General features: G+C 42.2%; 1 protein-coding gene and 1 long non-coding RNA gene across 3 annotated transcripts; both read right to left on the bottom strand.

The window, feature by feature from the left end:
* Positions 1-4,347: 4,347 nt before the first annotated feature.
* On the bottom strand, positions 4,348-8,780 carry HTR1E (5-hydroxytryptamine receptor 1E). The gene has a single exon (XM_033512887.1). It carries the CDS (start codon positions 5,863-5,865, stop codon positions 4,771-4,773), a length of 1,095 nt encoding a protein of 364 aa, XP_033368778.1. The 5' UTR covers positions 5,866-8,780; the 3' UTR covers positions 4,348-4,770.
* Positions 8,781-21,517: 12,737 nt separating this feature from the next.
* LOC117244068 lies at positions 21,518-38,497 on the bottom strand. 2 transcript variants are annotated; one of them, XR_004496475.1, is made up of 3 exons: positions 38,321-38,497; positions 22,754-23,039; positions 21,518-22,660 (listed from the first exon to the last, which is right to left on the bottom strand). It is a non-coding gene; the product is annotated as an uncharacterized LOC117244068 (long non-coding RNA). The 2 variants fall into 2 exon arrangements; XR_004496474.1 differs by lacking the exon at positions 38,321-38,497 and adding an exon at positions 24,189-24,585.
* Positions 38,498-72,089: the final 33,592 nt, after the last annotated feature.

Raw genomic sequence — 72,089 nt, forward strand, 5'->3', positions numbered from 1 at the left:
ATTTCCCCTCAGCACTTTAATGCTCTTTACTTTTTGATAACTGGAATTCAAAACAGAGGAGTGGGAAATTGAGTCTTTAGAAAAGATTCCTTTATTCTTTTAATATCTTTCCTTAGAAAAACCCAATTTTTAAAAGCTGGGTTTTTTTGTTAGTTTGGGGTTTCATTTTTGTTTTCTTTTTCTGTTTTTTTGTGTTTTGTTTTTTTTTGTTCCTTCCTTGCACATACAAAGAACTAAGAAAAAAGAAGTGATAACTATTGAAAACTGGACAGCTCAGGTGCACAGTAGTGAAATCTGAATAGTGACAGCCTTTTACATAAAACTGGCTTTGTTTTAAATCCTTTGGAAAGTTCAATCCCATCATCTTTCTCCGTACAGGAAGATCAACAAAATTAACCTCTGGGTAATCACAATGAACAACTGGGTACATCATTGTGGTGAAAAACCCACAACTTTAAAGTACTGAGCATGGGCCAGATCCAGGTGGGTCAGGGCAGATGCAACTCTTAACGTGTTTTTGCTGTGTCTATGTATGCTGTGCACTAGGCAGAGATAGCTCATGTCAGAAGAGGATGTGATCTGTAAGGGAGAGGTGAGACAAAAAGGCAGACAATACACACACACACACACACACACACACACACACACACACACACACACTAATTCCTCCACTGCCCATGGTGACTGCTTTTGTTTCAGGAGTTTTACCATATCAGAAGTGGTTTTGAGAAGGAAAAAACCCATCAGCTGCAAGGAGCAGGAGAGATCTAGAAAGATCATGGAGGTGGTGGGACAAAGCTTGCAGAGAAGAGAGTTGTGGTTGGCACAGGCAGAAGAGCAGGAGCTGAGTGAAACCTGAGTAACCTGTGCAGGGACAGGTCCCCAAAAGCAAAGATACAGGTCCATAAAATAATAATACGAGGGTCAATTTTAATGTGGAAGAAAGGGAAAAGGATAGGGTACAGAAGAAAGGGAACAAAATAAAAATAGGTAAAGTACCATTTGAAGAGTCTGTCATTTGGGGAGGACAGCTTGTTGATTGGTACAATCTTCAGGGACATATGAACTCACTCCAAAGCACTAGCTGCTTACAGAAGGCAAAAACTTTCTAGATATGGCCTGGATACATGTAAGACTTGTAAAGTCTTACAGACTTGAACAGCCACAATCATGGGAATTCTGATAATTGCTGAGAGATGGGGGGAGAACAACGTCTTGCTCTAGTAGGACCACAATAAATTTAGGGATTAGAAAGAGTCAGAAACACAAAGGCAGGACAGGCAGGGAGTTAAGGCTGTAAAGCAAGACAACTTTGCGAGGGCACCATTAGATAATAAGACTCTGAGATTTCAGGATGGTTTAGAGAGGTGAAGGAAGATGAAGGTAGTCTGTAGGTCTTGAATACATCACTAAGAGCTTGTTGGGAAGAGCTTGTATTGCAGAACATGGTGTGGGTGGCACTGATCCAGGATAACTGTGAATGGGGAGTTGCCATAGGTCAAGAAATGTCTCCAAACCCATTATAAAAGCAGCAAAAACTTAACATAGGAAAAAAAAAGAGGATTTTGTTAAATAGTGGTGTCAGACTAGTTTTTATTTTCATGAGAAAACTGGTAATTTCTGATCAAGTTGAGTTGTTATAAGTAGCCAATCCTATAAATTGTTCCTGACTTTGATTCTGAGCATGGGGAACACATACATCTTCATCAATCTAGTGGCATTTGTTGGAAAACATTCTCTGTGTTTAGCTAATGACTTAATTAGAAAATCAGTAGTCAGCTGGCAGTGAATGGTGAGTCTTTATTTAACAGGAAAGCACGGAAATTAGCCATCCATCTGTTTTTTCCTGTTAATTACCTCTAAATATTAAAATTGAATACAGCCTTCAACCTGATTGGTAGTTTGAGTGGTAATAGCAGTGTTCACATACTAAAAGGAAGCCATTAGTAGAAATAAAGATGATGCAACTCCTGTGTTTTACAGCATCCATGTTTCTGAAGTACTGCTACCTGCCTACGACAGCTGCTGTGGAGGTCACACTCAGCATTTCCAGCCTTCAGCCACACTTACGGCTTTAAATGAGCATCTGTGAGAAACATGACTGCACACAGCATGTCAGAGCAGTGTGGAGCTGTGAGGCTGGTCCCACTTTGAGGTTTGTTGTTTGTAGGGGACTTGGCCTAGCTGGCCTCCAGAGATCCCGTCCAACCTAAATTACTCTGTGTGCCATGTGTCCTTAGGAGCTGGAAGCATCTCTCATTTTGTTAGTTTTCCCCTCTGAAACACCTTTCACCAGCACTGTCACTCCAACCCCTTCCCTCCTCCTAGCAAAGACCCCTGTGCAGCCCACCCCACAGCTGAGCCCCAGAGACAACCCAAAAAAACCTGGCTGGGGTGCAGCTTCTGCCTCAGCTGAGCTCCTTGGTGTGGCTCAGGCAGTCTGCTGGGGCAGTCTTGTACATTTACTCTTCTCTTTCTGGTCATCGCAGCAGCTGGGCACCCCTGTGCACCCAAGGGACACCAAAATCCACTCTCTTCTAGCCATAACTGCCTGTGTGTCCTGTTTCCTCTGCCACAGTCAACTTGTTTCAGAAATTGTGCTGAATCCTTGCTCTTTAGTAATAAATTCTATTGCAAAAGAGAAAAAAATATAGTCCACAATGCTTCTTACAAATACCACATTTTTTATTTTAACTTCCAGGTTTGTTTTTAGTTTTTTTTTTTTTTTTCCTTAATAGCATATGTACTCTGGGGAGCTACTTGGAAGCTTTATTGATAGTCAGGGTCAGGACACACTTTCCTGATTTCTATCAACAATTTCCACCTCCAACAAGCTGCACAGAGGAAAAACCATAATGGATATCTGTGCTTCCTCACTAAAAGAAATTTTCAGTGGTAGAGATAATTTCCCTCTCTTTTTAGGGATTAATGTTTGCTACTAGGGAACCCAAAGGCATCTGGAGGAGGCAACTGCAACAGTAGCTTCAGAAGGACAGCTGGAGATACCTCCCAAACTCTGGCAGGGAGTCCTGAAAGAAGAATCCCACTGCATGTGGGTAAGCAGCAGGTCATGCTTTTGTCACCTTCAGACCTGGTTTACGCTCAGCTTGTGGCACTGCATCTTTCCAGCCAAATGCTTTCTCTCACCAATAAGGATGTCATTTCTCCGTTCCATTTGCAGTTTATTGCTCACATATTACTTACACTTCCTTGACTCTTGATAAGAAAAATGATTGTCATCTTGTAAATTTTCAAAACATTTTTAAGAGATGGCTTCCAGTGCTGTTACAGCACTTTTGCTACCTCTAGTATTTGTTTTGATGGATTTGGAGCCACCATACTATAGTTTTCACTGTTATTGCATGTCAGGTTGACATATGTGGTATTTCCTCTGTTGTGTATTCATGTAATTCAAAAAGAATTTGTCCAGAAAAATGGACGGGGAAGAACATTAGAGTGCAAGGCAAGTAATAAATATTTAAATGGTGCTTGGGAGTGGCTAATGGACAATACCAAATTCTCAGCTTTGATTTTGCCCCTTCCCTGATTGATTTCCACAATATTTGAATTATAAAATTTTAACTTCCATAAGCACAAAAGACAGGATACAAAGGACTCTTTGTCTCTCAGGACAGGGGAATTAGGTCTGTGAAGGACTCCCAGAGCAAAAAATCCTACCAGAGCACCTGACCATAGGTTAAGTAGGCAAGATTGCCATTGCAAACTGAGATGACAAGAAAGAATATATGCAGACTGCTATTTAAAACAAATCATGTTACTGATTTTTTTTCTGATATTCCAAAATAATTAGGTTTTAGCTGATGTTTTTTAATTTCTCTATATTGCTAGCCTGCTGAGAAGATATCCAGTTGCCTAAGTTGTTGGGGGTAAGATCCATAGATCCTTGGGGCTGTGCACCACAAGATTCAGATGAAATATGGCACAAGTGAATAATACCACCCCAGAACTGACTAAAGCAGAAGGCCTGAAGAAGTAGGGTTAGTGGTATTGAAGGTGTGACCACTCAGATGTGCAGTTAGTTTCACTAGTCTCCTACTTGCTAGCTGCATCCTCTCAATTGCCAAATAATCTGCACAGGTGTCTGCCCAACACCTCAACTGTAAATCTGGAATATTGCACAAAGAGAGCCACTTAAGTTAATTCCTTTGGGTTATGAAATGGAATAATTTCTAGATGCAATGAACTGAACTTTGCTTTCTGTTTTGGGAGTGTATTCCTGAAGAAAGGAATAGTCTATTCTGCCTCAACCCAGGGTGGAAATGGTGGTAATTTTCCTCCTAAATGGCTGTTACAGCTTTCTCAGAACGCCACAGTAAAGAGATGCTGTTTAGCTCTCATGACCATGAAGTGTTTATTAATTTTTGAATATGTATTTATGGGGTTCATTTTATACAGTACATAATTTCCATGTTTGATTCTTAAATGGAAAAAGTATAAAAGTGAATATTGTTTGCTTCTTGAATCATTGATTACACAAAATGTCTTAGACATGAGTACCTAATACTAATAGTATTTTTTTGCTGTTTCATTTCTAAAAAATTGTTTCCTTTGTAGAATAAATTTATTTCAAACCCTTTACCATGAATAACACTGGAGATTAAAAAATGGCATAATTACAGGCTGAAGAACAGTCAAGCAAATAGGCAAACACAAAAATCCCCTTTATCAAGGGAAACGGTGGCAGAGCCAAATGATTTTGCTCATTTTTAAGGCCAGGAGTCATGCCAGCATCATCATCTCTCAGCACTTTTAAGTATGTTCTCGACACCTGATGAGCTTTCTAAAGGCCAGCTTGAAATCCTCATTAAAGCTCGTGTACAGCAAAGGGTTGATGAGCGAGTTGACATACCCAAGCCAGGTCAAGAAGTCTGCTACTTCTGGAGAGACAGTGCAAATGTGGAGGCCCACAAGCAGTTCTTTGATGAAAAAGGGCAACCAGGACAAAATGAAAGCACCTAAAATCAGCCCCAGGATGCGAGCAGCTTTTCGTTCTCTTGTCGTGGAGATTTGCTGCCGGTCGCCAGCCAGGTCCAAGTCGTTCTCAAAAGGAGGGATCCTCACGGATGGTTTGATTTTATCAAACTCTGTGGTTGGGTCAGATGTGGAGAAGTCCGAGACACAGAACGTCTGTGTGAGCTTGCAGCTGGCAAAAGAGTTCTGGCTGTCGGTGCTCCTGTTGCTGAGGTGGCGGCTTGAACCCCGCTTTTGGTAAAGGCTCTTTGCAGCGTGGTAAATTCTGTAGTACAGGATCAGGATCAAAGTCAAGGGAATGTAAAATGCCCCAAACGTGGAATAAATAGTGTAGATGACATGGTCATGCTGAATGCGACACTCACTGGGAATACTGATGCTGTGGTGATTTCTCCAAAACAAGGGGGGCATTGATATGAAAACGGAGATTGTCCACACGGTGACTATCATCAGCCCAGCCCTTTTCGCCGTCCTTTTCCTGGCGTATTCGATAGCGTCTGTGATGGCCCAGTACCTGTCCAGTGCAATGACACACAGATGAAGGATTGAACACGTGCAACAGGTCATGTCGACGCTAAGCCAGATCTCACAGATGAAGTACCCCAAAGTCCATTTGTCTATCATTATGTAAGTGATGCTCAAGGGCATGACGAGAACAGCAACAAGGAGATCCGTCACAGCCAGTGAACATATGAGATAATTTGCCGGCTGGTGGAGCTTCTTGGTTGTGGAGATTGCTGCAATTACAGCAGAATTCAGCAGCATAGTCAAGGTTGTGATTGTGGCCAAGGTCAGGGTAATGAGCATCTTTTCCGTTACTGTTTTTGGCTTTGCAGCCACACTGGCTTCAGTGGTGCAATTTGTGAAATTCATTTTCCCCTCCAGGTTGCGAGAAGTTGGTAATGAAGAGTTCTAGGTTCAGAAGTCATCCATTTGAAAGAGATGCTATATGTATAATTAAAAAAAAAAAAAAAAATTATAATCCCATATTCGACAGAGCAGCAAATAATCTTCCAGGTTTCTTCCTGTTCATTGTTTTTCCTAGAAGATAAAAACACACCTGTTAGTCAATTTAGGATAATCCCATCTTTTGGTAAAAAAGTTTTGCATTTCTAATATCATCTCAAATAAAATGTTGGTCTGTTCTCCCTTCTCTTCTCTTGCCTTTTCTTTCCCCTTTTTTCTGCATTCATAGTTCATTTTTTTCTTATCTAAAGGGCAAATTGGGCCAGATCTCCTGCTGATGTGAAATGGTTATTCCTTCTTCAGTTTTGGAGATTTTACTTTAGGAGGCTGGACTAAGGGACCTCCAGAGGTCCCTTTTCACAAACATGCCTATGATCTTAGTGATACCGATACCAGGAGCTAGTCCTTTTCCTGCTTGTTAAAATACACTCTAGCAGATGAAGAGCTGAGGGAATTTGCCTTTTCATTTTAATTGCTATATGAGAGGCATCAATTACTTTTATATATCACCTTTGGAAAAAAAAGCAGCAGAGCAGCCTTTCTCAGCAAAGGCATGCCAGCATTTCACAGCTTTCTATTCTGCTTTTTCATATCCATATCTGTATTAACATATTAGAAACTGTACTTAAAAATTACCTGGGTTGCTTTTATCATGCAGGTTTTCAACAATGTTTAAAGCTTTATGGCAAATGCTTGGTTTTACATAGCACATCAGTGTTGCTAGGAGCTCATATAGTTTTGTCTAATTATTCCTGACATTTCACATATCCCACTGTGAGTGTCTTTAGAGGAGACAGACAAAAAGCTTCTGCCACTGCTTTGAGATTTCCATCTAATTGTGCTCCCTGTCAGGGAGTCCAGTGTGATGCAAGGAACAATAATTAAAAAAAAAGTTTAATTTTGTTACAGAAGTTTACATTTCTTTTCTATACATCCCAAATGCTAACTGAAGCCATAGTTAATAGCCCATGATGTGCAGGTTGGGATAACCTCTGGGACCTTGCTTACTCATTTGTAATTTATGTTTGCATAAAGGATGAGGAAAACTGAAAGTCTGAATCCTTTTCCATTGAAATAAATGGAAAGATTCCTTCCCCTGGCTTCATTTATCAGAGTGAGAAGGCTTCTTGGTTGGTTGTACAGGCTCCTTTTACAAGCAGGGGAAAAAGATAGCAGCTGCCAGAAATACACTTGTCCCCTCTCAAGACAAGCCTTTAAGGAAGACGCTATGAATCATATCCTGGAAATGCTGATCTTTCTCTATTTTCACTACAAGTGGCTCCTCCACAGTTGCATTTGGAATACATGTCTGATTTTTAGGTTAAATCTGAGAGGTAAAACCCATTCTCACTGACACCAGTGGGACTTGGATTAGGCTCTGAGTTTGCACACGCAAGCTAATGAGGAATTAAGAAATTGAATGAGGAATTATGCATTTAAAGCTAGTTGGCTGCTTAGCTCTGTGTACATATGCTCTTCCTCAGATGTTGGAGTGCCATCTTCTGAATGAGCTGAATGAGGAAAAATTAAAATTAGAAACTTTAGATAAAAACTTCTATTTGTGGATAGGCTCTAGGAAAGCAGATCTGTACTGCCACTGTCTCTGGGTTAGCAAAATGTGAGCTTTATTTCTGCTGAAGGAGCAGCAGAACTGCCTTCCCTTAAAGCATACTCTACTCTTAAGAAACTACTTTAAACAGCTTTAAACTACTAATAGCCTTGGAGGAAATATTAGGCCTGATTATTGAAATTGACTGGAGAAGTCAGATGGAAATCCACCCATCATCTGTAACCATGTGGTTACCACCCATGGAAATGTCAATTTGATTGTTTATCCCTAAAGCAAAAATATCAGCTCAAACCTTCTTCATAAATTGTTCATGGGAGTCTTTTATATCAAGACAGATTCTAAGTTCCTTAGTTTGCACCCTTATTATATCTGATGCTTTGATCAGAGGATAAAGCAAAGAGGTTTTCTCTCCCTCTCTTGCACTCCTGGAGCACAGACCAAAACCAATTGTAATACACATCCTCTCTTCAGCACTATTATTTAGTGAGTGTACCCTGGCCCACAAGCACTCTCAAAGATATTGGAAGACACCATGGAATTCACATCTCCTCCACAGCCACTATGTGCACACACAGGAGATCTTGTGATGCCTCTTGATGTAAGCAGCATTTCTTTCTGCTAGTCCTTCTCTCCTCTGGGGCCCTGAGGTCTCATGGCCCTGGGACATCTCCCCACCCTACATGGTCCCCACCATTTTCTCTGCTGAGCACTGCCTATATACAGGTTTAATCCAGTAAGACCTGAATTGCTATGGTTCTCCTCACCAGATGGCCTACACTGATGTATCCCAAGGAAAATCCTTTCTGAGCTCTACCTGTTCCCTGTATCACAAGAGTACTCTGAAAAATAAATTCTTGCTCTCCTTAATTAACTTGTATTTAAACAAACTTAATCAGATCCAAACATCAGGTTTGCTTTAGGACAAAGGATACTGCTGATAACACAGAGGAGTTTGGTTTTACAAGTCTGCTACTGCTCAGGAGAGCTAACATTTTTTTTTTTCCTGGAAAACATTGCAATAATTGAAGACAAGAAAAAATATAAACAAAGCCTCATTCATCCCTGTCTGCAGGTACCTCAGACACCACCAGCCCATCATTTCATGTCCAAACCCATTACTGGGGAGTTAATTCAGATTTTTCCTTATAGGAAGTGAGCCCTTAGCAATTCAGACAATATAAATGCCACATAAGAGACTGGCACTAAACCAGTATTATTAAGGAAGTATATTTAAATGCTGAAAAGTAATTTCAGCTGTCAAGAGCTGAAAGTTTCTTCTACAGCTTAAGTTTGTGCGTCTTGTCCTCCCTTACCCACAGGATGAGGATACACACTGGCATTATAACTAATTAGCTATAATTAGTTGACTGTAGCCCTGTCTCTTCACCTCCCAGCTCACCTCTTGTGCCAGAGACTCTCCTGAGCTGCTGGTGCCATCTCAGCACTGCCTCCAGGGGCTCAGCCAGGGCTCATGTCCACTCTCCTGCAGTGCCTCCTCCCCAGCCACTCTCCCACTCTCCTTGCTTTTCCAACTGTCTTCTCTCTACTTTTGAATTAGAGGACCCAGATAGAGAGAACTCTGGCCCAGGAAAGAAACAATGTTTTAAACTGGGAAATTATTTACAAAGAGATACCAGTGATTGACCTTGCTTATTAATACAGGGCAGGATTTAAATGCTACTTATCATCAATCTTTTAAAAATGCAGGTGTGTTTGTGGTCATAACATGAGTGTTAACAAGGAGAATTTTACTATGTCTAAGCAATAATAGCTGGTTTCCAGCATCTCTATCTCTTGCATATAATTGCTATATATAGTATTGCTATCACTATAGTAATTGATTGTGGTTTTCTAAGTGACATCTTAGAAGGGACATTAATAACAGTTATTTTAAGTGCTCTCACTAAAAGCACTGCTATGTTTATGTTTTGCAGCTGTATCACTTTAGGCTGTCAGTCATTTCCTACAGAGAGAATTTTACACACACAGACTAATTTCCTGCAGTTGGTGCAAGAAACTCATCTGGCTTCCTCCAAATGGGAATAAATCATGTTTCATATTAGCTGGTTATTGGTAATGGCTTTAAGTGCCACTTAAGAGGAAGAAAGGCGAAAGAGTTTGATTAAACTTAAAAGGAACTGGACAAATTTAGGCTGTGAGATGGCAATGTCCATGTCTGCTCTTGCCAAAAAAACTATCTCCCTCTTCTCAGCAGAGGACCACAGTGTAGCAGAATAATCTGAATTTCTGCTGGACGGATTGACTCCTACTCTTTGGCCACTGGACTTTCCACCATTTCATAACAAATGGAATAACATCACTTGGAGCAAGCAAATGGAACTGGCATTGCACATGTGTATGTACAAAGCAGGTTAGTTCCTTTACATCCATGGTTTTACATTTCCTCTAAGCAATTATTGCACTGTACAGCTGCTACACCTTTGTGCCCTTGACAGCAATGAGTCAGTTTGACTCTCTTAAACTCTGAATTGGTCTGAATGCTTTACACTTTCAATATCTCCATGATTTTAGCTCTGAAGGGCAAGAATCTGTGCCATGATTTGTGAGACAGTTTATGGAAAATATGACTAAAGACATTTATGATAATGCTAATATTTCAAACTATGAAAATATGCTAAACTTTCAATGCTCTTCCTCTTCCTTCAAAGAGGTTTTCTCTTCCAAGTTTATGTACAAAGCCCTGAAATTCAGGCTTTTCCCTTGCAACTTTCTAGTATTGCTTTTGTAAATGTTGGACTTCTTGGCTCCTTGGTAATCAAATGACACAGCTGAGTTTAACTGAAGATTATAGGTTTGCAAATACTAAGTACTGTACTCTGGGATTCTGGTTTTGCTTTGGGTTTCTAAGGATGTCAGTGCTGCAGAGGTCATGCTATGGATTTATGTAGGCACTGAGGCTGTTTGTAATGTGTCATGTTTGGAAAAGCAGCATGCAAAAGCTGAGAAAGTGGAGGTGGTCAGAATCACGCCAACCTGTGGCAAGACTGTCAGCAAAACAAAATCTTCTTGTCACCAGGCAGCTCATATCACAGCCACAGCATGAGATTTTAATGCCAGTTGTAGGTAAAATGAAGGCAAACTATTAGAAGGTGCATTGGGGTTGTCTTAGAGAAGTGTAAACTGGGGTAGGATAATAAAAGAAATCACTATTTTTGTGTGAAAACCAAAATTTTACAAGAACCTGTCTGAGGAATTCCTAGCTGCATTATGGGACCATAGATTTAAAGATGCAACCTTTTCTTACACAGACTGAATGAGGCCAGGAGTGAAATTACTATGAAATTTGTAGGAACTGACCTATAAAATTGACTTTCAAGTTAAGATTTACCCTGTGCACACCGCTGAAACAAGCAGCATGATGGAAAGACAGGACTGAGCAGTAAGCAAGGTGTGTGCAGGAATAACTGTGTGTTTGCATCTGTGGGCATCCTACTAACGTTCATACGTGTAGTGACCCTGTCAGAAATAACCAAAGCACAGTATGTTGTAATCAAGGATATAATGGCCTGCAGCCTGTCTTTGTGTAAAGTAGGTTTCTAGGGAAACAGGGATACCTGTGCTTCAGCTCAGTCCTGGCCAGAGAGGATGGGCTGAGTGAACAGCACTGGGGACACTGCTGGGCACAACAGAGAACGTGCTGGGTGTGGCAGGTACCAGCACAGGCACCTGACACCAGTCACAGATGATGCCCCAAGGGATGGCTGGGTTTTGTAGGTGGAGTTACATAAGAAATGGTTGAAATTCACATAAGAGTGGAGGGGAGCACTGAGGACTTTTTGGGAGCATGGCCTTGCAAAATCCACAGCACCTCAGCTGCTCCAGCAGTAATCACATATAAAGCTGAGTGTGCCTATAACAACTCTATCACAAACCAGATTTCACTGGTTGTTGCAAAACTGGGACCGATGGGGAGGTGGTAATTTGGCCAGAGTTGTACTTTTGGGAGGAGGCTGAGATGGAGAAAGGGAGTGTCAAGTCTGGTGAAAAGCACAAGTGGAAGAAGAGACAACAAGGGGAAACGTGAGTGTGCCTTGGTCATCCACAGCCAAAATCAGGGCAATAACCCAACTTGTTCAGACCAGAGCACAAGAGTCAAACCTGACACCATTGTTGGGAGGCTGGGAGGGCTGGGCTATTCCCAGCCAGCATAGACAGAGGGGACAGAGGGACGCAGCACTCTGGTGATGCCTGCACCAGGCCTGATGGCTCTGAAAGCTACCCATCACCTCCTCAGGGCAAAGGGGTGTGTCTGTGCCCTCTTGTCCTCTTGCAAGAGCAAAACCAAGTGTTTGTGCAGGCCAGCTGTGTGTGTGTGCAGGAGCCCTCACGGCTCTGCTTATTCTCCATTGGAAACTAAATTCTGTCTAAGAGATTGCTAAAATGTCAAGCTGTGAAGCGGTGCTTAGGCACTGTTATCTCTGTCTTGTCACTGTATGTTGGGATGTTGCTCTCTGTCTCTTTTGCTGAAGAGCCCAGGATAAATGCCAGGGTGACCATGATGTTCTAACTCCCTCAGCATCAGAAAGAGGATCTCTGTTTGCATATCAGGAAGACTTTACCTTCCTTCCCAGTGAACCTTGCCAGCCTGTAGGATTTCTTTCCCAAGTTAGAAGCCTGGGAGAAAACTGATGGGAGAGGAGAGGTGCTGCCTCCAAAAACCATTGCTGTGGTTTTTCAGGTTTTTTAAAAATCCACCAGCATTCCGCTATAGAGGTAAGGTTTTGTGGTGCAGATCTTGGCACATGCAAATGAGAAACAATAATTAGTGATGATCTTCAAACCATGCTCCCTCCCACAAGCAGTGGTATAATTATCATTCACAGATGATTACTCATTTTTATCTACTTTCAATATGAAAGTTAGTAAATCTTAGGCAGTGAAAGCTTGTAAGATGCAACTGAGCTGCAATCTGATACAAATTAGGGCTCGATGCAGATTTAATCCTGGTTTTCATAAGACATAAATAAAATTCTCTGGGATAGTAAAACACACAGATTTCTGAAAAAAAAAAGCAACCTAGAATAGCACTCTAGTTGCAGTATTTTGTAATAAATAACACTCTAAATTTATAATAATTTGGTTTCATGAGACTATCAAATAAAAAGATTACTTTAAAACTCATCATCACATCTGTTTAGACCCTTAGCACAGTACACATAAAAAGTCTCTTTTGTTTTACACTACACAAAATACCCATGTAAACTTCAGCCCATTCCTGGTAGTTCATTTCAATATACCCTTTTCATGACCTACCTTATATCCTGAGATGTTTAACTCGTGGACACCAGAGGCTTTAATTTTCTATACCATAGAGCCAAGAGACATAGGTAGCTGCATCTTGCAAAATCTTTTGAGGTAGAATTTATAGTAATCAATTGTACAACCCTAACCTGTCAAAACACAGAAGTGCTGCCTTTTCCACCACACTGTGGCATAAAGAACTTCTCCCTATACCTATTTTTCCTCCAGAGATGATTTGTGGAGATAGAAACTTTCTTTCACTATCAATCTGTTCCTGAAAGAACAGAAAATAAAAATATGTTTTGATTTGTTTTCAATTTGTTTTGCAGATTGCATTTGTAGAAGTGCTGAAATGAGCTATTTGGGTACAGAAACATCACGTTACATTAGTGCTGAATGGGTTAATCCACCCAGCCAAGAAACTGTAAATTCTCAGTCATGGACTTCCTGATTCCCACAGCTAGACAGCCTTGTTATGTGTGTTAACCTGATTAAAGTTATCGGACATGCTCTCCCCTGGTACGTGCATGACATCTATATTAACAGAGGCAGCAAGCTTGTTTGATTGCCCAGAGCAGCATTTAACTACTCTAGAGCTGTGCTTCTCACCTGATCTTTTCTCAGTGCAAAGGTACTCTTGATCCCTAATGATATCCTAATTTATGGTCAGGCCTGGGAACCTACACTTACCTTAACCTCTCAGCTGGAAAGAAAAATACGATCTGTGCCTGTCACTGACCCTTGCAACCTTCATGCTTAGCAGTCACTCTCGCAGAGACATTATTCTCTGATTAATTTTTTTTAAAAAAAACTTATGGTTAAGACTGTCTTTCTTGAACTTCGTATTTCTAAGTATTTTTCACTACTAAAGAAGACTTCTCCTCTGTGTTTTAAGTTGTACCTCACTTAGTACATGCATCTTTTCACATGTTGTGTCATCAAAATTCCCTCTCCTCTCTTTTAAGAAAATTTTTAAAGATTTTAATTTTTAAAAATTTTTTATTACTTTTTTTTTGTTTGTTTGTTTTTGCTAATGTTGTTTTATAAAGTTGACCTCATCACTGATCCCTGCTATGGATGTTCTCATGCTTCAGGAAGATGTAGAAACTTCAAAGACCTGGTGACAGACCCAAATCACTTGCTATGGAGCAGGTGGTTACGGCAAGGGAAAACATTTGCCCCAGGTTTCGTGCTGCTGTCAGTACCCACTGCTGCTTTTGGCTTGGCTGTTTTGCTCTGCAATTCCCTTTTTTTTTCTACTGAATGGTTCAGCAAGGCACACACAGGCACAAAAGAAAAGAGCGTCGACGCTGGGTATTGGCGGGTCCTGGGGCCCTTCATAATCCTTCCTCCTACTGCTCAACCTTCCATTCAGACTATTTGTTCATTGACTGTATGACTAACACCTGCAGTCAGATAAAATACAGGTGGGAGGACAGCTTGGATAATGAGATACACTCTCAGACATTGGCAGCTGAACTGTGCGAGATCGTTCCCTGCAAGGGGAGAGGACAGACAAGTGTGCCATAGCCAGCACTTACAGCCCTCCTGAGAAAAACAACACTTGGGATGGTGCTTCACTGATGAGTGGCCCAGGGGCAGGTATTCATGAAGCTGGTTAGTAAGGTTCAGCTGAAAAATGAAGGCACACAACATCTGAATGGTCCTGAGTAGGCGAGACCCTCTCCCAAACCTGCAATTCTTCCTCCAGCCATGACTTAGTCTGCCAGGCAGCAACCAAGCTGAAGATCCATCCATAACAACTCCCAGAAACATTTTGCCAAAGCAAAATAAACTACAGTCACATCTGCCTTAAAAAAAACCCAAACAAAAAGACAGGAATTCCAGCTGTAGAGACCATGCTGTCATGGAACTGAAAGACTGGTGCTGAAGTGAAGCCCTGTTTCTTAGCTGGGAATAGCAGAGGCAGCATCTTCGTGGTTGAAAGCAGTACAGAATCACATAAAAGGTGCTGGAGGACTCAGAAAGAGAGAAGTTCACTCTATTTCTTCTCAAAAAACTCTTACTTTAAAAACTGGAGCCAGGAACGAAATGTTTCAGTGTTCTCTTGGTCACCTAACAGCGTAATCTCTCTAAGTAAAAAAACTTTGTTTCTCCTTTTGAATAGGCTTATGAAAAGAAAATCCATTATTCAAACTCATTTTGAATAATGTTTAGTCTTAAAAAACATTCTTGACTTCCTCAGGTTGTATTTATGTGGATAATGGAAGCACTGTCCATAGACCTCCAGACCTCAAGGTAACTTTTAAAAGAATAAGAGTTACTTTGAAGTTTAGTATCTTTTGAACTAATGATCTGTTTGTTTTGTAACTAGAAACAAAACTACCTTCTTGTGAGTCTCCTCCAATGGTCTTTTGGAGCAGAAATCATGCAGAGCTTGTGAAACTGTTGTAAATCATGACTGTTTTGCTGAAGCCAAATCCCATGTGGGAAAACTATTTTTCAAAAAGAATCCTTCATTAGAAAGAAGTCTATTTCATTTGCAAACTATTAAAGCACCTCACTGGAGCATCTTAAAAATTCCTCTGAAGAATAACAATTCCATGTCCAATATAACTTGAAAGAGCTGCTGTGGGAACAGCTGGGTTTTCTTACATGCTGATAATCCTTATTTTTACTTCTTTGAGTTGAAGATCCCAATACAGTTTGCAAGTCTAATACTTCACATACTGTAATGGGCCTGGCAGGAGGCACAGTCCAATGCCTCATTTACTAGCACCTCCAGGGAGGGAAATGCACTTTGTGAGTGGGAGACCATGTAAAGGCAATGGGATTGACTTTTTTTGCAGCTCCTGCTGACTGAACACTGAGTCAGTTCTAGAAATTCAGCAGCAATCTAAGTGGCCCATGAACTGGGCTTATCATCTCTAGGCACATGCCTGAAATCCTATTTAGTCTTCATTGTTTTATAGTTTGAAGCAAACCTAAATATGATTCTAAGAGTGCAACTTTGTAGGGAAGACACATTCCCTATGGGGAACAATTGTTACCTAGCCACCTTTCCTGCATCACCTGTGTCTTTAAAGACTTCGATTGTAATGATTTAGGCCCTCAGTCTCCTCTTTCCTAGCTGAAAAGCCTGAGCACTCATTCCTCATATTGATGAACTGTGCTGTTGTTCCTCTTACAGAGGAGAAAGCCCCTACATGTACTTTATACAGGAGCTACATTATTAAAGATGCTTAGGTCATGTAAGTTGCTGAAACCCTGGTCCATAAAATCCCTATCTCTCATATAAAGATAGTTAAGCATTAGCTTCCTGGTGCATAAATCCCTTCTGAGTATTGGTATGAGGCTCCTAAATTAATGATCTGCTTTAGGTTTCTTTTCTGGGGAGTGTTCTCAGGCTCAGAGCCCTGCCACGGAGCACAGCATGAGTGGCAGGGTCAGGATACGACTGACAGGAACTGAGTGTGCTGTGGTCTGTTGTGGTTCTGATGCTTTGCATTTAAGTTACTAACTAGAAAGGGAAGAATCTGCTTTTCAAGGTCTCCCAAATGCATTAAGAGGAAAACTTTAAGAAAAATCTGCACTGAATTCTCACCTGTGAATATATTTTCCATCTCAATTTCTCATCTTGCTGCTTAGAGACATGTCAAAGACACACAAATATTTACTGATGAATATCATTTATTCAGCTCTGGGGAAATGGTGCTATTTGCATTTATATGGAGACTATCATTTTATACAAGCTAAATGTCACTGTACATGTGTTGCTCTTCTAGTCAATATTTGTTTCTTGCTGCTATTCTGTGTCAGGAGACTGATGTCAACAGAGTTTATTTAATCTACATATGACTTGGTTCTGTACACAACTGCAATTCATAACAGCCTCAAATGAACAAATCTGACAGACTAAAACTTAGCAATTCTTGAAGTTTGATCTGAGATCCTTTGAAGTTAATGGAAATGTTTCCACTGTGAGCAAAAATATTCCAGATTAGGCCTTAGTGAATATACACCCTATTTTTCACTGATAAAATGAAGGATATGACTCACACAATGGCTCTAGACCTGCTTTGAAAGGAAAATTTTGTGTGACTGAACAAAGAGTTTTATTGTAGCAGAAGGTGCCGTGGGTCCTTAATCATGTAGAAAAATGTCTCATGTTGGTGAGAAGCACTGGGCTGATGGCATGAGCCGGCTGCCTGGGACTGTGAGCGTGGGATTTCCATCTGGGCAGTGTGCTTGCTGCAAGCACAGGAGAAATGAATTACTGACATGTGGTGTACAGCAACATAAAGGTCAAGGACAGACTCCTGTTTAGTATGAGAAAACACTTCTTGTACAAGCCCTAGGTGCAAATCCTGCTGAGGCAGAGGTATTCAGATATTAGACTGGCTGAGCTCTGGTGGCCTGAAACTCTCAAGTTTGCCAGTTGAAGAGGGTCCAAAGTTGCTGCAGGACATTTATGGCAGTATGAGTTTGTATTTGAACTGAACTCATGTTACCATTGCACTCTTAGGGCAAATGCTCCAGGGGTTGGGTCCTGACCTATGATTTGAACAAATAAATCTCCAGTTAATTGTGGTCAATAGGTCCTGAAAAATCCCATGAAAAAGAGCTCCTGCTTTTATTTCCAAAACTTTGCTGCTGGTAGTGGAAGCCATGAGCTGAGCTGATGGCACATACAAGCAATTATTTTGGTTACCCAAATAAAATAGCTACTGTTGTGATACTGCAGTTACATTACTCAGGGCCTTAGCAATAGCTATATCTATCTCTAGCTTTCATATGAAGACATACTCTTTCCCTGAAACCCTTACCATACACACAATCAAGCTAAAATGTTTACTTTTGTCCATTGCCTGGAATAACTAAAATATGTGTCTGCTTTTGGAGACTTTTAGTTGTGACTAAGCTCACATAACTGGCACTTTGATGACTTGTCTGGAGCATCGTGTAAATACAGAATAAGCAAAAAAAAATATGAAAAAGAATTCAATATCAACTGTTTCAGACATGTCATTATATGAATTAGTGATAATTTGCTGTCAAAAACCATAGGCACGCTAAAATTAACCCACAGATACAACGACATATGGAGTAATTACAAAATTTCACTCACTACAAAGATTGAGTCGTCCTTTAGCAGGTGCAATAAAATACAATGAATCCAAGTCTGTCAAAAGTAGTGTACATTAAAATAGCAAGAGCTGGTGTGTGTGATGTAGAAAGAAAAAGGGCAATGCCCCTGTTTTTCAGCTACAAACTGTATATACCAAATTTATACTTTCCCCTTCTGTAGTAATTTGATTACACTGAATACAGAAGACTGTGGTTCATGTTAATAACATCCTATGATGACTAGCACATCATAGCCTTTTTAACCTGAAAAATGCTTATGTGACCATTTGTCCTGCCCTTGGTTGGATTTTGCTGCAGCAGTTCATACTCATAACAATTAAGAGATATTAATATCATGCCAACAAGGACAGGGTCATGGGAAAAGAGAATTAACCAGCATTCCCCCTAAGTGCTCCCCCAGATGCTTCTCTCAGAAGTATGGACTGATTTTAAGGGCATAATATGTTTCACACCTACTGTGTGCATTTCAAATATATTTTTTCTCACTAAGAACAATATTAATTCCTGAGTTAAGCCAGAGTACCTTAAAAAGCACCACAAGCAAAGCCCTGATTTACTCTGCCTCAGAAATTAAGGGGAAGATGAAGGGATAGAAGTTGTTTGTCTCTCTTGCTTTACCAGACATCTGCATAGGGAAGCTTGGATAGATATAGGCTTGAGTAGAACTTACTGTGGGATCAAAGGTGAATACAGCAAAGTGTTTTAAAATTAATCAGTTCTATAAAGCTAAAACAGCATATGTTCTCTAACTCATACAAGCATAAAAATGAGTGCATTGTGTATGCTTTGTACATACACAATTACTGTGAAATTGTACATTATGTTATTCCTTCAATACTTTATGGAAGTTCATGAGCCTGAAGATCCTCATCATTTTGAGAATTTGAATTCTGATCATGAATGCTACATCTTTGCTGACTCGTCTGCTCCCCAGGTAACAAAAGGAAAGGAGCTGACATTGCATGATCTCTGTTCACCTCAGAAAGGGCTGGAACAATATTTACATGGCATTTGGGCTTCCTCATCCCATGTAGGAAGAGTCAGTCTCACTTCCTAGATTCTGTCAGCTTTGCAACTGATACCCAGCCCAGCATTACCTGCAGTGAGAGATGTGAGATTTCTTTTCTGTCTCTAAATCAAACACCCACAAACCTGGGTGACAGGCTAACTGGACAGAGTTAGATTCTGAACAGGATGGTCCTGAAGACCCTACCAGACAGAAAAAAAATTCTTTTGTCAAAACTTGTACATATTCTTCCTTCACATAACAGAGTCTCTAGGCCATTGTGCCAATTAAACAGCAGACTTTGAGTTAAGAAAAAGAGCTGCTGTGATTCTGTGTCACTGATACCTGCGTTTATTTCTGGGCTTATATGGTACCACTTATGATACAGAATTTAGAATTCAGAAGTCACCAAAACAGAATATATCCAAAGGAACATGGAATATTGACTGGCCTTGGCAGGAGTGTTCTACCCTGCTGGAACATCCCATCAACACCTGCCCTAGAGCTCAGGGCATTCTGTTTGTCCTGTCTTGCTCAGGACTTCACCAGTGAGTCCAAGGCACTTTCTGCTGGGAGGTGGTTCTGGCCCTGCACCACCTGCACACTGAGGAAGGAGATGGGAGGTTCAGAGGCAGACTCTGACATGTAGTGGCTGTCCCCTATTATCCTTTGTCTCGAGCTGCAGCATCCTTGGTGGCATTGAATCACAAAATATTTAGGTTAGAAAAGATCTTTGATATTGAGTCTTTTGGCTGGACACCACCATGTCAACTAGACCATGAAACTAAATGCTATGTCCAATCTTTCCTTAAGCATTTCCAGAGACAATGACTCCACCACTTTCCTGTGCAGCCTGTTCCAAATGTGACAATCCTTTCTGTGAAGAAATTCCTTCTAATGTCCAGTCTGAATCACTCCTGGAACAGCTTGAGATTATATCCTCTTGTCCTGTTGCAGATTCCCTGGGAAAAGGAGCCAAGACCAACCTAGCTACAACCTCTTTTTAGGCAGGTTTAGAGAGTGATAAGGTCACTCCCGAGCCTTCTTCTCTCCAAGCTGAACAACCCCACTCCCTCAGCTGCTCCTCACAGACCTCGACCCTTTACCAGCTTGCTCCAGTGTCAATATGTCCTTTTTGAAGTGAGGGGCCCAGAACTGAGCACAGCACTCGAGGTGTGGCCTCAATGCTAAGTACAGGGGAACAATCACTGCCCTGGTCCTGCTGGCCACACCATTGCTGATACAGGCCAGGTGCCATTGACCTTCTTTGTGAGGTGTCTCCGCCCAGGGAGGCAAAGATTTAGTTTCAGCATTAAGTGAGAGGCGTGGCTTTAAAGCCCAGGAAGAGTGGATTCCATCCCTCTTCTCAGGGTATGTGCCCTGTGAGCCTGGGAAGAGTTGATCCACCCTGGATCCTCGTGGGGTGGCAGCCCAGGGTGTTCTGGTTGGGTTTGAACCCCTGGAGTTTCTCCCTTGCTATGTTCCTATTAGATCCCAACTTCAAACTCCACTTTGGTTCTGTTCCACAAAACCCATCACCCTGCTTCTGTTCAGGGCTCTCTGTCTCTGATCTAAGCTGAGTTTATTCCTGTATTGAATAAATATAAATATTCCTGGGTTTCCTGAGCAGAAGCCCAACTCGTTGAGTCTCATGTTGGTCACTGGTAACTGTAGCCTGCCTGGACATGATCCTGCAGCCCAGGAACACAACACTTCTGGCCACCTGGGCACTGCTGGCCCATGTTCAGCTGCTATTGACCAGCACCCTGAGGTCCTTTTCCGCTGGGCAGCTTTCCAGCCACTCTTCCCCCAGCCTGTAGTGCTGTATGGGGTTGTTGCAGCTGAATGGCAGGACATCTGGCAATTAGCCTTGTTAAATGTCATATAATTGAATTTGGCCTATTGATCCAGCCTCTCCAGATCCTGCTGCAGAGCCTTCCTACCCTGCAGCAGATCAACACTCCCACCCAATGAGGAGATGGGTAATGTCTCAGCTGCCTCTTCCCAAGAGACCTTTAATCTCCTGAGAAATCATTTCATGTGACCCTTCACATGGCACAGCATACTTTCAGGTGACTAACCTGTCTTTTACAGCTGGAGAAGGAAGTTGGAATAGATGACCTCTGGAGGTCCAGCCTACATGACTGTATGATTACAGCCACTGCTGCACTTATTACAAGAAAATACAAGGGGGAACCAGCTATCTCATCTTAATCTAGTTTAAATAAAAAAATCAATGTCTACCTATGAAAGTTTTTCTTAGATAAGAATAAATAATGTTAAATTAATGACAGCAGCATCAGTATTATACCTTGTCTGGGCAGCATCTAAATAACTGGTTTGTCTTAGGTCAGCTTCAGCTACATGTCTGTTCCCTACATCCCAACATGCCTGTTTTGCCACAGCCACCTGCTACCTGGGCACATAAGTCTATCTGACCAAAAGCTGAGAGACACAGTCTGCGTCCTGTGATGCCCTAGCTCCTGTGAGAAGCTAGGTCCCACCATCCTGTAGGCTGGGGGAAACCAGTGAGTCATTGCTCTCTGGCTAAGGCTCTCTGGCCTATTACAGGGCACAGGCAGCAGGACAGGCTGCTGGGGTTCCTCAAAATATTCCTCAAAATATGCAAAAATATCAAAAAACAAACCACAAAACACAACAGGGAGATAACTCTGAGTAAATTCCTGGCTAGATGCACCAAACTTCTGTGCAGCCTGAGCAACCCTCAGGCTCACATCCTAGAAGAGGTTGTATCTGTGGGTGGCCAAAAGCTGGGTCTTCCCTCTTGCATGCCCATTCTTTGTAGGGATGACTGGGCCACAGGTCCTTGTGGCTCTCCCTATAGTGGTGAGGGCACTGCTTCACTTGGGACCATCATGGAAAATGAGAAGCAGACAAATGCTCTGGAAGTATCTCACTGCCCCATGATGCAGAGATGCTGGTGACAGAGACTCCTCAGCTGGCACAGCATTTCTCAGAGCACCCGATGGTTGCAAAAGGGAGGCTGAAACCTGGACATCTCCAGGTTGTTGCAGCAAATTAAACACAATGAAACATGGTAGACAGTTTTATATGCTCTATTAACTCTATTGGACCTTTGTTTTGGAATAATTTATTGCTGGATTCTTCACAGCACAGATAAAGTTCCAAACATCCTCTGATTTTGTTACTTTGCAGAGGCCTTGGTGTCAAAGATACATCTAGTAAGAGCCAGTAGGAGCCGAAAGTTTATTCTGGAGGCCATCCCAACAATGTCAAAGGAGCAGCCCTTACTACTAGCTGTCTTTTGTCATGCTGACACAGTTGGCATGCTTCGTAGGAAATGCCATTCCAAAAGAGTGTTGAAGTTGTGTGGAGACCAGTCCAGCAAACTGTGCTCTTCTCAACGACCATGTGTGAAGTGCTCCATGTTTCAAACCAGTTTGGTTTACTTCTCACCCAGTGATCTGCTGGAGCAGCACTGGTTGTAGAGGAGATGATGTCCTGCATACTCAAGCTGGTGGAGTCACTGTCTTCTTCATCTGTTGAAGGGTGACAAACACACCCCAGGGCTGCGAGCCTGCAGGAGGAGAGTGAGGCAGTTCAGAAGTTATTTGTGTCTCTCTGCAGAGGTGTCAAACAGGAATGCTTGTGCTGCTTCTCATGCTTCTTTTCACTGTGAAGATGCAGGCTTTCACCTTTAATGGATGATTACTCTTGGATGAGTTTGCTAATGGCTCCAGTTGTGTCACTCATGAAACTCATCTTCATGATTTCTGAAAGACCCCATTAACACTGCATTAGAATCCTGATGGCTTTCATTCACTGAATTATTTAATTACTTAAATTTTTTAAACATATCAGAATACCTTTTAAGTCAAATGTGACCTTCTGGTCTTCTTTGAGAGGGGCTGACCTTGAGCATGCTTCAGGGAGCTGCTGCAGCCTTGCTTCTGTCTTCGCACACGCTCTCACTGCAGCACTCAGCCTTGCACCTTCACAAAAAGGTGTTGTTGAGGGAAGCAGCATGCTAAGTGGTTTTCTTTTTTGTGATTTATCCAAGTGCCTGTTTGCTCCCACATGCTGTGAGTGGATAATAGCAGTTCTCAATCAAAGTTAAAATTACTAATGCTCTTGTCTGTGGAAAATTTAGTGCTGGAAAGAAAAAAAGGTTAATGATGCTGCTGTACTACCAATCTTACTATGGTTTGTCTTATCTTCATCCCTGCATCTTTGTGAGCATTATTGTATTGACAGGTTATTCCAGTTGATCTCTCTGCTGAAACCAATGTAAGGCAACTGTATCTGACATTTTGTTAAGATAGTGAAAGTAGTATAAAAAAAAAGCCCTGTAAACAGAAAAACAATGTGTTTTTCTTTCTAACACTATGTTCATCATCCAGTAAACACTCAAAACTCAACAGTGTGCTGACAGCACAGTGATTAGCGCAGAGAATTACTCCATCCCCCACTTGAATATATGCTTACAGCAGTAAATTTTGCCTATGTATTTCCTCATAGCTGGAAGCTGTTGAAATTATTTGGCACAGGATGTTGGAGTAGCTTGGAAAAAAAATAGCAACAACAGCCACTCTCACTTCAAGTTATTGACACTTCACTGTCCATCTGCAGTTCCATCATATGGAGGCAACGTACCATCATTTCTCTTTTTCTAATTGTGTTCACCCAAGGTTCTTTTGTGACACAAGTTATGACTACCTTTTAATTGTATTCTGCTACAACCTTTTGCCAGTGTAAAAGGGCAGAGAGTTGATCCTTTCACTTATATATTCTCAGTCTTCTACTGAACACATTTAATTGATGGGAACTGGAAAATGGGACAGGATTAGAGTTTCATATATTCATGTAAAAAAGTAATTTTTAGTTGAGATAGATGAACACTGATGGATTATACAGTGTCAAATTACATGCTTCAAATTATATGGTGTAGTGATGGAGTGGTTTGACCAAGTCACGCTAGGCTCCTTTTCTGAAAAGGTCTTATATCAGGCATCTGAAATGACTCTTGGGTACTTAATCAAAACCAGTCTGGTTTGTAGGGGTCACCATCATGCATAAAACACTGCCAAAATGACTCTCTCTGTATGGTGAGAGTATCTGAAATGATACTGCTTGCTAGGCAGTCTGGGATCAAGTCACCCTTTCATGTGCCCTGACACACTGAGGCCTCCAGCAGAGGGATGAAGTTACCTTTTGGATGCCCCATGCCCACCCAGAATCCCACTGAATACTGCAAGTTCCCTGTGGTGCTTTAGAGAATAATTAGCAGATTTCAAAGTTTACCCTTAAGATATAGTTGTGTTCCAAGATTGTCCTCCCCTGCATCTTGGGTGTCTTCAGCGTTCCCTTGTGCTACACGGAAGCTTTGCTGTCATGCTGGCTCACGTTCTCCAGATACACAGACACGTGCCCTTGATATCACTCCATACCTTTCTTTCATAAGACTAACAAGAAGTTCTTGGCAGATAGTGGAAAATTTTCTATTTTCTCACAAATTTTGGAATAATCACTTCCAAATCTTCCAATCCCAGTTTTCTGAAGACTCCATGTTTGCAGGAGTCTTACTGCAACACAGTCCTAAATTCAGAATGCCTTCAGCACAAGCCTAACATGAAATGTGACAGTACTTCCAGAGGCAGTTGCTGGATCTGTTGCCATGCTGAAGATGAGAGACATATTTAGTTCCCAGTGAATCACCCTTCCATGGCTTCCTGCATAGAACCAGCGCAAATGTGGGATCAGAGGCTAGCAGGTAAGGTGCTGCCCTAAGCCCTGGGTCTTTCCCAGAGACCTTGTAGTTCAGGGTGTGTTTGCCTTAGGAGGCAAAAAGGAAGCTAACTTAATGCATGTGATCAGACACCCCTCAGACACTTTTTGCCTTAATTATGTTTACATAGGAGTAACAACAAATAGAAGGAAAACTGTGCTTATCAACACTGCTTGACATTCCCAGTGCATTAGCACATGAAATGATCTGGTGACAGAGTAAATAAGACACGAATTACTTTTAAAAAGCTTTTACAACACATTCTAAGATGTTTCCATCTCAAAGGTGACCTGTAATTGTTAACAATTTGCAAAAACAACCCCATTAACTGAGGGTTTCAACAGAATCATTATAAATGTTTCAAATTATCAAGTTAAAGTATTCAGCACAACTGGATTCAAATATGCCTTTTCATTTTCATCTAAGGCCCTACGACAACTGGACTGCCTCCACACTACAGCAGCCTGGAGCAAACATCTCTGCAGGAGCCCTCAGTTTTTCCAGCAGCAGAACAGCTTCCCCGCTGAACCCAAAGGTTTTTGAGGGCCCCTAAAGAACACCCAACGTTGTAACCTTTCTGGAGGCCCCATGGACTGAAGCTGGATGTTGCCCAATTGTGGCAGTCACAGAATCACAGAATGGTTTAGCACTTGGAAAATGGAAAAGCCCTTTAAGGTCTTCCATTTACCATTAACCCAGCACTGACAAGTCCAACACTCAACCATGTCTCTAAGTGCCACATCTACATGTCTTTGAAACACTTCAAGGGACAGCAATTCCACAACATCCCTGGGCAGCCCATTCTACTGCTTTACAGCCCTTTCAGTGAAGAAGTTGTTCCCAGTATCCAATCCAAACCTCTCCTGATGAAATGTGAGGCATTTTCCTCTTGTTCTCTAACTTATTACCTGGGAGAAGGGACCAACATTCCCCCTCTTTCAGGTAGTTAGTTCCACAGAGTGGTAAGGTCTCCCCTGAGCTCCTTTTTTTTTCAGGCTAAACACCCCAGCTCTCTCAACTGCTCCATGTAAGACCCTTCATAAGACTCTTTTTCGCCAGACCCTTCACTGGGTTCATCATCCCATCATTACTCTTTGTCTGAGTCACAAGAGTGATTTAATTTTGTCCCACCACCTCCCAAGGTGTCATTTGGGCAAGGAGCTGGCAATCTGCTCTGGACAGCTGAGCAGCAAATCCAGGTAGGCAGAAATGTGCCACATCCGGGTACAGCACTCTGTGAGACAGCTACTGTGGCCAGGTGTGCTGGCAGCAGTGCACACCACTCCCACTGTGTTCTGGATTAAGGCTTCAACATCTTGATGGGATACTATGTACTTTTTATTGCCAGCTTTATCTTATATACCACCAAAGCTGGTATTTTATTTAGAACAGCTTTATTCAGAGATATTTAACCACAGAGTATCTCAATCTGGAGGTGTGGGAAAAGAGATCATTTAAAATTTCTTTAATTTTTTTTCTGGTTATTTTCAGCAGTCCTCTATTCAAAATAACTTGGAGCTATGCATGAAGGCTGATTATAAAACCTATCTAGGGGATTGAGTCACACAGCTGTGCATTTAAATCTCCTTAAGCATGTTTCAACAGTCTCAAATACACGATGCTAAATTGGAGATGGGATTTTCAGATTACAGATGGCAAAATGGTAGAGGGAGCACCAAGGTTAGAAACTAAGTGAAAGCGTGAGTTCTGCGTAGGGCTGCAAGGTTTCATGAAGAATGCTGACTTGGAGGAAGGATCTCCTTGGCCTGAGAGAACCAAAGGGCACCAGGCTCTGTGAAATTCCCCAAGATACATGCACTAGGACAGCAGCGCCACTCTTAAAAAAGCGTATTTTGCACCTGAGGAAGTCAGAGTTTGATTATTTAATACCTTTGGAAGAAGCTGTGGATGGCATGCTCTGCTTGAAAAAACTGCTGTGACCTGCAGGAATATAGCTGAGACCCAGAGCTTCATGATTAATTGAAACCAGTACAGCAGAGCTACCTTTTCTCCCTGAGACCCAGGCTCATAGCTTTGCCAGATTATTTTGACATATTTTCTCCACCCTGAGGATTTTAACTTTACTTTAGACAATAGCTTTTAGCTTGGAAACACTGTTGATTTTCTCTGCAGACTCTTGACAGAAAAAAAAAGAGGGAGGAAAAAAAGGGTTCATTTCCAGACACTTGAGAGTATTGGAATTGTTCAGGTGCTGAAGTCAATGCAAGGCATCAGTTGATAAGTGGGAGGCTTAAATGTAAAAAAATCTCAAGGTAGCAAGAAATGATATGAAAAGGCCTTCTTTCTTCTGATTACTACTGAGAAAGGATGATATTACATTGAACCTTGTTAAAATGGAATATTCCCAACAGAGAATAATTGATGTTAGTGCTACTGTCAAACCAAAGATCTGAAAGGGACTAATTACGTTTTCTACTAGGAGGAACTTTTTATTTTGTCAGTGCTTCGATACCTGAGCAATCCCATTAATCTCAAACATCTGAATTCCAAGTCCTCTGCCTAATTTCTGCTGGGAAATAGCAAAACCAACACTTACTTAAGCAGCAGTGGCCAAATTTGATGCCCTTAGATCAGAAGAACATATAAAAACACAGTTTTATATCTACACAGTTTTTAATAGCTCATTCTAAGGCACACACAGGTAGAAGAAAGCAAGCAGGGTGTCTAATAGTGGTTGCTGGTTTGGCTATTCACTGCTGGCACAGAGAGCAAAGGATCCTATCCCCACACTCCTGCACAGGGCTTTGGAGACATGCATTGGGCTAAAAATGGGAGCTCAGAGGCTCCACTTGCTAGTGGGAAATTCCTCTCTCCTCCTGTCTCACTGTCATTAGCTCATGACAGGGGAAACATGCTCTCCCCCCAGCTTCATATGGCTTCTATCCATGTTTCTGTTTGGTCCTGGCTCCTAGACTAAAGGAGAGCAGTTGACTGCACCCCTTGAGTGTCTTAGCCTGTTAAGTACAAGAGAGGTGCATATGCTCGGCTGCTGGAGAGAGCACATCAAGGGAAACATCATCTTGCGTTCCAAGAGAAAGCATCAGCTAGAAATGAAGGGCATCAGCACATCATCTACATGACTACAGCAACTCTAAAGTGTTCCAGCAATATTCCCTCACTCAATGTTTAACTTGCTCCTGCATGCTTCTTTGTGACAGTGTGCATATGCCCTGACTATGTTGCAAAGAACAAGAGAGAAACTGGATGAGCAGTTTTCAGACAGCAAGTTAGTCGTGTCTCTTCTCACTGTGTCTGGGCTCTCAGGACCAGTTCCATCCCCCTTGGGATGAGTGGTGTACTTGCCTGCAGTGACCAGGCATCACAGGACTAGAAGAAATTGGAAAAAAACCCAACCAAAACAACATTTAAGGAATACCAGGGTGGTTGAAAGTCTCACCAAAGTCAGAATTCTGGGAAGGCTGAGGAAAAGCAGAACTGAGTTCCCTGCCATTTCTCTGAACATCCTGTAAAGATGGTGCATTGAGAAACATCAGGAATAGTAAAATCAAAGTGTTGGTCCAGCTGAAGTTTACCAGCACAATTTGTTCTTCAACCAAACCCAGGCCCTTTCCTTTGGAAATCGCAGAAGCAGTGTATAAAATAGCAATATGTTCTACTAACTGCAGTATCAGCCATTTAAAAAAAAAAGGCTAATGTTAAATATATCTCACTTCAGAGGACAATAACAAAGTTTACAGGTGCCATTAAGAGAACAGAGCTCACTTTTGATCTCCCACCAAACCATAAGTCATGGTTTTCTTCTTAGCTAGGTTATGTTTGGAACACAGAATGTCAGAAAAATGCAAGTATTTTGAGTCATAGGAAGTATTTTTCTTTTCCTGGATGACATTGATTTAGAAAAAGAGTCTAGAGGTGAAGGTGCAGAGATCTCTACATAATCAGAAGCATTCTGGTTCTTTACAAAGGTGCTGGCTACATCCATGTGTGAATTCAGTGCAAAGGATAATGCAACCAGGGATAAATGCTGGCACAAAAAGGTAAACACTGGAGGGTAACTGGAAGTAGGTGATGCATCAACACATCTGCCCAAATTGAATATGAAGGATAGAAAGTGTGCTGGAAATGGTTTCAAGGGAAACCTATGCCTAAATAAGCTGACAAAATCAACAATTTGGAGCACTATTTTTTTAGCACATCTGACAGACTTGCAATAGAAATTGAATACAATTTTTGAGAGACTGACAGTATATGGTAAAGAGACACCATTTTTAAGACATATTAATAGTCAGTTGTCCAGGAACATTTCAGAAGGCAACATTGATTCTGCAAGCAGCACTGACTTCCTAGATCTCTGTGCATTGACACTTCAGTGCAGGAATGCAAAAAACCATAATGGAATTTTTGGTGGTTTAATTCCATCATTTTAGGAATGGCTAGATGATGAGGATGTGGCAATTATTAGTTGACATAACCTGCTGATGTTTTTCTTACCATCATCTGCTGTTAATTGCTGGCCAAGATCTACTTTTACATGCATTGTGTACTTCAATCTCCTCTCAACTCTGTAACATCCTTTTATTCCCCCCTTACAACCCCCCTTGCCCTTTATCTGCCAAAAGAACATTCCAGCGTAAGTGAAAATTCAGACTAGATGATTTTCAGAATGATTTTCATGATCATGCAGAATCACTCATTCTTGTGCTGCACACAGTTTGAACCACACAAGCAGGATTTCATGCCTCATGGAACAGCTTAAAAGTACACTATTTAAAATGGCCCAAAATTAGGTTACTGTTGGTACTACTGTACTGGATAGTGAAATTGTTTAAAGGTTGTTCCATAATAAAAAGTTCCATTAAGCTATTTGTTGTTGAATCAATTTTTTTTATGCCTAAAATACTAAAAATAAAATTACCATGCTTTCCTGCTGAAGACAATATTTAAACCCCATCATTTTATAAGCCAGTTCCAGAGAAAAAAACGTGGTATAAAATATACCATGGTACCATCAGTATCATGAATTAAACAGACAGAGAAGAGAGATATTACATGCATTCAAAATACAATTTCTGAAAGATATCTTTTTTTCCCCTCCCTCTTGAATAATGCCAGTGGTGTGCCTGGCTAGAAAGCAATAGCTTGGTTATGAAATAATGGAAATTTTATCCATGAAAATGCCGCCCGCACATTAAAATCATCACACAGCTCACAGAGTGCTGTCTGCAAGCTTCTGGGCTATAAATCTATCAGTAAATAAGGACTATATGGGGCTCTTAATGTTAGGTGAATTTCTCATTAAATAGCTGACTAGAATGTGCTATTCATGAAAAAGAGAAGATCAGATTAAGCTGTGCTGTAAATATTAAACCACAAGATGAGAGAAATGCTAGCCTCTGCATTTTTAACCTACTTTTACATTTTCCATTCTAAGTTCAAGCTCCAAAGCCTGTATGGTAACAGCTCTACTGCTTGCTGCTGGCCATGGTGCATCTGGAGGTCATAAAGCACAGGAGCTGGATGCAACTCAATGTCATTCACCTGTTGGAAACTGCTTTAGTTAAGGTGCTGAACTCAGGGTCCTGTCCACTGTTTGTCTCTAGCTGGTTTAAAACCTCCCTTTCAATCCCTGTTTTTTTCCCAACCCTCCTCTGATGCCCAAGCAGAATCACTGGCAAGGAACAGCCAGGGTGAATACAGACAGGGATCAATGAGATACTTGGCCCCTGGTCACAAGGCTTACTGAATGGTGTTGAGTGTGGCCAGCAGATGATGAGGATCATCTCCTCACTCTGTCCATGAGGAAAAGCTACAGGATCATCTAAAGAGTGACAGCCTAGATCTCATATACAGGGTATGCAAAAGCTCCTTCACATATGAATATCTTTGGGAAGATCCTGTGCTTGGATCTAGTCACACCTTCTGCCTTACCCAAGCTATAAAGGAGCCAGGATAATAGAATTTTACCTTAGAAAACTTCCTCCACAACCAAAGCATAAAAGAAATGAGCTTAAGAAAAGTTAAATGTTTAAATACGCTGTGAAGACATTAAAGTAACATTTTCTTCCCTATCTGATTATGTATTAAAAATTCATTTACATGCTCAACAGTTCCCAGACCTGTGTTGTCTCCAGTGGACTCGAGTGCCTAGGGACATGGACAAAACCCCAAAGCATGTTCAGTGAATTTGTAGAGATAGCAGGGACTCAAGAGAATTGGCAGGATTTATTTCTTCCAATGTACTGCTGTAACTGGGCCAAGTCCCTACTTCTCCCCTGGCCCTGCCCATACTTTAGATTTAAGCTTTCCTGGTAATGCAAATTGATGCCTTACACAAGCCTCAAGCTCATCTCCCTCCCTAAGCTTGGATGTCCCTAAGGCTTGTCCAGGATGTTCTCACTTGTTCTTCTGGCTGCTCTTCATCAGCATTGGGCAGGGTTCTCTGCTAGCACTTATTAACAGGAACAGTTAGCAGAAACTGCAGGATTGTAAGTTTCCAAACATCCATGCTGTGCTTTTTGACAGCAAGTGAAAACAGTTACAAATACCTCCACCAGTAAATCCCAGTATATTTATCACCCACCCACATATCCAACTTGCCTCAAAGCAAGCTGTGCTTAAGTCTCTAGTGTATCTAGTTTTCATTATACATTTTCGACTCCTCTGTGAAATATGACAAGTATTCCTCTTTCATTTTGTGTGTGTATGTTTTTTTTTTTAGTGAAGTGTCTGCAAACACTTCTATTATCAAATACTTGGGAAACAAGCAAGCTTTACTTTTGTATGATATGTATTTACTTTTAGCAGCTTAGTATGTATGTTTAATCAAAAGTCAGAGCCCAAAACCAACAGTGACTGAAAACTGATATTTAGACACTAAATACTGTAGCCTTTTCTAAGAGGCAACTGGACTACACTAAGTCATTAAGAAGTGTCGATTTCTATTTAATATGAGAAGGTTTCAGAGTACTTTTGACATAATTGCTGTTCATGGAAGATTTCTCCATTTTGTGCATCTTTCACAGATACTTCTGCAGCCACCAGGGAGAAAAGAAAGCCTGTGTTTGCTTCAAACTCCTCAGGACAGAGATCAACGTAACTAAGAGGTTAAATGCAGGGCTCTTCTTTAACAATAATAGTAATAAAAATTCTGTGCAGAAATTTCTCTGGTTTCTTGTTTGAAATACAGCAGCAAAGTGCAATTGTAACTCAGGTGAGTGTTCCTATTCAGATCAGCACCAAATGTATAATGTGTCCAATTGTTCAGGAATTTCAGATCTTTATTTCACTCCAGTGAACAAAACCAGTGATAATCTGGACTCTTATTTCAAGGAGATAATGCACAGCATAATTTAATTTTTAGCTGTCTCCACACTGCGGAATTCACACTCGCACCATACAAAGCAGTTTTATCAAATATTTACCACTCTGCAAGACAACTTGCCTGCTTTATGCTGGCCTATGAAATATAACAGCTAGAAAGGCATTGGTCTCACCTGGAAGAGAAAAGTGGATATTTGACTGTCACAACTCAGGGAAACATGAATTGTATGGAAAACCACCTGAGCAGTGACAGCCAACACAGCAAGCTGTGTCAAACAGAGCTGGGTGCAGCATGAACCCAGCTGAGCCACTTCACACTGGTCAGACTGTTCTGACCCTAACAAGTTTGGCAGAATCAAAATAACTATATATAATAAATAACTACAAAACATATGTGTGCCCGCTTGTAACCCTCACTCATTTCAGACCTCACTCATTTCCAAACTGGACACTAACTACTAACCTATTTCAACAATTTAAAAAGCACTTTGTTTTAATGTTCTCTAATGAAATGTCATTGTAAACAGATAAAAATTAAGTTATTTTCTGTATAAACATGTAAATCATGCCTGTGTGTTATGATCACCCACACTCATGACAAGGTCTTCTTGCTTGGCAGCCAACTTAGGTTTTGCACCTTTGAATATTTTGGGATAGGAAGCTAAGACACAACATGGATACAGCTTTGCTAGCTTCTAAGTATTTCCTCTCATGCAGAACTTCACATGTATGAGAAATGCTAGTACTCAAAAGCAGTACTGCAAGAACAGAGTGGTGTTGATAGGAAGCTGTCCAGTTTAAAATTAAGACATTAATTTGACTGGCAGTCATTGTGTGTTTGTAAGTCAGGACAATATACTTACAGCTCAACAGTCTACCAAACTCTCTCTACAAGAAAATTGAAAGATTTTCATCAACAAAACACTTGAAGCAAGGCACAGAATGTTCAATTCTGTGAAACATGGAATAGTGGAATTATCCTGGCAATTTACATGTGAGCTCTGAGTCAGTGCTTTCAGGCAGGGAATAATTCCACATATGCATCCCTAATGAAACAGGATCATAAATCTTTCTGAATGGTGCTTTTCAGTTTACATGCTTGGCTTCAAATTTGTCTCCTACAGGAAAGACACTGGAAGACAGCACAGGGTCCAGTCCATGGGACACAGTTCAAGAGAGCATTTTGCTATGTGGGACCCCATTTGTATGCTGTTATCCTAGTTTGAAATGGTTATTTATAATGGGTATTAAAAAAAAAAGAAGGGAAAAAAAAAAGGGATGAAAGAACAGAACAGCAGGGCAGATGGCAATTGCTGTCTGGGATAGCAGATAGCCTGGCCTTCTTGATTATAAAAAAGAAATAAAAAAAAGAAAACCAGAACCACTAAAACCTTAATAGGAGTATATGTCTAATTTAGCTTGTGGAGAGGAATACATTAATCCCAAAGTAAATAAATGTGTAGGTCTATAACTATCTTGACTTTTTGTGCTGCTTATGCTAGAAGTATAAGCAAAAATCTTTCCAAACAGATTAAAAAAAAAAAAAAAGAGGTGGATTTGGAACTAGTCAGTGTATTTGGGCCCTGGACTGAAAGTCAAAAATTCTGAGATACTGCCACAGCACAGGTAGCTGCAAAAACACCCAGAGGCAAAAAGAGGGTGTCTGGAGGGACAGGAAACAGTAAAGGGGTCAGGTAGCCCATGCTGGGACTGGGGGCTGTCCATCCTGGAGAACTGGATGTGTGTTACTCCCCTCCTCTGAAAGGCTCTGCTAAAGAGATGCCACTTCACCTGAAATGTGAGCTCAGGGAAGGGATTTTTTCTGCCCTTCCTTGACTTCTAGCTCTTAAAAGAGCAAAAACTGGTAAATCAACCAGTAGCATAATTAGAAGCTGTCAGCATGATATTCCTCCAGGATATCTGAACTTGGAAAGTCTCGCAGGGACAAAGGGATAATTCTGCAAATGCGGTGCTAAAGGTCTCAGTGCATCCTGTTCCCTGCCAGGCTGAAGCCATGGCATTTGGCCAGAAGTGTAAAGGAGCAGGGTGTCCAGTGGTAGTAACCAAGTGACAGTACTGGGGACTAGCAATATGCTGCCCCCTAAACATTTTAAATTGAATTTGATGAGCTCCTGATATGGTACCACTGTGTATGATATATGTGATATTTAATTGTGTTTTGATAGTACCGCACAGACTGAATGATGGTTTGGGTGCCACCAAAAACTCCTTCATTTTTATGATTCCAGACAGACCCCTGAGAGAACATGGGTGACCCTTAAAGGAAATTTTGTTACAAGCTTCTGCAACAGACAAATACTTGATTTGCCTGCTCCCAAAAGAGTTGTCCCTTTGTGTCTTTCTGCAAGATGGGGCTGAGCAGGAAGAAGCTGTACCCCATGTCCCACAGGCCCTTTGGGAAGGGAAGCACCCAGCAATGGGTACTTATAGGAGATGGAGACAGAAACTCTGGCAATGTGGATGGTGTCCAGAGCACAAGCAGGAATGGATGTGCCCCCTGCCCCCAGCAGTCAGGTGGTGAGGTGTTTCCCTGCAGGTCCAGGGAGAGCAGGCAGACTATGTATTGCCAAGAAGCTGCCAGCTGTGTTAAAGGATCCAGCCAGCAAATACAAGAGGGAAAACTGGCATTTAGAAAGCCCCGTGCAGCAGCCACAGCCTTGGCAACTGCCATTTGTAAGGTTAAGCCTTGTCTTCAACTGGGTGGCCTTACTTTGGGCATTTTGACTCCTTGTTCCCAGTGTACATTTGAGAAAGCAGTAAGAAAAAGGGTAGTTCCACATGATCAGAGGAGTTAGATGTTGGGGCTGATGAGTTTCCTTATTGCATTTCTGTATAATGTAAAAGCCCAAACTGTTTTGCCCAAGATGACTTTGCTGTCTGTGGGACTAAAATAAAATAACCCTTTGTAGGAGTAGCTGCCTGTTACAAAAACACCCTTGCCAAGTCCTACCCAAGCCCAGGATATCTAAGGATATAGCCTGTGACTCTTTCAGGGTATTTCCTTGCCTAGATAGGAGTACAATTGCTGCTTCCTTACGGGAAGATTCTCAGCAGTCAAACACCATGGTTACAGGGGGGCTTGAGTCCATACAGGCTGCACACAGAGCAGGAGGTGCTCCCTGCCTTTTGGAGCAGACTTATAAATCTGAAGGCTACAAGCACATCCTGCTTCAGTTCAGTCTTGAGGTTAAAGAGCCTGATTAATTTCCCTCAGACCATGTTTTTAAGCCCTTCCCTCCACCCTTACCAGGCAATACACAGCTGTGTCCCAGATAGTAAACTCCTTTAACCAAGACCCCTCCTACATTGAGCTGTAGGACCAAATCCCACCACATATTTTCTAGGATGCAATCCTCTTTGTGTGGCACTGTGAAAGGTCTGGCTTTATCTCAGCAGTGCTTTTTTACTGGTAGAAGTGCTACCGGGCAAGCTGCTTCCCATAGATTTGTGCAGCAGATTATTCCCAGCTCAGCATGATGCTCCCTACCTGGCCTTCCTGAACTCACTTCTGCAGATCACATCTCTACTTCACTCCAGCTACATTCAAATTCTGACCTCATCTGCACCCACTGAACTTCCCACCACAGTGACCTCCACAGACCCCACATTTATTGTTGCCAGGACTGTCACAAAGTACAAATTTATCTGTATAAAAAGGTTTAGAAGGGTTAATCCACCAGCTGTTTGCAGAAGTAAAATCTTGGGCAGGTGTTTCATTTTACACAGGCCAAATGCTTTTGAGAGGGCTGTTCATAAACACATATTTACATGAGCATGTGAAGAAAGAAGTGCTTGCCTTTTTAATACACTAGTCACTTAAAAAGGAGATCCAGAGAAATATTTTCAGTCAGGTTGTGCCAGGGATTAGCCTGACAGACTTAATGTAATTAGATGGAGATGAGTTTGGCCTGATGACCTTTTTCTTTCTCCTGGTGTACTCCACATGTTTGACCAGCAACTCTCCAAATAGCTTTCAACAGATTTAAAGCTTTTCTTGCTGTTTGCATTGAGATTTTACTTTCTCCCTCTTTAATATATGAGGCAGCTTCCTTTGTGTCCTGGAAGAGATCCTTATGTCTTAAACATATCATTCTTACAGGGAGGTTATGTTAAATCCAAACCCCTCAGCCAGAAAAGGAGCTGCTGCTAGTTTTCTCTTTACTAAGTAATGCAATTGCCAGCAAGGGGCACCAGGGTTTCAGCAGAAATCAGCAGGGAAATACGAGTTTGAAAGCTAACATCCACTGTCTTTAGGCGGCCACTTGGTGAAGCTGCTGGGTTTTACAGAGAAAGAGCTCCAAAAACTGCCCCCAATAACAACAAAGGCACATTATCAACAGGAACAGGTTAAAGCTCAGAACAGCAAAACCAACACTGCCTGTCTGTACACTCCTGAAGTTGTTAAATAAAAGCAAACCTACATCTTAACTTTCATTAAAGTTCTTAAGACAGGCATTTATCTGCATCCTGAGTTAAATGGGAAGATACCCAAGGATACAGATTTCAGCATGCACAGAACTTTGTCAATAGAGGAAAAACAGGGAACAGTCAAGTACAATTTTCTCTAATTTCATAGGAATCCAAGAGTACCTTGCAGAACTACCAAGCTATTTAGAAATAAATTCTACTCTTTGGACACCTTAACTACATAATGTCCTTTTTTCATGCTAGCAAGTGCTCTGGTTCCTGAAAATTATCTGTGTATTTGGTGCCTGACAATCTATGCTTTTGGTGCTTATAAATGAATTGGAGATCATAGTTTTAACAAATAAGAGATTTTCTGTGTGTTTGTATTTTTTAAATTGGGCAGATCGCATGAGAGGTGCCCTTCCAAGTCCCAGTGTTCGAGAGATGACTGAAATGCAAAGGTGGGCTGAAGCCAATCCATGATCATGGAGGGCTACTGGCTCTTAGGAGGTTGCAATCCACATTTCAAGACAGTCAAAACCAGCTCACTCTATACTTAGAGACCTCCTAAAAACCCTGGGGAAAATCCACAGGGCTGGTGATTACCTAGTTCTTGTGCAGAGAGGCTGACAATGCTGTTCAGTCCACATTTTCCCTGATTTGGTCTGCCTTGAACTTTTGAATGACTGTGATTCATGCAACTGAATACTTCAATGAACAGTACTTAAGCCCTGGTTTGGGGAATCACAGAAGCACGTTTGCCTTCAGCTTTACCTTTAGCTTCTGAGTAATTCCACTGAAGCTCATGGTATGTAAGCCCTCACTTGAATTTAACAAGCACTTTGCTGGGCCAATGCTGTTTTAACATATCTCTCTATGGGATAGTAGTGCATCGTTACAGGTGCAGATTTGATAGGTTTTTCCTTTTAGTTTTTTTTTTTTTTTTTTAACTTACAGCCACAGTTTTTTGAATGCATGATCTCATGGCAATTCCAATCCTTTGAAACTGAACATTTTTTTTTCAAAAAACTGAATTTTTTTTTTCTGTAAGATTCCCAACCAGCAGGAAATAACTAAACACAGATTAAATGCCTTATGCTGTTAATAGCATGTTATTTAGTCACCGTGGACCCACTCTTGAAGTGGAAGGTTGGTTAACAAACAACGAAATGAACTAGCCCTCTTCTCTGTTCGCCATCTCTCCAGATACGGAAGGACCGAACAGCCTGTAGCTAAGTGAAGGTCTGATTCCACCTGCTGCTCGTTTTGAGTTACAAGGACTGTCAGGTAGATGGACAGCTCAACACCTGCATTTCACGCCCCTCGGAGCTCCATTCCTGGAGCGAGGAATACAGTCTACCTTATACAGTACTGAGAATAACTACTTTCACATCCTGTGCATCATTTCACCATTCAGCCCCCGTTCATGTGTGAGAAAGCAAGGGGAGAGCATCGACCTTTTTACCGACTGAGAGGTGCTTTAGAGAGGACCTCACAGCACAGCGAATAGAGACTGGGGATGCCCGAACAACCCCGGAGAGTACGCTGCTTTACCGGGACCACGGGAGCACCGGGCTGCGCGGGGAAGCCGCGCTGGGTGGGGTGCGCCCTCCGCTCACCTCCTCTCCGAGCTTCCCAAGGTACCACAGCCCTGGGCAGAGCCCCTCAGCCCCCAAGGAGCTCTCCGGGATCCCGCCTCAAAGCTCACGAAGGAAAACTTCACGGTTCACAGAGAAACCGTAGGGCAGCATCCCGCTGTCCTCCCGCCGCTGTGCTAGCGGGGCTCCCCCTCGCAGCCGGTCCCCTCGAGGCAGCAGCGGGGGCTGCCAGCCGAGGCACCTCGCACACTCCCGCGGCTCCCTACGACCCCCGCACGCTCCCGTTCCTCCTCCCGCCGCCCCCAGCCCCGGGCGCTCACCTGAGCTCCGGCAGCTGCGGCTCCTCTTGCCCTTGCTGGGGGTCTCCGCCGCGGGGAGGGGGCTGAGCTCCGCCGCCTCCCCGCAGCGCCACAGCCGCCAAGTGCCGCGCTGCCCCCGGCACTGGGATTTATCGGCGGCAGCGGGCGGGGTGGGGAGAAACGCCGTGCGGAGCCGCTCCGGGGCGCGCCGCCACCGCGGGCAGCGCCCGCTGCCTTCCCGCCCCTCTGGGCGGGGGGAGCCGGCGGGGTCGCGCAGAGGGGAGGAGAGGGAAGGATGAGGATGAGGATGTAGCGGCTTCGCTCCGCGGCGGCAACACGGCACCGCCCCCGCCCCGCCGCGCCCGCCGGGGAGCACCGCGGTGCCCAGGGGTGCCCAGCTGCCCCGGCCCCGGCTGCCGCCGCTGTGGCCAAGCCGCCGGCGCTCCTCCTCCCCGGCGCCGCCGCTGCCGCTGCTCAGGCACGGCCGTGGCCGCTACCCGGGCCCCTGCCGGGGGCGCTCTCGGTGCCCTGTTGGAGCGAGGGGCGGCTGCAGTGCCGCCCTGCCCGGAGCCCGGCGGCGGCGCTGGGCCAGCCCGCTCCCGGCTGGGGGGTCAGCCCGCTCCCGGCTGGGGGGTCAGCCCGCTCCCGGCTGGGGGTCAGCCCGCTCCCGATGGAGCTCAGCCCGCTCCCGGCTGGGGGTCAGCCCGCTCCCGATGCAGCTCAGCCCGCCTGGTGCGGGCAGCCGCACGGAGAGAGGTGTGTCGGCGGACAGCGCGTTTCCGAGGGCTGGTACCTGATGCGGGCACTGTCTGGGATCCCGGAGAGCCTGCTCGGGGTTTGCCCGCTCTTCGCAGTCCGCCCCTGAGCAGCCGGTGCTGACCGACGCCGGAGATGCGCTCCCGGAGCAGGCGGGGCTGGAGTGAGAACCATGCCGACTTGCGAGAGTGTTTTGGGATTGTCCCAGCGTTCACGCTGTCTGAGCACGCGGGAGCGGAGTCACTCAGTTTTGAAATGTATACACTGTACAGTGATAGGCACCCTGTGGAGGTACCATAGAGAGAGTTTAGAGGCCATCAATGATTAAAAATCAAGTAGTTGTTCCCTCTGAGAATGACGTAATTTCTAGTACTAATGTTAACTTTGTCAAATGCAGCTTTGATACTATAGTTTCTACCAAAATAGGTAGGATGGAAGTTTCCCTACATACCAAATAATTTGGATAAAACTCCCCCAGGAGAGTTTTAAAAAGCTTCTGTTTTTCTAAGAAAGGATGGATGCACGGGATGCAAGGAAAGCAAGAAGTGAAGAATGGAAGTAAAAGAACCTCTACTTTGTTCTAATGAGGCTGTCACTAATCAGAACTGGTATTATTATGCACAGCTATAGAAACTTGTGCTTTAATGTAGAGTGTTGGTTTAAAATATCTAGTCACTAACCCTCTGTTCCTGTTTCTCTCTCCCACTTGACCAAAGGGATAGAAAAATTTAAGAGATTTGTCCTGGTGCTTTCTGGTGAAGTGTGTTCAAGACTGCTGGAGACCGCCATGATCTAAAATGAGAGTGGAAGATGGCATACATAAAGATTAATCTCTGGATCTCATTAATGATGTGCTAATATGCTTCTCAAATTTTGAGCAACGGAATGAGCATTTTTTATGGTCATCAGTGCCAAATAAAATTTCTGTCTCAGACTTTCCATAGACTTTCTTACTTCTGTTTGGACATTAGAGGAGGATAGTAAGACTGACATGTGTTCATACATCAGCCATAATAGGGCCATAATCTTCAGCAGGGTCATCATCAGTATTTATTTAGATATGTGCATGATTGTATAAAACCATTTGCTGCTGTCTCACCCCATTCTGATGTGTGTCCCAGGCAGCAACTCTACATCTCACCCATCTTCCCCTAACATACTGCAGCTACTGGTAAAACAAACTTCCAGGAGCAGGAGGTGGCTGCATCAGCCCCACATGGAGAGCCCTTCATCCAGGGTACCAGACAATGAAAACACAGACTGAAAAATAAAAGCAATGTTATGCAAAAATTAAGCATGGAAGGAAGGATTTTAACTGAGACAAAGTGTTCTCAATGAAAGGCACAAACATCAGTCACTCACAGCTGAATGATTTCAAGTTGATCGGAAGCTGGGTGGAGTGACAGCCCAGAAAGTTTCACATTAAGTCAATTAAATCCCATTATTCTTTAGATTTTAAAAACTAATTAAATTAATTTCATGTGACTGTGAAAGGAGCTGAAATGACTGCCAAAAACTGTTCTTGTGACAGGCTACAGAGGCAGCATTAGTCAGTAATTATGGCACCAGGCTGGTACTCAAGAGAGTTTTGTGTCTTATCTGGCCAGCTCTGAGTGGTGATAAGAGGACTCTTCAATTTCCACAAAGTGGTACTGGGGACAAGTACTCAGCTTGCGTGGTAGGGAGGAATCACCAAAACAGGATCAGCTCTTACTGTATCCCAGCAATACTCCTCCAACCTGATCAGTGATTTCCTGGATGTATTTGTAGGTAAATGTTGTAGAACCTGCTGAGTTGCTTCCTTTCAGATATCACAAATGTCTTGCTATGGAAAGGAACTTGCCTTTCAGACAAGACTTCATATCCACTCAGGTATGTGTGCGTGTATCTGTTCAGTCTACCAAAACTCCATCATGGCAGAACCGTGGATGAATGGGGAAAAGTAGTGTGGAACACCTTGTGGGCTAACCACAGTTTGCCTTCCTTCAGTTCTGGATCATTCAGATATAGCTGGTCATGCTGAGCCATGATGGTTTGGGCAGGAAACATCCAGCAGGGAATTGTTGGCTGGTTGCTATCTGCACACATTTGTCTTTCTTTAAGGCATTGCCCTTCTCCTTTCCTGATCCATTCTTTGCATTTAGGTTGCTATTTCTTTCCTAGGTGGTCACTGGACATGTCACCAGGTATGTCTCTGCAGTGCTAGAAGGAGCCTCCAGAGTGGCTATCAACAGTGTGCTCTGTAACCCCATCCCTCCTCTCTGCAGGGCTGGCTGCTCAAATGCTGATGCAGTGCACGTGGGATTCATCTGCCTTTAGCTTCTGACATTGTGAGTTAATCATCAGAGTGCAAGCACATCACCTCAGGCTCTCTGTATAGCTAATGGAGAGAAATAGACACCTCCAGAAGGCAGCTCATCTCATCCATCTTAGGCATCCTCTACGGGAAGAAGAAATGAGCTGCCTTTTGGAGGGGCCCATTTCTCTCCACCGAGTCAGAAGGGAGCCCAGGGTGACTTGCTTAGATAAAGATGATTAACGTTTAGATATGTACAGTGAAGTGAAATGAATCTCACTTCTTTAGAGTAATTCTGGTAGCCATGACCTAGTGAAGATTGACAACCTCTTGGGACTTTCCTGCATATCCTATGAAATCCTAGCTGGGGGCACATCTGAGCTGTTTTGCTGTTTTATAGCAAATAAAAACAGTGCTGATCAGTCAGGTTAATCCCAGGCCAGCAGGATGATGCTAATCTAGGAGGGAATAGGGAAATTTTGGGTTCAAGCAGGTTCCAGAGGTGTCATTTTGTACTGGCAGGTGGCTGCTCCCACCCACTTGTCCATCTTTATGTGGTAGCTCACTGCTCAGAAACAGGTGTCTACAGAACCACTCTTGCCTGTGCTAAAACAGAACTAGAGTGATTCAAAACCCATTTAAAGGGCTATTGCAGCTCCCTCTGAAGCACCTTGTGCTGGCTATGAAGAGATGCTGTAAGAGAGTCACCAGACTCACCATCATCGTTTTTAGTTCTTTTCTCAAAGCTGCCTCTTTCTGAGCTCTGCATGACACCCTGTTACCTTCCTAAGGAGATAATTCCCTCTGAGAAGTTGATTTGTTGTGCTGTCAGTAACCAGTAATCCACTGCACTGCAATTACTTCTCATAAGCAAATTAACAAAACAGTATCCTCATTTTATTTGGATTAACTTCTGCAGTTAACAGTTGACAGATGATACCAAAAATACCAGTGTAAATAATGTGTAATTTTATGTTTGAGCTTCTCAGAAATATTCTCGGGCTTATGTTTTTCATGGGTGGTCCCTGGCCGTTAGTAGGACCCTGAGGTGTAAACAAATGCTATTTCTGCAGGGAAAAGTGGAGCTGCCCTTTTTAAAAATGCTGTCCTAATAAATTACTGAAATTCAGAACTTGGCAGAATCATACTCCTCAGCAAGAAGGATGTCGTTAGTTTGCTGTTGTTCTCTAGTCCTTCCTTGTCTACATGTCAGTGCCTCAGACACCCTGGAGCTGTGATGTGCTGCTTGGTGCTGCCAGCGATGTCTTGCTCCAAGCAGAGCAACTGCAGTGTCAGCTCAGCAGCAAAGGTCAGAGTGGGAGCACGGCCTGAGGACAGAGCACCAACCCACTCACATCCAGCAGACAAAGTGTTAATGTCTGTGGTATGCTACAGGAACAGCACCTTCTGGCTCTGCTGTGCTGGGGAAAAGTCTGTTTGTGACTTGTTTATTTGTACAGTGCTCAAAATAATCATGTATTTTCTTATGTGTGTGCCTTACTCGGGGTGTGTTCTTTCCATCTCTCTCAGTGGCACTGGTGAGCGTTCAGCAAATGTCCCCCTCACTCCATCATTCTCCCTCAGTTATTTTGCAGGCATATTCAGACAGCATCCTACCTTGCAGCACCTCCCCAAGCTCAGGAGCTTGTTCTTGCACAGGCAGTTCATTTACTGCTCACAGCTTGGGTGGAATCTGCTTTGGTTAATGCTTTAGTGCTGTCTTAATGTGATATATCCCAACCAACGCTCCACCGAGGCTGACGTTTGTCACAGGCTTTTGACTTGATTAGAGCCAGTCTGGTTGGCATTGTGTTCTGCAGCATATAAGCTTCAACTCCCCTAAGTTGAAGGGGAGTCTCACCTTCTGAGATGTGGTTTCTGCAAGATGTCTGTCACACCCTGCCTCAGCCCAGCTTCCCTGGGGCAATGGTGCCGCCTTTTTGCCAGGCACTGTGTGCTGCCTGAGGACCCCTATTCTTTCACAGGGCAAAGGTTCTGTGTGAAGATGTTGCATGTTGACTGAAGAACTTGTGTTCACTTCTGCTGGCTGTTGAAGAGATGGGTAGTTGGTGAAGCAATATATAAGTTTTCCAGGCATATATGTTTGGAAGAAGATGTTAAAAAACTGTAGATGTGGGTAAGGGGCTTCACAACGCCATAATTCAAATCCATGATTTTCAATTGTATACCCACAATTGGTACAGGAGCTGTTGTGAGCTCCTGTCTGGACTGGATAAAAGACCCCAGTGTTGATTAAACTGTGATGAAACACAAAACACAGACTATTCTTGACAGAGAGCTAAGTACTTCTTTTTTTGATGCCATGTAAAATTAATTATGGGATCTTATTTTTACTCACAATAAAGTGAACAGAACAGGATGTTTCCTACAAACCCCTTTGCTTATGACTATCCAGTCAATATTTAAACTTCAAGTTCACACAGAATTTCTCTGCTAAAACAGGAGTGCACTGAAGTATGCAGTTTAGTCCCTTATTGTACAGTGGCTGGGTGATTTCCTCTGCTTTTATTTTCCTGCAATTTGGTGTACTTCTGACAAACCACAAATATATGCAAATAAATAATTTTCATATTTCTAGATAAGAAATAACTGAAACAGTATCTTAAAACCTTGGAAGTCTGTGTCTTCTCAGCTAAAAAAAAACATTTGAGGAGACATCAGGCAAATAATAGTGTTCTGTTAGGATTCAAAATATGAACACATAGAAATTAAACAGAAAAAATGTGGCTGTGAATGAAATGCAAAATCAGTTTCACATTCAGCACTTAAAGTAGCTCATGTTTAAAGTTGTCTGTAGGCAATAGCTATTGTTGATAAAATCCTTATAAATAAAGTCATTGTGTTACTCTTTTCCCAAAGAACTTCCCCAAACTTTGACTTATTTTTGCTATCATATCACACAGCAGTTCTTTAATATTATATCTATCCCTCTTCCTGGGGGTGTGCCTGTGATGACTGTAAATTTTATGACAGTGTGTTTTTGTGTTGCTGCTGTAACTTCAGCTTAGTTTGCTGCTAGCTGGGGTTGTTGTGTGATTTTTAGCCTGACTCTCATGGGGAGGGACCATTGATTTGGGATGCTGCTTGAAAACACTGCCACTGCCAGTATCAAAGGATTAACTGGTGATGTTGAGGGGTGATATATAGAGGAAGGGATAATATGATCCTTTAATAAGGATGCATCTCACTATGTGTTTAAAAGATGGAATGAAGGTGACACTCAATGGCTATAATTCTGTTTCAGTCTGACATTTGATATAGTTGCCTGTGTCGGATTAATTTAAAATCTTTTCAGGTACTTTGATGGCAAGAGTTTTAGTTGCACCCAAAGCCTGCTGAAATTGATGAGAAAACTTGTTTAGTTTAAGGGGTCATGGATCACATGCTTGGAACATGTTTTGCAGAGACCATTTCTGTTCAGACATTCTATGTTCTATTCATCTATGTTCTATTCCTGCCCTTTCTGTAACAAATGCTTATGTAACATTTCACATTATCTAAAACACAGCAAAGGTAGCAATGCCCAGTTAAAAGGTCACTAAATTTCAGGGGTTTATCACCAAGATTGAAGATATATTAGGATCTAACTATGCAGAAAAATGTATGGGTCAAGGAAGTATACCGTTTTTGAGAACATGTATGTTCTAATATTTTAGAGCAGTGGCTGCAAGTAATCAAGCAATTAAATCCTTCCCATGCTTCTAGCTGGAGCTGGTCAAATAAGTGTTCCCACCACCATCAAATAATGCAAGAAGTTACTTATCTGCCATGATTCTGCTGTTCTTTATGATGGCACTGCCCCCCTTAGCTGAGCTGACTCTTCTCTATAAGCTTACTGACAAGATAAAGCCCAGCTTAGATACACCACTGTTAGGAATGGGGCTTTTTATGGATCATGTGTTTCTCAAGCACATGTGGAATGTTTGTTTTGCACTGTGTTTGCTGCTGATGGTTGCCTGATTATCTGCATGGGTTACTAGGTGTATCCTAGCTGCTGAGGGTTGTTGCTCAGTCAAAATCTCTGACAAGTTGACAGCTTTGCTTCCTTCTCATGGCCCTCATGTGATCAGTCTGTTTTACTCATGGCTGTGGCTGGGGAATACAGAGAGTGTGTAGGCAAGGCAATGCAGCTCTGATGTTTTGCTTCTACACACACAGAAATACTGAATGGGCAGTGGGTCAGCCCTATTCAGTAAGGGGGTCATGGTCCTGAAGCTACAAAAACATCTGAAGATGGTTCTCTCTGGAATCCCATGTTGCTCAGAAACAACTTTATCTGCCATTTATATATTTCATATGCTATTGCTAGGTCCTATTGTCCACCTGTGTGTGTCTGTGCACTTGTGAGTATTCAATACAACACACAGGTATGTGACACAGTCCAGGCATCCTTGTCTCAAGAGACGCTGTGGGATCACAGAGGGAGAGGCAGGTTTGTTTTCCATGTAACACCAGCACAGGCTCAAATCAAATGGGATGGGTAGAACATTTCTGTGTGTAATTCAGAGATATTTCACACCCTGTCACTACCAAGCAGCGTTTTCTTTGCCTAGTCTGCATTCCTTTAGGCTCATCTCATTCAGCTTGTGATTATTTAGAGGAAGCAGGTGGAGAATTCCCAGTGAGAGGAATAATATAGGTGGAAATGAACTTGTTTGTGCAATCAGGCTAGCCTGTTTTATGAGAATTCAAGCACATATGTTGTATGGAAATTCCAGTTGCCTGGCTCTTCATGCTCTTTGCATATCTTCTACATAATATATCCTGCATATCTTCTACATAATTTAGTTGCTCCTTCCCCAACACTCCATCTATCTCCTGTGGAAATCAGTAATGACAATATTATTGATCTGTCTGGCAGTATAGTGAACAGTATTTAAAACTGACTGTACTGTGTCCATTACATTTTAATTTCCTACATTATTAGTTCTGTTTATCCCAATCTCCTGAAATCTTATGCCAGTCTGCTCCTTCTAGAGCCTACAACCTCCTCTCATTTCATTTTAATTCACACACTTCTGGTGGATAAAAATAGAAGGGATTCTGTCTACCAACAGAAAGACTGTAAGAAAATCAAGATTTGTTTGGCACCTCTTTCACTAAAGCATTGTCCTGTACATCTTTTGGGAGAAGCACTGCTCAGGCAAAGGTGAGCCATGGACAGGAACCCAGGGGTTATTGAAAACCATTGATGTCTTTCTCTGAATCTTTCCCTCTGAAAGCCGAATGGAGGACGGACTCAGGCTGCTATCGTCCTGCAGCACGTTTCCATAATGGATCTAGATGCACAGCAGCACAACCTGACATTTCATTATTTTTAATAGTGCTATTGCTGGAAGGAGCTGCTGATGTGAGTCCACATTCCAGCAGCAGACGGAAGTATTAATGTGGAATCACAGCAGCAAGTGCTGAAAGATGTGTGACTGGGAGAAAAGGCAGTGCCACTGACAGCATACAGTGCACAGAGTAAGATTCAATTACACAATATTTACAAGCCCATACCTTCTGTTTCGGCGGTGTGTAGCTGCAAAGAGGGGAGAACAAGCCTCCTGTGTGAAAAGTAGCATGTACTTGACCAAGAAGAGAAAGGACCCCGTGTGTTTGGTCCTGTGCTGGAGCCTGAAGTTGCTCCTGTTGTGCAAACTCCTGTTGTCAGCTTTTGCAACTGAAGGGAATGTCTCATTCATTTTATGGAGTAACAGTGCTTCTTTGGATTTATATGATCTCTTTTTTCTTTCCCACCCTAAACTTGGCTGCCCTGCCCCAGGTGGAAGGAGGAGCGGCTCTGCCCCTCTCCCTGCAGTGCTGTGGGAGCCATGGGCTTCCAGCTTGGTCCTGGCCAGAGAGGATGGGCTGAGTGATCAGCACTGGGGACACTGCTGGGCACAACAGAGAACATGCTGGGTGTGGCAGGTACCAGCACAGGCACCTGACACCAGTCACAGATGATGCCCCAAGGGATGGGTTTTGCAGGTGTTTGAAGTGAGAGTTACCTGGGAAGTGCTTGAAATTCACAGGTAAGTGAAAGGGGAATTCTGGGACTTTTTGGGAGCATAAACACAAACAACAGCACCTCAGTCACACCATCAGTATGTCTACATAAAGCTGAGCTTGCCTACATCAACTGTATCAGAAATACTAGATTTGGGTATGGATGTTGCAATATGAGGATGATGGGGAGGAGGAAATTCAGGCACAGTTGTCCATCTGGGAGGAGATGGAAGGCTTCCCCAGTCCTGCAAACAGACCTCATGCAGACATCCCCAGAGAGGGAGAGATGTACCTGGCAGAGAGCTGGGAAGCCCCTAGCAAATAGGAGCTTATGCTGATCTTATGATCACCACACCTGTGTCTCAATATTAGACATGACAGGTCAGGGAGGAAATACTGAGGCTTAGGAAGGATTTTATTCTATCCAAACACAAAGGAGGGAATTTGTGGATCCCAGAAGCAGCACTGTAGAGCTACCCCTTACTGCAAAGCCTCCATCACTTCTCAGGGTCCAAAGATGCACTCCCCAGCTGTACATTGTTTACCCACACTGGTGTGAAGGAAAGACATCCAGATGACCACCAACATGGCTCACCTGAGTTCTCTGGGACACACAGGGCTGTGTGGAGCACCAGAAACCATGGAAGATGTATTCTATCTTCCCTTCCAAAAAACATGTATTCCTACCTCAAAGCTTAGTCATTATTTGGTGAACAACAAAAATGTTGTTGCCAGCAAAGTGGCTTAAGCAGATCAAATTTTGCTATGACTGTAACAGGGAAAAATCAGCCAGAAAAATTCTGACACCTCATGTCTGAAATGTATTTTAAATACTTGCAGTGTATTTTCCATACTTTTAAATGCTTTACATTTTCCTTTACTGTGCTTTTTGGATGCAGGCAAGTAATCCCTCAGCAAACTCATAACTTGACCTTCTGCTAACACCACACACTGATTCCAATATTGAGTTTTTATAGAAATATGAAAAGCAATTTATTAAATTTGGATGGATATTTAGGAGGACTTCCTAAATCTTGCTACTGTCTTTCTCATATTTAGGTGCCACCTGAGATAGACAAGTAGAAATGTCAAAACCTCTGGAATGGATTACATTACAGAAAGTTCAGTGCACTGCAAGGAAATGAGGACTATTTAATGACAATAAATTCCTCTGAGAAAGGACAAGATGGGTTGTATGAACAACCCAATCTATTTGTCACAGGTAAGCAAGTCATGAATAACAAATGGACTCTAATTTAGGAATGTAAATAGGGAGATGCCTGATTTGAGGCACCCAGATCTAAATATTTTAGGCATCATTATATGGAAAAAGCAGGCAATTTTGTACAGCTGTCTGGGCTCATAATGGGCCCTGGCTAAATCTAGTTTCCAATAGCAAGGATTCAGGGGAGGTTTAATGATGCTGCAAATAGCAGTGCACAAAGCACTGTAACCATTTACTTTCTTTTAAGTTACAGCAGCATTTTAACAACACCCTCCCTTCCTCTCCCCTCCACACACTTCTGCTCTTTGTTCAGATTTTTGTTCTAGACACACCAATTTAAGTCATCTGAGTGCTCAGCTCAGACTTCCCATGCCCTGGGTGTTTATATGGAGCCAAATGACCCTCACCATGTCCCCTGGATGCCATCCCCTGCATGGAGAGCAACAAGGCTGCCTTGCTGGGGTGCTGCCTCGTGGTGCCAAAGCCCAGGGGGAATGGATGGCAGCATCTGGGGTACAAACCCATAAACTATTTCTAAAATAAAATATGTCTCTCATCATCTTCTCTGTTGCTGACAAAGGTATTGGAAACCCAAGTTTATTTTTTCTCCCTGCTCAACCAGATAGGAACAATAGGGAGTCCAGCTTTAGCCTTTCCAGAAAAATGGTGAACAAATTCCTCCTCATGTCACAGGTAAAGGTATTTGCCACTGTGCTGTGGTGCATCTGAAAGGCAAAGCTTGAAATGGAGTAAATCCTTGGGTGAGAGCAAAGAGGAACATTTCAGGGACTGTAGCACAGCAGAGGAAGAAGTGAGTGTGACTCTGGTGTTGTCTTTGGCCACTCTGACACTAATGCAGATGCGCTTAATCTTCAGATTCACCCACAGATGTTTCACATTGCTTGACTAAAAAGGAGCTGTTGTCAGAGAAAAGTGACTCCCAAGAACAAATAACAGAGGGAGAAGGGTGCTCTGAAGTGCTATTTTCTAAAGGAAAATTATCTAAACGAGGTCTGTACACACACATTTATCACAGTCATCAAAAAAGTAGAAACAATCCCCTCACACAATGACTTCTTAGGTACTTGGGAGTTCAGGCTTCATTTTCTTACCTGAATGTATTTTTTATTATTCCCAGAATTTTTTCCTTTCATACATTGTGTAAACAAGCTCAGCTGATGAATAAATAAACTGGAGAGTTAGAATGCATAATTTTCTCTAGCACTACTGAAGTTCTGAATGTCTTTCACTTGCTTGTGGGAACTTGGTTGTAAATTATTTTCACCACATGTATTTCAGCTCTGTTGTTGTGGCACAAAACATCTCTCAAGGAAACAGGAAACAAGTGAAAAACCCACTCAGCCAAATCAGCTTTTCCTTCCCCTTGCTTTTAGCCTGATGATTTGGTTGGAAAGACTGGCAAAATGTTAATCAGAAGTACCTAAATTTCAGAGTAGTTTGGTGATCACAAGATACATGCAGAACAGTAATTAATTTAAAATTATGTTTAGTATGGATCAAAATGTGGAGATTATATGGAGATCCTATATTGCAAGGGAAAAAAAGGAGTTTAGAAACAGGTCATCATATCCATGGCAACATAGGAGGGAACTCTTCAGCAAAGAGAGGAGCTGCTTGTCTGGATGTTACTGCCTCATGAACAACAGGTACAGCACTTCTGGGGGCCTGCTGAGCAGTGGGTGAGGATGCTACTTTGGGAGAACCTTGGTCCCCCTGATATGCTGAGTCAGTCCTCAGAAAGCAGGAAGGAAGGGGAACGTCACAAATTGCGAGCAGCACCCCAGCCTGCCTTGCCTGGCTCACCGCTCCATGCAGGTTGATAGTCTCAGCAAATGGCAGCTCCCCAAAATTCTGCTGACTCAGCTGCCACCACAAGAACACACTAGTGCCCAGGGCTAACAAGTCTGGGAGGGTAGTCAGGCAAAAATAGCTCCACTACCTGAAGTTGGTGATAGAAGAGTGGTTGTCCCACCCTAATCAATTTGACGCTTCCTAGGATCACGTGTGCAGTACTGCTTAGGAAATTAAGAATATCACAATCATCTCCCAGCACCTGGTGATGGAATATGTAAGCATAGTGTGGATGTGGATAATAAGTAAGGCTTGTCTCTGTGAGAGTCAGTATGGATAAGAGAAAGCTGCTTTGCATTGGCAGTGTCACAGCTGTATCTCTGGACTGAGATAAATAACTCACAGAGTTCAGAAGTACAGAATCAGCCTTCAGCTCTATTCCTTCTGCCTGAAAAGGATGCACACAGCTCAGCAGTCAAATTTTGTTTGCCTTTGGGGTTCTGTGTTCACAGAAGCTGTACTTAATCACCTTTTGTCTCATCTACAAGGAAAAGGGGATGACCTGGATAAAACCTACTTGGAACCTCAGGAACTGGTTCAGATCTTCAGTTGAGCATAGGCATCCCTTTTGAGTCTATGGGAGGTATTCCACTGCTACCTGCAAAGAAAAGAAACCAAGAGAGCTGAGCAAAATGTTTTCATTCACCCTGTGGTGTCTGATGAAAGGAGAGCTTTTGCCATGATCCCAAAGTGTTTTCTTTTCCTAATAATTATATAGAAAAAAAATCAAAGAAGGTATTCTTTAAATGCAAAATCAGAAGACACTGATTGCAGAGATGTATGAAAGGAAGAAGAGGTATTTTTTCTGACCAGCCTGCCCTTTGCAAGCCTCTCTCTGCTGCTTCTCCTTGAACATCCTTCCTCAGTTCAGAAGGGTTTCTACACTGGGACAGTTGCTCTGCAAGCTCTCTTCCTATCTTTCTGCACACAGCTCAGCAAAGACATGGCAGATGTAGTTTTACTCCATGGAGACCAGTTTCTACTCTCCACCTGCAGCTGACAATACCTGTGCAGCCACTACCTTTGTGCAGCAGAAATGGAGTTGCCCATCATCATGCTTACACAAAAATTTGGTCTTTAGTTCACAGGTGAACATGTATAGCCTCTGCTCACAAGCACACTGAAGCCTGGGGCACTCCCAAGGGATCTGGCATAACAGTGCTCAGAAATAGTTACAGCCTCTTGTTAGCACTTGTGAAAAGTAAGAGATGCCCAGACAGCATGTGAGTGGACAAAAAGGAGCAGAATGACAGTGCCATAGGAATTTTTTTATCCCTTTGGAAGGTCACTTGGAGAGAGGTGTTTCCCCAAAAAGTGTATGTGAAGACCTCCAGGAGTGTCCAGAGGAAGAGAACTCCTTGGTGAAGAGATGAGGAAGAGAACTCCTTGGTGAAGAGATGAGGAAGAGAACTCCTTGGTGAAGTGATGAGGAAGAGAGCTCCTTGGTGAAGAGATGAGGAAGAGAACTCCTTGGTGAAGTGATGAGGAAGAGAGCTCCTTGGTGAAGTGGTGAGGAAGAGAGCTCCTTGGTGAAGAGACTGGACTACAGTTGCTGTAGCTGAACTGTAGCTGGTGGCAAATGCCCACAGGCCAGGAAAATGTCTTAGTTCACAGCAAAATTTGTGCACAAATCTAGAGAAGAGACCCTGGCAGGGTTGGAACAGAAGTCATCAAGGGATGCACCAGTGCAAGAAGTTCTGAGGATTGAGCCCCAAATACTGTAGTGAGCCGTGGACTATGGATGCAAAGGATCAGAGATACATTTTTTCCAAAATCAAAAGAGAGAATCAGATGCTGGCACTTCCAGCTAGTTTAAGGCAATGTTAATTTTTCTGCTGGTATTTGTTATTGTCAATAATTTTGGCACATTCTTGACCTCATCATAACATAGAAAGTAGGAAAAAACTTGAAAACTCAGAAAGTATTTTTCAGGGCAGGAAAACCATTTGGTTAATACTAAAAAGATTCTTTAATACAACACAGCTCTAGAGGAGGGACATTTAATTCCTCACAAAGCTGGGCTTAAATTTGTACTTACTCTGAATATGTATTAAATTAGCATTAAAAGAAAAACCATTTTAAAACCAAGCTAATACACCCTGTCAAGTTTTATCTCACTGTAAATGTATATTGAGATGTGATAAATGGCAGTCTACTTATACCAGAAATACCAGTAAACCTTTATCTAGAGCAATGCAAATGATGCCACTCTAATTAAAATTGGTAAATTATTATATTCAGTTTTTAATGAAAATATTCTTCCATGCATTTTCAATCTTTAGCACCATTTCATTTTTTTCTATGGTGGTCAAGGAAATAATTACTTCAACTGGAATCTAAATCTCCATGACTATTCTGGTAATCAAAGAGGTTTTCTATTAGCACTTAGATGAGCCAAGAAATTTCTGCTAGAAATGGTCTGGTAGTGATCTGCACTAGCTGCAAAGTTGCTTTCACTTTGGGAATTAGATGGGATAAATGCTAGGTGGTTATGAACATTGGCCAGCTGGCCAGAGCTGTTTGTGCAGTGCAGGGAATTAGCTACAACCATGAGACATCATCAATGGATGCAATGCAAGCAAAGTGACAAGGTCCATTTAGAAGTGGGATTAAACAGTGTACTTTTTCTTGTCTCTGAAGCCTGGAAAGCCAGGTCACCTCAGGTCCATCTGAGGAGCAAATAAGAGGCCAGATGAAGGAAAATGGGGGAAAAATATAAAATTAAATAACTGCAGTCAACCTAAGGTGAAGTCTTTCTCATCGCTTCCCTGTCTGCTGCCACTGCTGGGTTTGTGCTAGCCACCCTCATCCCTTTTCCTGTCAATAATGGGAAGGTATAGACTTGGGTTATCATGGGATACTAAGCCAAACAGAATATAAAAAATTATGTCAGTCTTCATACTCCTTTCTCTTACTATGTTTAATATACTGGTGATTTTTTTAGAATTCCCATTCCAGCAAAGTGCCATCCTTTCTCCTCTGCTAATAGTGAGGAAGTGCAAAAGTGGAGCATCACTTATCACCTGGGACATACAGCAGCTGGTGTTTCTAGGTGCTCCAAGAGAAAACCAGGCCCTCTGCACTACTGTTTGTTAAAGGGGATGAAAGATTACAGCACTTCAAATTAATCAGCAAGTAAGTCCTTAAGGTTTTAAGAGTGGACTACAGAAGATGGCATGTTCTTCTTGTGCAAGCACACCACAGCAGTGCCTCGCTGCCCATGGTGAGAGCCTTTGGTGCAGCTGTGCTCTCTGTGTTAGTCTGGATCAAAGTGATGACTGATTTCCACAGACTCACAGACATTGCAATCCCCCATCATCCCAGTCCTGCATACTGCCAGTGGTAGTAAAAGATTTTAAAATCATAGAAAATTCGGGGAGTTAGAATGAAAGTTAGGCCTGACAAGCCCTGGGAAAAGTGTTAAAAGTAGGCCCTGGGAAATGTTAGGCCTTGTGCTTGCTAAGATCATGTGAAACTGCACCTGTGTAGTCAGTATATGATAAATGATACAATTGTTAGATGTGATTAGATGTAATTATTGTTTAAAGAATCATGAGAAACTATGTTAGGGGTTTGAGGGGGATCACCAGAAATCCATGCTTGGGTAAAATCAATGCATAAAATAGAACAATATAAGTTTAATAATTAATATGTAAGTTACATAATGACAGAGTATAAAAACATGTTCAGCTCAAAACCAAGTGGGGTCAGATTTGGATATGTGTACCCCTGACACCCAGAGCTCTTAATAAAGCACCTTCATATAATCATTCTGTGATGATGTGTGTTCCTGAACGCTAACACCAGGGTGGTACCTGCCAGCACCTGTGGGGAGATGACCCTGTGTGCTGCAGGCTGGCTGAACAACAGCAAGGCTCAGGCAGCCCCAGCTGCTGGAGATCACTCCTGGACATCATTCTCCAGTGGCACATGGCCCAGCTGGCCTCCTGAAACCCCATTTCCAGTGATCATCCCCTTGAATCTTCCTGGAGCCCTGACCAATGGGAGACAAAATTTTGTGGGTTGTGCTCCAGCCTGTCAGGAGCTGCGGTACCTCCAGGGTGAAACAAAGCCCATTCAGGAAAAGTGAAGTCAGACTTTCAAAGGCTGAATACCAAATGGACAAGGTTTGGCATCACCTGTGGCCAGGAGGTTCTTAATCTCTGCAAGAAAATATTTTGCTTGTCTACTTTGAAAAGTCTTGAGGAAAGATGTTTTGTCATTCCTTCTATCAAACAAGGCCTCCCAGCAAATCAGCACCCGGAAAACTGGAGGCTTTCCCTTCATAACCTCATAAGAAAATCTCCAAATTCCAGACTTGGGCTCAGGTTTCACTGTACTGCTCCCTTTTTGACAACACTCATGCTGTTATGTTCTTCATAGTCTTGCACAAAGACTTTCTCCTGATCTCTATATTTTTCTCCACAAATGATGATTACACAGGATCCAACCTTGCTGCATTAAGTCCCTTTCTCATAACACTCAGAACAAGAGAAAACCAGAGTAAAATAAAGTGACAGTCTAAAGAATCTCAAGTAATTGAGTTAATTATTTTCTTTCCCATAATATAATTTATCCCCCAAGAATCATCATTTTCCACTTGTTATACCCCTGCATTTTGTAAAGTAAAGAAAAAGCTTCACATTTTGGTCACACTAGGCTAACTTCCTGTGCACACTTGGTTGTCATAGGAAAACTGGTGCTCTCTCTGGATATTTTCCTGAGTCTGAGGTACTTTTTTTTTTCCCTGTGACTTGTTGTCTATTCTTTTAAACAGTACATTAAACAATATTATTTAAGCCACATTAATATCCTTTCTCTTTCTGGAAATAAACATATTGTAGCAAGTACTACTGACTCCAAACTCTTAAAATATCAGTGATATTTCATTCCAGTTTTCCCTTTGACTTTCAGAAAGTTTGTTCTCTTGAGTTTTTCAAAGTCTCTGTCTGTTTACAGCTGCATCTTTAGCTGAAAAGTTTTAACAAGTAAAACAGCTAGAGGAGCTATGTTGTTTTCCCTTGACATGATGTTTTTGGACTAGAATTCTGGTCTTGTTAGAAAGTACATGGATAAATGCCACCTCATGCTTTCAGCCTTAATAGGGACATGCTGATGTATTTTCACAACATGCCCATTGCAGTTAGTAGTAAATGAAGGCTCAGAGTCACTCACAGGTACACATTAATACAAGAGCTGAAGAAAAAAGAAGTGTTTGGTACAAAGTTAAAAAAATAAGATTTGTGTTCACTACACACACATCTTCGTAATGTGTATATTTTGTAACTGACCAGAGAAAGATGTCAGGGTTATAACAAACTGCTCTCATGGCAAAGAGGAGCTTCTTCCAAAAGAATTAGCTTAGGAGGTTTTATTAATGCCTTTTTTGGAGTAACACCATCAACAATATCAATTGTTGATTCAATTCAGAAGAAATTCAGAAATTCAGAAATTCAATTCAATTCAGTAATAATACAAAGCTAAAAAAAAGCCTGATGACTTGCTGAGAAATTCAATATCCTAAAATCCAGCGACTTCACAGAAAATAAATTATCTGAGCCATGATCCAGGAGCAAACATGATAGAGCCTGAAGCCTGAAGGAAATCTTCTTAAGAAATTAGTCAGAATTAAGTTATAAAGAGTTATAAAGTTATAAAGAGGCCCATTCAGAGGCAGCACTGAGCATTTACAGAAAAAAGTTGACAGACTAAAGTCTAGCATCTATTGGAAATCAAGCTGCGGAGGGACATGCCTTCAATATGCAGAGATGCCACCTGAGTAGGATGAAAAGATGCAGAATGACTTGGGTGGGGTTTACTGCTGCAACCATCAGAACTGAGCTGAGGAAGGGCAAGGGAGAGGAAAGGAGGCGATCCTGCGCAAGAGAAGAAATGTCCCAGGAACAGGTGGAGGTGAAAAAAAAGACTTGTTGCTTGAGAGAATGGAAAATTGGGTGGATTGGATGATTTAGGAGAGTAAGAGAGGGGGAAAGAGAAAACCAAGATGCTTAGAGATCTGAGTAGAGAGAAGGCACCCTGGAATAAGGATGGGAGGGGCAATGGGATTTGAGGTTGGTATCTTTGCATCAGAATATGAAAAAGCCATGGAGGGCAGGAAGAGGGACAGAAACACAGCTCTAGCTGCAGCATTATGGTCAGGCCATGGCAGGCAGAGGGAACAGCAGGTGCAAGAGCCTGGGTTAGAGGCACTTGCAGAAACTGCAGTAGAATTTGCCATTGCCAGGCAGATCCCTGCAGTTTAGTCACCAATATATTTTTTATGAGGATGATGTGGTATCTGCTTGAAACAACCCAGCTAGAGTGTAGGAAGAAGCATCAGCTTGTGAAGATTTATGGATTTGCAAGAATTGTCTGTCCCAGGAGGGTATAAAACAAGAGGCAAATCTCAGTATGTCACAGTGACCTTCCTACCTGCAAAAGGGAACATCTCCACCTTTCTCTTTCCTTCCATGTTGTTCATTCTCTTCCTGGAAAAAGCAGAGAAGAAAGGTATTCCCCTTAGGGCCAACCACAAAACATTCATTCAAGGGAGAATCAAGTAAGGGTAAATAAGAAAAGAAAGCAATGGAATTTGCTCGATGACTGGAAATGTGGAAGAGCTAAAGTTGAATAGTGCCTGAGAGATAAAATAATCCAATAATTTATCTGTGAAAATAAACAAAAGGAAGCATGGAAGGTGTGTTCTGCTGAAGAGTGTAACAAAGATGCCATTTCACTTTTCACTGATGGAGATATTGAATGTATATGAAAACGCTGAAGCCTTGTAGAGCAAAAAAAAAAAAAAAGTAAAAATTGTGTTTGAGAAACTCCCAAAAGATCAGAGATGTAAAAGTTTACTGTTAACCTGAGTGTTGCAGGGTTGCCATGTGAAAATTGTCCTGTCCACACTTAGAGGCAGGCAGCACGCTGCTTTTTGGCATAAGGGAGCCAGCATGGATCGGCTTTTCCTGCCAATGGAGCCCCGAGGGTGTGAGCATGGAGCAGCTTTATTGGCACAGGGACAGCCTGGCTGGAGGGACTGGACCACAGCAGGATGCTAATAAATCCTCCAACACACTGAAATTGATGTCTGTGCATAGTCCATTCTCTCAGACATACCCACAGGGCTGGGTATTGCTGTTTCTGTGAGACGTTGCACGGTGCATTAGTGACTCACTGGAGTTGTTACAGACCTTGACACCTACTGAAACTTGCCAGAGGTGCCATGCCCCAGGAATGGGATCATTGCTGTGGCACAGGGGCCTCTTGGCAGTGATACACAGCCCTGTTGTCAATGGCCTTCAGGTCAAAACCACAATATTTGTCAAAATTAAGTTAAAGAAAGCCCAGATGTGTATTTAGGGCAAAATCTCTCAGATCTTCCTCACTGAAACTGCAGCCTGATGCTGCAGTTCTGGAAGCATGCATGTGGCTGGATACAGCATGACTGCCTGGTATGATGGGCAAGCAAAACAGAGCTACCTGAAGGTGGAGGGTGGATGGCTGCACTGAGGGAATAACACCAGGTATGTCATGTGTGTGGTGTGTATTTATGATTAAACATCAAGTTATTTGTAGGTAACAAAGAAACAGAACTTTTCATAACATTCCAATTCTGTGCATCTCTCCAACCAACCCAAAGGAAAACACTCGTATATATCTCAGGATATGATGGAAGATTAATGCAGGATGTCAAGGAAGTGCAAATACCTTCTTAGCTTCATGAAGTTTGCAGCCTGCATATTTCTAGATTTTTTTCCACCCTCATTCCTTCAGGTTACTGGTTATGGCAAAAATTAATTAAGCAAAGAGAGTATTTGACCTATTGAACAGTGTTCTACAGTTATAATCATATAGAGAGCAATAAAACCATAAATCAATAACATTGGGTATTTAGTGCTCATTGCAAGATTTGCTTAGGATCAGCTGAATAGTTTCAAGTGCATCTGAGTGAAAGGAGTAGGTCAAATACATTATGCAGCATAAAATTAGCCTACTTTGACATTTTCACAATGGGTGAACTTGCAAGAGTGGAATGGATGATGACAATTGCTTGTGTTCCTTGTGACTAATATATTTTCTATAAAGATAGACCAGAACATCTCTGGTCCCTAATATCCCTGTTTAACATACATTATGAAATACTTAACAAGTCAGGGAATACACAGCAAAGGGTGTGAATGCTCTGATAAAGATTAAAACCTGACTTATCTCTCAGCCTGATTGCTTTCTGCCATCCATTCATCAGGTTGCTCACGGTGCTTGTGCAAAGCAGTGGCAGTGAATTGCAGTGTGGCTTCAAACTGCTAGGATCCCAAATGCTAGTCTGTGTGTCTGAGTGTCCATTTGAGCATTCAGTTCATGGCCCTTGTGCCTTTTCCCTTCTTTTAGATGTTAATGCTTGTGAGGCTTTCAGACTGCTCCTCAGCCCCAGGAATTCTGAGGCAGATTGTTTCTGATTCAGATCCCACCCACTGAAAAGCAGACACATCTTGCACACCATGTAAAGACACATCCACCATATGTAATCCCATGCCAGGCAGCCTGAGAACAAGTTTTTGTTAAGCACATTTGGTCAGGTATAAACCTAAAAAGATTGCAGTGATCACCTCTCCTATGGTGCTACTCTGCACAGGCTGGAGAGCAATCCTAGATGAATCACTGTTTGAAACAGCCAGCAGCACTTGGAAAGGGATTTAATTTCTTCTTAAAAAATTCTGGTCCTGGAGCAGCTACCATTAACACTAGGAGAATGTTTTAGAGCTTAGCTTCTCTTTGCAGTAAACTTGTAAATATTTCTTTTCTGCAATTAGGCTAAAAATAGCTGCTTATTTTCAGTGTCTCTTCTCTGTGTAGGTAAGATTAGCTTGTGACATAGTGCTTAACCTCTGTTTAATAACCTGGGAACTCCCAGGGTACCTCAACATCTTCCAAACTACTCATAATTCATTGTAGGCCTGGTCCGATTTTTCATCCGTCTCTTCCATTTTTAGATCCAAAGGTTGCATATTTGGTTTTGCCTAGTCCTGAGACTTCACACTCAGGTGGTTGATCACACCACCATCCACACATCTTTGTCAAAGTCATGCTCATAGGAAATTTTCTGTGTGTGTATGGCTTCCCCCATGCACACCATAACTGCCCTGGAGGATACAGGATTGGTGGCAGAATGTAGGTTCAAACCCTACAAGGAGCCAGGTTGCTGAAGTGGACTCACCAGTACATGTCATTTTTCACTGAAAGACATTACCAAAACAAACTGATTTCTGCCCTCACTCGAGTGGAAGGTGACTTTGAGTATGCTTCTTCCTAACCTGTGAAAGATGAAGTCTTTGAGGGATACATGAGGTCACTGCACCAGCTGGCTTCTGTCCAGCAAATCTTTCATCTAAAATAAACATGCAATAGAAGAGCTTCCCCCCTCTTTTTTTCCTGGTTAAAAAGCCAGAATATCAGCTGTTCACATTCTATCCTTAATTATGTTTCAAAGGAACATCCTGTTCCTACAATATTTTATATAACGACCAGCCACCAGGATAAATTTATGCAGGAACAGACAGGGAGCAAAGCTGGGCCAAAAGAAATGAAACAAAGAAAGTCCATGCTGTGTACAACAGGAAAAATGGCAAATGAGAAAGGTGTCAGAAAATAGTGAGTGGAAACACTTCAAATCACTAGGAGGAACAGAATGATGTAGTGGAAAAGAAGAAGGACTCCAGCATGTGGAGATGGAAAACAAAGGGAGGCACCCAGTTGTCTCCATCATCACATCTATTCTTGTATCCTCTCCCTACAGGAGTCAGTTCCTGGTCTTCCTGAGGGTTGCTCATTGTGTTTGTGTTTATTTCTTGATGCACCCAGTGGTTCCATCCTCTTTCACCTCCCACCTTCCCAACTGTCTATCCAGCCTATAGCCATTTCCCATATGCCTGAACATCTCAGGTATGTCTCCATAAGTGCTGAGAATTTAAAATTAATGACTTGAATTTTTTGCTGAAGCCCTTGCAATGCATGCAGTACATAAGCTGCACTTGGACATGTGCTCACTAGTGCTTCAGGTTTTGTGTTTTACCCTTCAGGTGATGGCTTCCAAACTCTGACTCGTGCTGCGCTAGTGAGGACAGGCAATTATCCTCAGGACCATTTTGACAGGTTTTTTTTCTCTCACAGATTAAATAGTGTAAGTGCAGAGAGCTCTGTGGGAAACTGTCCAGCTTGACATCTGTGTGTGGGCCACAGTGTCTGGAAACTGCTGTCATTGACTCTTCTGGCTCTCTATTCAGAGTGTCCCCATCCCATAGGGAATATGTGGAATCTGTATGTTTTTCTCTCCTCTGGGAAGCAAGGGAGCAGAGAGGATCGAAAAAAGACCCAACTCCTTTAGCAATGAAATGATGTTGGGAAAATTACAACAGGGCCTCTGCATTCTCATTAACAGGAGCTTTATCTAAAAGCATGGAAACAGATATTGGTTTATTTGCCTCTGCCAAGCTGAACATTTGTCTCTGAAACTTCCTAACTTTTGATGATGAATACAGCTCCCAGAGTAAAATAACAGTTGTGATTGCTGCAGTGAGTTCAGCTTTGTATTGGTTTCAGGATGATGACAGAAGAAGAGATGTGACAGCAGAAACAGTGGGATGCAGGAAGAATGGAAATTCTCTTGGATCTGTGCTCTTCAGACCAAAGAAAGGAGTACATTTCCCCACAAGAGAGATTAAGGGTAGGGGAGGGTTGTGTGTTTTGGATGCACATACTGGAGTCTTTCATTGTCTCCACTGCAGTATGCTATTTCTCCCCTTAATTTGGATTATGACATCTTTTTCCTGCTGTCTCTGGACCCGCATTTAAATGCACCTTCACAGGTTTCTGAAGCAAATGAACTTCCAGCCACGACTGCTTCCGGCACCACTGTAGTGCCTCTTCACTTAGAGAATCCTTTGCTTGTTGTAAAGCACCTGATGATTCACACAGCTCCTCAGAGGAAGGGAGCTGAGAGCAGACCTACAGGGTGAAGAACCCCATGGGGCACAGGAGAGGCAGTGAGCAGCAGCAACCAAAACAGAGGCATGGAATTGTTTTTCCAGTTTTTGTTGAATGGATCTCCTTGGATGTGGGCTGATTATTTGGCTGGGCTGGGCTGCTTCAGGCTCTGCCTTATGCTGTGCATGGAAACCTCAGAGGGACTTTGTGTTGTCAGGATCAAGTTCTTTCTGACTTTGTCTGGGAGTTCAGACTGAGATTAGATAAAGCTTAATTGTTACTTTTGCTGGATCTGACTAATTACTGTTAAGAGCATGTCCCAGGCTCATCAGGGCAGAAACTGAAGGATAGATTTTGAATGTTGGTTTTTTTTTTTTTCCAAATGGAAAAAAAATTCTTTTGAAGCTAAATCTTGCAAATGATTTCTTAGCCTCTTGGCTTAGGAGAAGAAAATGGTCAGCCAACATAGCAAATGTTAACCTAGAATGAATTTTCAGATTCTTTTTCCATGTTTCTGGAGGAAACTGTTTCTTCCTGCTGTTTCTTCCATAAACCATTTAATTTACGTCTTTATTTACATATATTTCCCAGTGCAATGAATTATTTTATTGGCTAATTCTCCTATTTCATTGACCCAATATCTATTTCAGTAAGTGTCCAGATCAGAGAGTAACTGAAGGAAAACAGCTGCCCTGAGGTTGTCTCTAACCAGCAATGTTAGCTCCTGATGGATTTGATATCAGGATGTATGACACACTTGTTTTAACACAAAATTTTCTGTTTTGCCTATCTATTTATCCCTGAGAGACCAGAGATGACAGAATAAAGAGCTGAGATGCAACACAAGGTTGAGGAAAAGGGAACAGCCATTCTGTGTCCTTCTATATATGTGCCTCTGCCTTGAAGGTAGTGGTTGAACATTCTGTACCAGCTGGATTGTTGCTGCCTGGGGCTGCTGGCTTCCAAAACCTTTTGACTCCTGATGTCAAGTGCAGTTTTCAGAATTAGGCAAAGATTTGATGACTATAATGAAGTTAGCAAGTTATTAAAAATGAGATGTAGTTACTTGTGTCTTATAAAGCTAGTTTCTACTCAGAGCAAACCCAGCAAAATATAGATTATTATTTTTTTAAAATTCTGTTCTGTTTTACACTGATATAAAGCCATTTCAGAAAAAGCTGAAGAATGTGGAAACAGTTGAATACTTAGTTTTCTGAGTCTAAGTACCCTCTCACATTATTATAATTGAATAACGCAATTAAAATAACAAATGGCAATATTTCTTTCCAGAGCTTTTTGCACTCAAAAATGAGAAAAGTGTTAATTAATTTATTCTGTTGCCACTGTTAAAGTGTTAATTAAATTTATCCCACTTCCACTGTTGCATATCAAAATTATTGTAGTATACACATAGCAAAACTGAGAAATTAAAGGATTCAGATTAGAGCTCTCAGTAGTTTTCTGTGTTCCAGTTGCCAACATTTATGTTTGTTCTTTACATCAGAGTAAAAAGCAGGAAAAAAGAGTTAACTGCCTGAAAAAAAGCCAAGAGATGGAACCTCAATGTCATGTGATACTCTGAATCACACAGATCATTGCTAGTAAAAGATGAATATGAAAGAATTCTTACAATGTATTTATATGCCTTCTCACTCCTAATTAGAACAAGAAACAGGTAAGGACCTTAGGTTAAAAAAAAACAAAAAAAAACTTAGGTTAGGTAAGGACCTGAATAGAAGTATTTAACTCACTGTTCTGACCTTCCCCTGGTTTCTAGCCCATATCACTGCCCATGGAAAGCTGCGAAGGAAATTGTTACCATGAACAATGCAATAGAAGTCTGCCTATTTTGAGCGAGTACTCTTTGTCCAGTAGCAGTGTCTTGGAACTTGTGATGAGACATACAGCACCATCACTCTGTCTAAAAGGCTTCATGTTGTTGTCAAGGAGACCAGCTTTTTTGTCAGACACAGCTTTGAAAGTGAAGCAGTCATATGAAGGAAAGCTGTGTGTATTTGTGATATTTAAAAAGACACACTTCTCAGGCTCTAATTTGAATGCTTTTCCTTGCTTACACCAAAAGAGCAGTGATGGGTTTTTAGTCATTTCTTAGTGCCTTTGTATTGTGCTCTCAGTTTCAATAAAAGCAAGTGGCAAATCCAGCCCCAGGTGGACGACACTGACTTTTCTGCACTGAGACATGTGCAGGAAGGTTTTTAGTTGATTTGAAAGTTTGTTTTAACATATAAAGTTTGGCCATGTGTCTGAATCAGAGGAAGGTTTTGATGTTCTGAGAACTTAATTATTGTAATAACCCATGTTACAAAGAAAAATTCTAAAAAAAACCCCTGAACCTTCAAAAATTGAAGTTTTTGAAGTATATTTTGCTATATAACACTTCATATTCTGATTTTGTTTAGTACTTGTTTTATTTCATCAATATTTAGGATTCATAAAAATGAAAATGTGTTTTATTAGAGTACTGAATATGTTTTTATATTGCATGAGTTTACAGGCTGAACTGTCACTGATGAATGTTCTTGGATTTCAGAAAGTGTTTCCCTGCTGTGCTGAGCATTATCAATTTTCCCACAATAGATTTTATCCATTGACACTCTTCAGTCTTTTCAAGCTCATTAGGCTATCACAGTGATGCCATCTCCTAGTAAGGCTGCAAGTGCACTTTACTGTATCATTATTTCATTTTATTAGGCATGGGAAGGACAGGAACCAGAATGGCAATTCACCCAACCCTGCTCTCCTTTGACCTTTCCCCCACGGCTCTTTTACAGCTGGCTACAAAGTCACAAACTGATCTAAAGGAAAACATCATCAATTTTTATAAGTGAATCTCTTTTATCTGTCCTATGTCTTCAGCTTTGACACAGAAATGATAACCTGTGGGCATCAAGTGCAAGCATTTTTTTTATGTTATTCAAAGGTGGCGGTTATGATGTGTGTTATTTATCTCCCAAACTGAGAGCTCGTGGACCCGGGGTGCGGAGGCTGAGCTCCGGTCTGAGCCTCCTCCAGCCACAGAAATGGTCCTTGTCCACAGGATCTCTGGGGCAAGCAGCTGGCAGAGCAAACAGGAAGAGCGTAGGAGGGAAAAGAATGTCAATAGAGATGGAAAACTGTGCCTATGGAGTGTAGAGAATACAGAGCTCAGATCTTCCTTTCGAGGCTGCAAGCCAGCGGGTGCTATTTAACGATGTCGCTATTCCCGGCGGTCCCACTGCCTGCCCATTTACAATTGACAGGTTTCCTGGCAGCCCCTAAGGAGTGATGGGCTCTGGGAGAACTGCTGGGCTGTGGACCAGTCTGAGGAATCTGTCCCAGCCCTGAAAAAACAGAGGAAAGGGAGCTTTACTGTTCCTTACACTGGCAGCTGGACATTGAGGGTGAAGGCTGGAACAGAGAGGGCAGGACAGGAGGATGCAGGAGGAGGACAGAAGTGAAGTTACAGGACTCAGTCAGTGAATTGAGCTTCAGTCAGCTCACTGGGAATTTGCTCTCCTCTGACTTCCATGGTGTATTTTAGCATCTGCCCACACTGGGATAAGCAACAATTATATAACTCTTCCAGCTGTGATATGTCCCTAATGCTTCCAGCTACGTAAAATGTCTCCATCTCTGGCTTCTCTCATTTTTGCCGCAGGGTTGTCCATTCCTCAGCAGAGGGAACTTCCTGGAGGGTAAATGGGAGATCCCTGGGACAAGGGGGACAGGAATTACAGCTTATTAAGATGAGATAGCATTTGGAAATTGCAAAGAAGATGCCTCACAGAAAAAGTAGTTTCACATTGGCTGTGCCAGGAAGGAAAACAATCTCCAAATCACTGAACTTTTCAGCAACCCCAGCAAACTTTGCACTGCTTTCTCCTGGGGTTTTAGAAGACTTTGCACAGTGGAATGCGAACATGATTTGGGCTTTACAAAACTTAAAGGAGTACAAATGATTACTTTTTATAATAGAGAGGGGAAAAAAACCCCTATTCTTGGAAGCTAAAATTGCCTGAGGATCAAAAACACCTTAAATGTCACTGTTGCTGGAAGGGAGATCCTAGTGCAGTTCTTACAGGTGTTTCTTCTGCCAGTCTCTGAAATGGAGCTGCCTGTCAGATGCACTCCTTGGAAATGCCTGTTTCCCGGAGGGCAAATGTTTGACAAGATTAGACAGCTCTGAATACGTGCAAAGCGTTACTAAAACTCTGAATTTATGTAAAGTTCTCTTTGAGGCAGTAGAAATGTTTACTTTTTTCAAGACATCAGTTTTACTTTTTGCATCAGGATGCACTGAATGAGCTCTTTCTTTCTGTTGTGATGAGCAGCCCAAACTGGGTCCCTTTCTGAGAGCTGTATGTGCGTTTCATGAAAAAAAATGTGTGATTTTAGTCCTTTATCTTCTCTCTCTCTCTCTCCTCCCATCCCTTAATCTTTCCAAAGATTAGTCACTCTTCCCTCCAGGAAGTTTACTTGAGGTGAAGAATATCTCAAACATGGAATTTTACAAGTAGCTAATTTCAGGTAAGTGCTCCTCACCCACAAAAAAGCACAAGCAACCTCATCAGTCAGAGGAACAAATGCCATGAATAAAACCGTGTTCTCAAGGAAGGATCATATTTTCCTGGAATGAAGGAGAAATGAGTAAAGAAAAAAAAAATGAATTAGTGTAGAGTCTTTATACTAAAAATATCTAGCTTTACATATAATTTTAGTTAAAATAAAGGCAATACATATTCCAGAGAGAAATATATAATGCTCAGAGTACTCTAGAGGAATGAGTTGTAACTCAGGGTAGCATTCAGGGGACTTCAGCAGAAGCAGAGGCATTATTAATGTTCTTTTTAAATCTCTTCCCTTTTATAAGTTACTCTACAATTATTTAATAGAGCATAATTTTTAGAACCTGGAGTTGACTTTCTACAAGTGCCGTTATGAAGTGCCAGCTTATCCTGGAGGGACCCAGGAAGTACAGAGTGTAGTGTTTTCATCATTGTTGAATTTGAGTAGCTTCCTTTTTGTATATCACTGAATGTATCTCCACCACAAGACAGTGGCTAGGCATCCAGTGACCATGGCAGCCCCACCAGCAGCCCTTCATTGCCTTCTTCAACTCCTGGTATAAAACCCAATCCTGCATCAAAGGTGCAATGACGGTGAGGAAGGCTGGAGACATCATGTGGAAATAGCAGAGGAGGGTAGTGGTGGGGAGTTGTGTAGGACTTGTTTCTTCTTTCTCAGCAGTAACATTGTTGTCATAGGTGCAATTTTTTTTTTTTTTAAATTTTTTTATTTTTTGTGTTTGTTTCTCATTTCTGGTAATAATACCAAGAAATAAGAAGTCAGGATGGATTTTGATTCCTCTTACCTGCTTTCAGTGGTACCAGGCAACATCTCTGGGCACAGATGAGTCCCTGTTTTTTGACTATTTTGGGGTGCATTAAGCTCTGCATAGCCAACTGGATAAAGAAGTGGTTGTCCTACTGTCCTCAGGACAGGTGTGGCCTCACCTCAATTACTGTGCACAGTTTGGGCCTCCACAGTGTAAGAACTATGTTTTAACATCAGAATGTGTCCAAAGGAGGGAGAAGAATATGGTGAAAGGACTATGACATATAATGAATGACTGGGTATATTTGATTTGTTCAACTTAGAGAGGAGTAAACAGACTTCAGGGCTGTCTACAACTTCCTCAAAAGGTGAATGTAGAGGAGTGTGCTGATCTCTTATGGTGTCTGATAGGATGTGAGGGAATGGCTCACAGCTGCACCAGAGGAAATTCAGACTGAATATTGGAAAAAAGGTCTTTACTGTGGGGGTGGTCAAAAACTAGAACAAGATCCCCAGGGAAAAGGTCAACCCTGTTGGTGCTGAACAGCTGTTTGCACAATGCCCTTAGATACTTGGTTTAACTTTTGTGCTGCCTTGTGTGGGGTCAGGAGTTGGACTCAATGATCCTCCTGGGTTCAAGATGTTCTACGATTCTAGGTCATTATGTTAGGGACACTGCCTGTCTGTGAGATGGCTGGAAGTTAATGCCATTATTGTGTCTGGAATGAACTATGGAAGTCAGACAATGGGTTTATTTTCTTACTTCACTGGGGGTAATGCTCAGTTCTGCAAGATTCAGAAGAGGAAAGAAACAGCAATGGGGGTTCTCCAAATCTTACTTGTTGCTTCCCAGCCTCACAGGAACCACAAAACATTGTGGTTTAAAGGAGCTTCACCCCTGCAAAAGCTGTGTTTGAAGAAGTTCATGGTGTAAACAGACCTTTACTAAACATTGCTTGATTCAACTAGTTTGCAGTGGTGACAGTGCAAATGGTGATTTTTAACTGGCTCAGAATAAAACGTGGCATGCACATAGAGAGCTTTTGGGATCTGCCATTGCTGTTACTCTACCCACAGAGAATGTTGAAGCCCTGGTGCTGCAGAGCAGAAGCTCCAGGGACCTGTGTCTCTTCTGCCAGTCAAGGGAGCAGCAGGGCCATCTGAAGGATCCTCAGTTAGGAAGAGAAAATTATTCCCCCTAAAGGTTTAAAACCTCATTTTACAAAATTACCTAAAATCTATTGCATTTAAAGTCACATCCTGAGAAGAAGGCTCAAGGCTGCTGGGTCTACTGTGCTGAAAAAGCTCCAGACTAATATTTGCATGCAATGACTTCTTCATAAGGAAATCTGGGTATCTTCTAATGCTTGTTACTGAAGAAAGAATAATGATTTGTTTGTCTCCCTTGGTCACTGCCAGTCTGCATTGATTGTTAGTCCTGGACTTTTGTCAATATCCCCATATATTCCTCTCAAAAAGAGAGCAATCTGAGCTTGAATACATTTGAGAAGAATAATAATCTGTCATTAAAACCTTGTACAGTCAGAAATATTAGCTCATTACATAGAATTCCTGAGCCCTTGATCATCTTTTATTTAGTTTTGAGCAAGTCCTCAGTTTCATGCAAACTACCATGAATCAAACTCCTTGTGCTGCAGCAGCGGGGCACCTAGACCCCAGAATGGAACAGTGTTTGACAGGGTCAGACTGACTTCTGCACTAGGTAAATTTCTTGAAAATTCAGTTTATGCGACTGTGTGCATTCAATTAGTTCTGTTTGTCTTTGCACACTGCCAGCACTCTGTGAATCTGCTTTGATAATGGATGAGAGATAGATATGGCTGTAAAGTTTAAACCAATTACTGGTAATGCGCTATTCAAAAAACGATTATGGGACTATATAATAGCAGTTATAGAAGAACTGATTTTTAAATGTCTTAATGATAACAGAAGTCCCATTCCTTCCCTACATGTATTTCTGTTTAAAGAAAAAAAAACAAGACTTAAGGTACTCAACCTTCAATCAAGGGAAAATATATATCAGATATATATGTTGAAGGCAAGATCTACAGCTCCTTTTGAGACAATGATGTAAATGAACAATGCTGAAAACTCCAGTGAAATACAGTAATTGCCCAACAATACATTGATTCCCAAGAGTAAAGAAGTTATATTTATTATTTGTTAATATATTATTTTGCAGTGCGTTCATGACTTGCCAGGCATGGCCCAGACTGTTATAAAGGGTTTTTCTAGCTCCAAGACAGACTATAATTGAAAGACAGGGATTATGTTTGCTCTGCACCATAATTTACAGCCTTCAGTGAAAAACTTACTAAGATACATGACAACACCACATAAAATAAATGATCTGAGTAACAGTTTAGGGCAATTTCTTATTTCTGCTTCCCCATAAAACACTGATGATGAGTGCTGTCCCTGCAGATGAAGGGACTCTTATTGTGGGAGCATACATGAAAGAAAGTACACAGAGTTCAGAAGAGCATTTCAGCAATTCTTCATTAAAGCCCCAAATAGGGGTCATTCAGGGGGATTCAGGCAATTACAGCAAATCTAACCACTTGGAAAACAAATTAATGCAATGTATTAAGCCTAGCTGTTTTGCACTGGGAAAGAACTGACACGTCCTCAGTGCAAAACACAATTATAAGAAAAACAATTACCGTTTAGCTTAAGTAAGCTCTAGAGGGTGAATCCACAATTGGACAGGTGGGATGAAAATAAAGAGTCTGGATGCCATAGGAGGAAAGAAAGGAAGAGTGTGGTGAGGTGTGTTGATTCCTAAGCAGCATCTCCAAGATGCAAGCCAGCAGGTAGGACCCAAAAGGGAGCCAGAAAGGGCTTTGTGCCCCTCTCCATGGCAATGCCTGAAAGTCAGGGATCCAGCTGTGTAAGTAAGGTCCAGGCTCAGAACAAGAGTGCTGACAATATGCTAAACTGAGCCAACCTGCCAGGCTCCAGGGAGAAGTGTGGGAAACAGAGACACAGCCCCAGGGAGGGGCAATGAGCAACTCTGTGCTGGTAATTCATCTCTTGTTAATGCCCATGCAGTGACTTGGGTTGAGGATTGGGGTGCATACAACCCAATGAAAAGACCCATCTGAAATGAAAAGCTAGCCCAAGACAGGTTGTGTTGGGCTCAGGTTTGATTTAGATATACCAGATCATTCAAAACTGTCAATATACAAGAGAAAACCTACCATTTTAATCAGAATTCTGTGCTAAAATACCACTTTTGTAGCACTCTTGAAAAGTATTTAAACTTAAAACCCAAGAAGAATAGAAAAAAGTCATAATAACGGTAGAAAATTTCATATTATTCACACATTTCTGTGGCAGGCTGGGTCACCCTTCTGATGACTTGATTTCAAAACCCACCAAGAGACCCAGGCCAGTGAGAATCACTGAGAGAACAGTGTGTTGGTAAAAGGAATCACCAGCTCTAGGAAGGTGCCAGTTGCTAAAGGAAATCTGGCCAGCATCTAAGATAGGGAAGCTCCAACCCTTGAGGGAGAGGCTACAACCTCCTTCTGCAAGCAGGTGGCTCAGCCTTGGTGGAGGCACTGCAGCCACTGGGTCACTGCACTTGGCTGGGCCAGGGAAAATGTCCACAGGCACTTCTGACTCACAGCAAGTGCAAACTGCTCCATTCACCATGGGAAAGGAGCACAGGCACAGGCTGTGACCGTGACTTGGGTGACATCCAGGAACTTGTTATGCCTTGGTAATTTGGTTACATGTCTCGCCTGAAGATGCATCTGTTACCTCTCAATGCCTTGCATTTAAGATGAGCTGATTGGCATGTCCCCTCAGGCAGACAATTGCCTGAAAGAGTAAAGAATAATCATCTGGAACAGCGTTTTGTCCCCCTGATGGTGTAAGCGGTCCCATGGGTGGGTTTGATGCAGGGAGAAAACACTCTGCATAAACTTGGATGTCAGAAGCAGCCTGTGTGACCACAGTTCTCATCCAAGCACATCTTGGATTGAGAATTCCCTGGTTCTTCCTTGCTTGAGTGCTGAAACTTTCCAGTGAGCTGGGGGCTTCTACATAATTTGTTGTTATTATTCAAGTGCCAAAAAGGCAAAGTAACCTCCAACCTTTTCAGAACCTTATGGCACGAGGACACTGGGACCAACACTTAGAACATGGCTTCTGCCTGCCTCACAGGACTAAACCATACCTGCTCTGGAGAGCAGGGCAAGTGAGCTGGAGGCCTGAGAGAACCTCACCTTCAGACTCTTCCATGCAGATTGCTGTGTTATAGATAGTTTTATTTGGACTTCCTGGTTTGGTACATGCTAATACATACAGAAGTGCAAACAGGAGCTAGCACCCTGCCCACAGCAGGCAAGAGGAGTGAGGAGGCTGGCACATTTCAAACTAGCACTGATGTCTTAATAATCTCATTCAAGGAGATAGGTGCTTGTTTCAAGGTACTGAAACAGGTGTTCAAGAGGATTGAAGGGAAAAAGTAAATGGAAACATGGAAGGGGTTCCAGAGAGGCTGGGAGGACAGGATCTGGAGTGACAATGGTGGCAGAGCACTGAGGCTCAGTCTGGAGCAAATCTGCCATCAATACTCATGGTACAAAGCATTATCCCCACAAGCTGACCCCAGGAGGAACTTTGGGGGGGCATGCAGGCTGGGGATACCCAGTCAAGTCAGTGGATTGCTGTGCTGGTACTACACATTGAAAAATCACCTTGGCAAGGTGGGGTGCTGACGTGTCTCTTCAGCTAGGAAGCAACAGTGCAAGCCCATGCAAGGGACTATCAGTGGGACCAAGTGTCCTCTCTATACAAACACTGTCCCCTTGTTTCTTTCACTTAATGCAGCAGAGCTGTTCCAAAAAATTTCTTTAGAAATGCAGGAGGACTTATTGGCTCAGCAAACTGAACACCAATAAAACTGGGATAATGAGCCATTATTTATGCAGTGAAGCCATTATGCTTTTATTTATTGCACTCACTGTAATTACAGTTTCACCAGACCTGACAGCAACACATCATTTAATGATATACCCAAAGAAAGGATTTATTTGGAAAGAAAAACCCCACAAGTTTTTGTCATAAATTAACTTTCTACTGGAAATTTTTAGGAAGGGAGACAGAAAATATAAATAATGGATTTAGTAAGAAAATATGTTTGTTTGTTTTTTCAAATCTTTGTCATGTTTCCAACCTCCACATCACTCTGAAAGGTCACACAGTGAAAGCTGCTGTGGTACTGCTCAACCCTAACAGTGGTAGTTCTTGCTTTATAGCATGGGATCATATAAGCTAGCACA

The sequence above is a fragment of the Parus major genome, chromosome 3 (genome assembly GCF_001522545.3).
Source record: "Parus major isolate Abel chromosome 3, Parus_major1.1, whole genome shotgun sequence".
Lineage (NCBI taxonomy): Eukaryota > Metazoa > Chordata > Aves > Passeriformes > Paridae > Parus > Parus major.

Excerpts from the sequence above, each read along its gene's own strand:
- HTR1E (XM_033512887.1), bottom strand. The coding sequence starts at position 5,865 with ATGAATTTCACAAATTGCACCACTGAAGCCAGTGTGGCTGCAAAGCCA.